This window comes from Lycium ferocissimum, chromosome 5 (genome assembly GCF_029784015.1).
Source record: "Lycium ferocissimum isolate CSIRO_LF1 chromosome 5, AGI_CSIRO_Lferr_CH_V1, whole genome shotgun sequence".
Lineage (NCBI taxonomy): Eukaryota > Viridiplantae > Streptophyta > Magnoliopsida > Solanales > Solanaceae > Lycium > Lycium ferocissimum.
Window position 1 is genome coordinate 56,879,650 of NC_081346.1, and position 58,633 is coordinate 56,938,282.

The following is a 58,633-nucleotide window of genomic DNA, read 5'->3' on the forward strand; positions in this document are numbered from 1 at the left end:
TAAAAACTATAACCAAACACAACTCTATTTTCAACTCCAACTTCAAAATTCCAAATAAAGTGGAAAATATTTGGTTTTCAAGGCCAAACGCCTACTAAATCTTGTAGTCTTTAGCTAAAGATGTGTATAATGTGTTAAATTGTTATTTGAATTTTGTGATCTTAAACATGTCATTTGAGATTTTGCAATTAAAGAGTTACACTAAATATAGAAAATGACATTCTTTTTTAAACAAACTATAAAATAAAAAGTAAGACATGTAAATTGCAATAGAGGGAATAAAAACTATTGAAGACAAATAAATAAAAGTACATCTTTAACAACTGAAGATTTCACATGAGATGACACACAGTATATCATGAGATATGGATGGACAAAGGTCCTGGATTCAAGTTACTGACACCCTTAATTAAAAAGAATTTTCACATGTTTGTCTCATGAAAGAAAAGAATTATATTCGCATGTGAAAGGACGAATTCAAAGCACAAATAAGTTTATAAAAATATGTTATGTCTAACAGCTTTAAATTTTGAGACAAGATGCAGCACAGTTCAGCAGAAACCCCTATTTCTTTTAGTACTGTCATGGATGCATATCCGCCGTCCGAGGCTCTACGCAATAGAACTAAAATAGATCTAAAAGGGGTAGAGAAAAATCATGGGTAGATATATTATAATATACTTGAATTCAAGGCATGTTCATAAGGTCACATGGTTGGCCTTAACTTAATTAAGCAGCTAATTTAGGATACAGCTTAATAAGCTGAAAGTTGTAGTTTGTTTACTACTCCCTCCCTTACATTTTATATGATGATGTTTGACTAAACACGAAATTTAAAAAATACAGGAAGACTTTTGAAACTTGTGATCCCAAACAAACCATAGAAATTTGTGATTAGAAATCATTTCATTAAAAGTAAAATGGTAAATTTGAAGTTGAATTGTTACTAAATATAGAAAGATGACATTCTTGGAATAGTTATTAGTTGACTTACTATAAATTGAGACGGAGGGAGTAGTACTTCTTAGAATAGTTATTAGCTGATTTACTATAGTAACCTTGCTATGTTATATAATATGCTAAACTGACATCTATTTTATATACATAATTTTCATCCATAATAAAAGAAAGTAAAACTATTGCCAAGCTTCGAAAGAAAAGTGAAAAACCCAAAATATAGACGCTGAAGAGGATTTAAAAGTATTTTAGCTGCTCTTTATGAAGAGTTAACGAGTTTCACTTCCCCCTTTTTTTGGTCTTTGTAATAAGATTTCTTGGTCCATTTATTGGAAAAAGTATTTCGTTTTTCCCTTCTTATATCCTTTGACAGGCCTTCTGTTGAATCGAACTACGTAATGTTTTTCTATTTGTGCTAAGAATAACTTGCATACATTGGTAGTGTAAAAGGTCATCGAAAAGATATCTACATATAATTGTCCATAAAAAGTGAGACTGGTAACCTGAAAAACAAGACAGGTTATATGCTATAATAGGTTAAAATTATATTGATAGCATATATATTTTTACTCTGTCCATTTATGTTAAATTATTTTGCTAAATTGGTTCGTTGTGAATTTGATTGCAGTGTGGAGTACAACGTTTCTTATGTATACCACTCAATGTACGCCTACTTTGACAGGGACAACATAGCTCTAAATGGCCTCGCAAAGTAATGAGTAGAAACCATCAATATCCTGCCAAATTTTCCGTTTTCAATATTCATATGTTAATTGAGAAAATCTAATTTGGTACCAGATTCTTCAAGGAGTCAAGTGAAGAAGAAAGGGAACATGCTGAGAAGTTAATGCATTATCAGGTGCCTTTCAAAACCATAAAATTTAAAAAGCACACTAGAATTACACACTGCGAAAGAAAAACATTAGTATCATTTGTTTATTTTTCCTTGCGTTTTATGAATAACAGAATATCCGAGGAGGAAGAGTGAAGCTACACTCTATTATGATGCCTCCCTCTGAATTTGATCATGTTGATAAGGGAGACGCGTTACATGGTTAGTTTTCTTGCATTATTTTAGAAGCGTTAATCTCTTATATCAATAATGTGTACCTTCCGGCAAATCCGATTATATTGGAATGATACATAAGAAATTAGTATGGCCCCTTCATAAGAATGACACGCACAAATTGAGAAATGGTCCAAATTTACGTCAATAATTTGCTCCTTGATATGTTGGATTATGCACATTATTAGCTCTGACTCTTTATCTGTTTATGATGTAGCAATGGAACTGGCTTTGTCCTTGGAGAAGCTAACAAATGAGAAACTTCTGACCCTGCATAGCGTAAAAACCTTTTCTTTTTCTTCCGTACATCATTGACGGTTCTTAAACCTATTATTAGCATGCTTACACTTCAATCTTGATGAACAACAGGTGGCTGATCGGAACAATGACTCTGAAATGCAAGATTTTGTTGAACGAGAATTTTTGGCCGAGCAGGTAAGTTGAATTGTTAAGATTGAAGAGATCATTTGCTTAATACTTTAATTTTCAAGTGAGTTCATTATCCTAGTTGTTTTGTCAGGTTGAGGCTATTAAGAAAATTGCAGAATATGTAACTCAGCTAAGGATGGTTGGAAAAGGACACGGTAGGATCATTTATCATCTTAAACTTACTAGTAACTAAATTTCACACGGCATTAGACTTACCTACTAAGTATATCCCTACCTAATTAATACTAATATATTTCTTTACTTACAGGAGTGTGGCACTTTGATCAGATGCTTTTACATGAGGCTAATGGTGCAGCTTGAAGTCCACAGTTCAGTCTCATTTATCTTAGATTATTAGGCTCTACTATATGCTGTTTCAACATTTAGAACTTGTGTTGTTGTCCAATAATGTAATAATATGTTTATGTTATTACTTAGAATTCAAGTCATGTATAGGCTTAATCCTGGAAGATCAATATGGCAGCTTGTTTTCAAGAAATAAAAGTAGTTTGATGAGGAATAAAAGGAGAGTTCTCATCTTGCTAAGTTTGCTAGTTTAATGGTCCATTACCATTAGGGTAATTACATTTATGTAGGAATATCCATGAGATCATGTACAAAACAACTACTTAAGAAGAAGTCGATTGACCAAACTGGATCCCAACTTGCATGAACAATAGTTCTTCAATGTAAAGGGATGTCCTACACCCACGATTTAAAATTTCCTTGCCAAGCTACGTGAAGTACATCTCTAGAAGTCAAATAGAAAAATTAGTGCCAATGAACCGAAGTGAGAATAAAAGATGTTCTGATTAGTGAAAAACTTATGACATAATCAATACGGGGCCTCACCACCCATCAATACACGGTGGTGGAATAGAGGACATAATCCATATGTATATAGTAAGTCAAAGCAATTCGATGATGTCTAAATAAACGCGTATCTTATATACTTATTGAGGTCTCATTTCCCATGAGAAAGAAATTACCAAGCACATTCTATATGTATCAAACTCTATTGAAGTTGACTAGATGCTTGAACTGTCTTGTACTGAAACCTCCAGCAAAAAGACCTTTTCTTGCATTTGGTTTCATTGACATTGGAATGAATCATCTCCCACATTACTTGTATATCATTGTATCCTTCACAACCCTCCATATCCTTGTAAAGATTCACCAATCCACTTCTACTCCCTGCTATTACAATTCGTCAAATTAGGCCTTAGATGGGACAAAAATAAACGGGAAAGTTACAGATTTCGGCCAATCGCAAAAAAAAAAAAAAAAAAGGTTACAGCCGCTAGCCAAATATACTATAACTATGTATACAATATGTATATTCTTATGCATATATAACATTAATATACAAAAAATATATATTTGTCAGCTATTATTTTGGTGGGTAGCTATACATTTTAAAATCACCTAAATAAAATCTATCATTAAAAAAAATCACCTAAATGAAATCTACCATTCACAATTTTCAGTGAGTATACCATACCTTTGTTTCTAATTGTAAGAAAACTACACTTAGTTGGAAACAGAAATGAGCTCTTGAAGTTGAAGTTCTTAGTAGGAAGTAGAAATGAGCTGTTGAAGTTGAAGTAGAGGCAAAACTTCTTCATTTCCTTTTATATAAAACATCACTTTGACCTTGCTAGTTATTTATATGCCATGGATAATGAGTTTTATCATAGCTATGACTAATATTTTAAAAGCAGAAAATCTAAAAGGATTAGACAAAGTAGAAAACAACATCCAATAAGATGGAAAGGCCTTTTAAGTTCACACAAATTGTACTTTCTTTCTATTAACCAAAAAAAATAAAAAATCATTGAAGTAGTTTAATACTCTTCTTGTTCCAATTTATGTGGCATAGTTCGAATTTCTAAAATTAAACCTTTCAATTTTGACTGTGAATTTGAATATGGAATATTTACATTTCTTGAAATAAATTTTATATATTTGAAGCGGGCTTTGGAGCAACGGTAAAATTATCTCCGTGTGACTTATAGGTCAGAGGTTCGAGCAGTGGAAGCAGACACAAATGATTGCATTAGGTTAGGTTGTCTACATCACACCCCTTGGGGTGCAGCTTTTTTCCAAACCCGCTAACGCTGCATGCTTTGTGCACCAAACTGACCCCTTTTTTTTTTAACCAAAAAAAAAAAAACAATGTGAAAAATACTATAAGTCAATATAATCAACAATTCAAAAATATTTATAAGGCATATGAAAAAATCGTGATCGAAGAAAAGCTTATTTAACACTCGAAATCCGGAAGGTGTCACATAAATTAGGACAGAGGGAATAGTACTCGTTAAGATTTGGATAATTTTGAAGGAAAAAAAATCTGAATATCTAAGGGAAGGAAATAAATATGTTGAGTAGGCAGATTGTTTTTGGAATTTTGTTTTTCTACTTATTCTTTTGATCAAAGATTCCAAGTCCTATTGTTTCTTAAGGTGGTTATAATGGGACCCTGGTCAAATGGTTTGTTGGCTTTTCTATTATTTGCTTCCTCCCTGCTCTCTTTCATTTTTTTTCTTATTTTGTTTGATTGTCATCTTTCTTTGTTTACATTGTTTCTAAATAATTAGTTTCAGTTTTATTTCATTAACAAATGGATGAAAAATCTTATTTTAGTATTTAAGAGCCAAGAAATTAAACTAGCTAAACTAAGAAACCCTTGTCCCTCACGAAGAAATAAAAGAAAGAATGAGAAAGATGCCGAGTAATTACCAGGGCGTTAGAAAATTATACTCCTTGTGTTTTATTTTATGTAACATTTTTTTCTTTTTAGTCTATTTAATGAAATGATATTGTTCGCAATAAATTTTTCTAACAGAAAATTAATAACTGCAATCAGAAAACAAATGTGAGAAAAAATTATTTATTGATTATTTTGTGAGTACAATTCGGATGTATCCCTTGATTCTAATCTTCGTGTTGTTCGTCTTGATTCGAGGGCCAATGTACGTCTTTTTCGAATGAAGAATGAATTTCTGTTGATGTGTGAAATCTTGGAAGAACTTTGAGCAGCACTTTGGATTGTTCTTGAGGGAAGACATCTCTCGAACTCTCCTTCTTGTTGAAGACATTTGGAGAAGACTAATGTGGATGTCGTTGCTCTCCTTTGCCTCTAATCAAGATGCTCTGCAATTTTCAAGATGTCTTCAAAAGGGGATGTGCGATCCCTTTTTATAGATGTGAGCTAGAGCTTGGGGGTATTTTGGTCTCCAAGTATTTCTAGCGGACCTTGGGCTAAAAAGACGTGGGTTGGGCTCGTCTTGTAGAGGCCCAATTTAATGGAACTAACCCAAATGTAATTTGGATTTCATTCAAGTCATGTAATTTTGACTTAAATAATTAATCCGACTGTATAAGCCAAAATTTGACTTGGTCAACATGTCAATAACTTAGAATTTAATCCAAATTTTGTATGGATTAATTCTATTAAAATTTCGATGTCTACAAATATATTTACATATTTTAAATTAAGGAATCTTTAAATTTACTATTTACTCTTAGTGGAATGCTTTTTAAACATCTTTCCTTTCTTAAGTTTTATACCTAGTTAAATATTACTATCACATAAAATGAAGTAGATGAAGTAAAACTTGAAAGTGAATCAGCTCCTATAAGTCCTTTATTGCAAAAATTATCATTAACTTATGTGCTTGTGGTTAAACAAATTTATCAAGATCAAGTTGGTGGAATTTAAATTCTCTTCCTACGATGTTCACAATTAAATAAAATGTGGTATACTATGTTGTATAAGAACAAAACACGAATGCATGTGAAATAAAACCAGTTCTTGTAATGTACTGCGCAGCATGTATCTGGAGACATTTCACCAACTCGTTTATTTACTTTTAACTCAAAATTCTGTTCTTATTCGGTTTGGTATACTAACTGGAGCACCTTTTATTTTATCCTATCCTTTTGTTTTTCACACGTATATTGCACCTTCTGAGGTCTTCCCCTTGACAAAAGACTTTCTTCTTTCTCAAAAATATAATTATGGGTTGAAGTGAACTTATGAGTGGTAGAAGGGAGACGTAAGTTGATTCTTCCGAATAATCGGAAGTGAAGCGCTAGGGGTGGGGGCGGAAAAAGAAACGTCTCCGAAGAAAAAAAAAATGAGGTTCCCAATGCAAGGAGAAATTAAATAGAAAAGAATTTTCTTTTTATTGGTCGGAATCAAAGGTGAAAGTAGAGCATTTAACATAGTGATAGTTTGGGGATTTTATAGTGTATCCCTTTTTTAGGTGTATATTTTGATGGGTATGTCAATCATGTACATCTCTCTCTCCCCATTGCCGATGTTTCTATTATACATCTTCTTTGGCGAGATCCTCGCGTCGAACTCAAAGTTATCGCTGAATCAACACTATATGATTACCAAAACAAGGGTTCAGGTTCAGGTTCAGGGAAGAAGAAAAAGTTTTGCAACTTACATGAAGAAAATTTGAGATCGCTCGGGGTAAAATTTCATTATGTAATGCAACTTTACACAAATTAAATAAATAAAGTGTCACCAAGAGACAAAAAAGTGATTCACGCCTCCATGGTTAAGCTTACATCGGTAGTGGTCGGGGTAGTTTCTGATGATGATACAATTGTATCTCATAAAATACTAGTGTAATACACTGATATACAAGTATATGTTGTGTATATGTAAAGTGCCAGTTGTATTCATGTAAGTTGTATGTGTGGCGTTTTTTTGGGTTATGACTGTAAAGTGTATTGAAATGTATGTAAGTACGTTGATCTTATATTCAGTTAGGCAAAGATATTGTATGGCGCGGATACACTTATTATGAGTGCAGATACAGTGTATTTCGCTATTTTTATGTGCACGGATGCAATATATTTCGCTACATTTTGAAACCAAAATGTTGCTACATTTCGTAATTAAGCAAAATCTTGCTATTTTTTGGAAATCTGGGCGCAAATAGCTTTATTTACGAAATTTTTCCAATTTTAAACTCACTAATCCTTGTGACAATATATACAGATACATAAATATAAGCCTATCAACCGAGCTGGGATGGACTCAACCCGAACCCATGAGGATCGGCCCTAGCTTTTCCAGTTTTGGGCTTCCCTTAAGGGGCTATTAGCTTTCTTTTTTTTTTTTTTTTTTTTTTTTTTTTTTGGAGTGGGGAGAGGAAATATTATTTGTCACAGCCTACGCACCAGGTTATGAGTTATCCAAGCTTGGATTGGGTAGGGATGGGATGGTAAATCAATTTTTTTTTTTTTTTTTTTTTTTTTTTTTTTTGCTTTTTTGAAGTTATAATTGAACTCTGCAGGTGGACACAAATTTAAAAAGAAAGTAATTTTATCAATAAATTTGTAAATTCACAAAGCTTACAAGTTACAATTTTTTTCTCTAGTTTCATAAACTTAAAAAGAAAGAGGAATTCCAAATCTTCAAAGGTCTTCAATCATTTTCGTCAATTCATACATATTGACATTAGGAGGAATTGGCACGGCAATATCATAATTTACATTTTCAAAGTTTTGAATGGATTATCCATATGCAACTCCAACAAAAAAAAAAAAAAAAAAAAAGAAACGGGTGCACTAAGCTTCCGCTATGCGAGGGGTTCGGGGAAGGGCTGGAGCACAAGGTTTTATTGTACGCACTCTTACCCTGCATCTTTGCAAGAGGCTGTTTCCACGCTCAAACCCGTGATCTCCTGATCACATGGCAACAACTTTACCAGCTACAACAAGGCTCTCCTTCATTGATATGCAACTCTAACTGACATTATACGATCATGGTCCTTTTCTTTTGAGCCATATTTTACTTTTCATTTGTTTCTTTACTCTGATCTAATCCAATCTCTAAAACAGACTAGAACGTTCATAGCATTGCTATCCAATAAGTGTCAGTTATATCTGAGTTGTTGCCTTAATTGGTTAAATGCACTTTCTGATGCCACAATTGAAATTAAAATATTTAGCATGTTTCTAGTCATTGTGAAAAGAATGGTATATCGCCTTTTGTTATTCCTCCATGTTGGATTTTTTTTTTTTTGTCTGGGTCGTAGGTCGCTCCATGTGGGCTGACCCGACCCGGTTAGGAGAGATAGGGTAAAGAGGTTAACAAATAAAAAATCTATAGAGAAGTTACCCCACACTAAATAACCTCTGCGATTATTAACGTGGAAAGTGGGATAGCAGTTCCTCTTCTTCTCTTCCTTAAAAAATACAGAACAACGCTCTTCTTCAGTATTTGACAGAGAATTCTCATCTCTAAAATCTTTAGCAATATCATAAAAACACAATAGTAGGGCATTTAGTTCGTGGATATCAGTGTTCTATTTCCTAGTGAAATAGAATTGGCTTGGAGCAATTCTTCAACAAAGATTCAGCGAATTTTCCGCTGCTGTTAACAGATACATGATTCTTGTTCCTGTTACTAATTTCTAACAATGGCATCAGAGCCTAGGTTGTGTATTCTCTTTATATGAACACATGGTCTTGATCCTGATTTCTTTAAAATTAAGAGACTATCCAAAAGATTGAAAGGAATTTTGACATTGTGTAGCATTGAAAAGATTTATTTTCAATCCCGCAGTTTTCTTTTGTGGTTTATGATTAGAGACCACTTTTGTTTTGACTTCTTCCATCAAGTGTTTTAATTGTTTGGGACATTCAAGTTATATAAGGATTGAAAAACTGAAGTGCATATAGTTTTAAAATTGTTTTAAGTTTTGTCCTAATTCCATGAAGTACCCTGATGTGGGAAGAATATATGTTACTGTTGTCATATATTTTTTTTGAAGTTTTGGTGAAAGTCAAAGAGATGCTTCCGTACGATTTTTCTTTTCAACTGAAAGGTTAGTTCCATAAAATCAAGCATTAGAATGCCTTGTTTGGTATTTGAAAAGGATTTCACTATTGAAGAAATTTTACTGAGTTGTATGTGGAATTTGAGTTTTGAAAGTGACAAGTACACGCTGATAAGTTAGTTTTCTTTGTCTCTTGGTATAAAATTCTATAACATTATGCCTGCAATGTCTACACTATTTTTGTCTTTTTGTGAATAGTGTAAATACACTTGATTGAATTGAGGGAACTTGGTAGAATGATAGACAAATTGAAACTATGCAACTAATTTTTTGATGATCTCGAATACGTATTGAAAATTGATTTCTCTATATCACACAATTAAAATTTTGGCACGAATCTTATACATTCAAACTCTACTTGTTTAGAGCTTTCCGTTGATATATTACCCGTTAAAAACGAATTGAAAACGAGTAAGATATGATTTTTTGAAGTTATGCTGAAAATTGTGACAGTTTTTCTGAAAAACTGGGTTCCGTTTTTTGATTTCTGGAAATTACTTGTTAAAAATTACAATGTGTGGTATATATTTTTATAATCTACTCGTTACAAGCTTTCCGTTGATATATTATGGATGTTAAACGGATTAAAAACGAGTGAGTCATGAACTGTTAAACTTTTGTTTAAGCAAAAAAAAAAAATTGTAACCTCCTAATAGCCACACTATTACATTGGTATATGATCCTTAAATGTAATTTTGTCTTCTACGAGTAATGTGGCATATGTTGTCATATTGAATGGTATGTCCATTCTTATTGTTTCCTTGTTCCCATTTCAAACATGGCTGGACGGGGACATGCTCGAAATGCTCCAAGTGGGAGTGCTGGTAAAAGTCGTGCAAAAGGACAACGTAGAAGAATGCGTCGTTGAAGGACTATATTCAGTAATGATTCAGACTCTGAGCCTGAAGTCATCAAGAATGTCCCAAAGATGATACAAAATATCTTTTGGGAGGATAGAGTTGTGCGAAGGGAAGGAGAAAGAAAATTTGTAGACTTTCAAAAATTCAAAATGCACCCATCTACATCTATTCCAAGTCGTCTTCGTCTTTTTGGGAGGAAGCTGTCAGAACTAATGTTTCAACATTTTAAAATTGTTTCGAGTTGGGATGCCTTGGGAATATTAAAGCAATCTTTACCATATTATTGGAAGGATCAGTTGGCTGATCTTTATCACAAGTTTTGTCCAAATGAACCTATTTGGGTATACACTATGGAACTTGAATACAAGTGGGAGGAAAAGGAAATAGCAACTAATATTAAGAAATCTTGGATACTAAAGACTTGTTCTAGACCCAGATTGAGTCCGATAGTTCCTAAATCTCAGCTTTCTAGACTTTCTCCCATAGATAAATTAGCTAAATACGTGGCTGAAAGTATTTTAGATCCTAGTCACCCACGTAATGAGAAGAAAGCCATAGACGAGTAGTATATGACTTGTAATTGTGTAAATTCCTTTTATGAACATATGTTTGTTTATCTCTTCTGTTATATATGCATATGAATATTTATTTATTTTTAATTGATATGTATAACAGAATATTGTAAGGGGATAAGACTAAAAGAATCTGTGTGATTCTAGTCACGAGTGTAACTAAATACACATTAAGAAATGATTTTCATTTTGGTTAAACATTTAGTTCTTAGATGATGATTGGAAACTTTTGTGACCTCTCGATTTCACACTAGATGTGAAACCTTTATGAAAATTGATTTGCTTGAATGTGTATATCATATGCTTTTATTTTAAGTGTAAATATTGATGAGTGAAAACTTGCTTAATTGTCTCAATCAACAGATATGGCATCTAAGAGCATCATTGTTGATTTAAACAAGCGTGAGAAACTAAACGGTGAGAATTACGACATTTGGAGTCGAAAAATGTAGTATGTACTGGAAGAGCAAGATGCTCTGGAAGGTATTAACCATGTTTTGGTTCACCCAGAATAGGTAACATATATTTTTTTTTTTTTTGCACAACACAAGGGATGCGAAAACTTACAATGCGTGGAAAAAAAAAATCTACTATACGTGGGATTATTGTGAGTTCTGTTGTTGATGAATTCATTCATGAATGTGAAGAATACCCTACTGCTCATGCTATGTGGGCACACTTACGAGAGACATATGAGGGGTACTACTGTGACCCGCCTTAGACAGCTGACTATCAAATTTGAAACTTACAAGAAGCGTCATGATCACAAAGTCAAACAACACCTTAGGGTGATGTCTAACATGATTGCTCAACTCAAAAGTGTTGGTCATGTTCTCTATGATGAGCTTGAAATATTTCAGGCAGTGATTCGGGCTTCCCAATAGTTGGGAACATTTGAAGGTTAAATTAATCCATAATGATAGCATCAAAACTTTTTCTAATGTGTTGACACCCAATTTTGTCCCTCCTTTATTCCAATTTATTTCCTCGGGCTTTTAAATTAATTAAATCTAAATATTTTATTTTCACTATCATTTCTACTACTATCATTACTTTCATTTTCATTATTCTACTACCAATATTAATAGTATTACTTTATCATAATTTTTAAAATGGTTCGTCATCATTTTATTTTCAGATTTTTGTACTCGTTAAATTAATTATACTTTATTAAACCTTTACTTTCTACGTACTAATTTTTAATTGTTTTCATTGTACTAGATATTAAATTGAAAGCCCAAGAAAGAATTAAAATTGAAAAGAAAGGCCAACAATTTTCAGCCAACTAATATGCCCAAAACATAAGCCCAAACGGATCCTTAACGGACCGGCCCACCCACGTTACCCGACCCGACCCGGTCCGACCCATTTCCTTTAACGAAAAAACCTAATCCCTCTTTCATTCTTCGAAAATAAGACCTTCTCTACTCTCTCTCTCTCTCGTTCTCTCTCTCTACCCTACTCCATTTTTAGCGAAGTTCGGTTCCCTTTAGCCGATTCTGAGACCTTGCCACTCCATTTACATACAAGTTCTTCTCTCTCTCTTACCTTGAACGATCAAGTCAACACAAGACGACGGAGATTTTCTTTCTTTATACGAAAAGTAATTGTGGATACAAAGCGAGAGGTTTTTAGATTCAACGGATCGTTTTGGATTCGTTTTCAAAATTCAACTCGAAATCGAACTTCAAATCCCGCCTAAAATTCGAGCAAAAACCCTAGCCTTAGCCTATAAATACATGGCTAAAATACTCGGGGAGGAGGTTTTTTTTGCGTCATGAAATCCTAGGTTTGTTGGTATCGTACAATTTTCTTTGAAATCAATACTTCGTGAAATATAATTAGGAGACCGAAATTATCATCGAAAATATAGCCTCGTTCTAAACACCACACGTTACTCCATTTTTATTCTCCGCTTTGAAACTCTAGTTACTTTAATCGGGTCGGGTTCGTTCGAGTTCGAGCTAGATTCGAGACCATCGACACCACGTTCAACGCACACACAAAAGGTAAACCCAATCTCTTTATTCGTCCTTTCCTCCATTTGAAAGTGTGGCACAAAAATGGAATATGTGAAATAAACGATGAGGAGACATGACTCTTGCCTTTAGTTTGGTTAACTTGGAATTACGTTTCTTGTCATGTTTGAATCATGTTGTCGAAATGTTATGAGAAGGTTTTGCTTATGTGATTTGTATTCGGAATGTTGTAAGAATCATATTCGTTTGTTTAGATTCAAGGTCATATTTACGGTTGCGTATCGTCTAAAGTAGGAGAATTCGACAAATGTTTTGTGAGTGTTCTATATGTTCTAGAATTTTGCCGTGTGCATTATGAGATTAATTCATATTCCACTTCGTGTATTTATTGGTCAAAACCTCACTCTGTGTTATGTAATAGAATAGTCTAAATTCGTGTTGCAAGCTTTGTTAAGTGCGTGAGTATACTATCACCCATAAGTTGGAGATTCGTTAAGGTTTAAGTTTCTGTCAATGCTTCTCTAAATCTTTCGGTGTATCTTGTCGATATGCCTAACTACCCATGTGTGTTTGATAGTAGCTAAGCAACGATATCACTTGGTTAATTCGACTTAGCTCCTTCCCTTTATTGTGTGATCGGGCGGCTTGCTTTATTGTCAAAATATATGGTCGAATCGCTTCCATTCTTTGGTGGTTTTTGATGCCTTTCATGCTATACATTATCATATTTTCACGAATATGTTTACGGTGGATACCCTTAAATTCCTTACATCTATTATCTTTTGGAAATTAGACGGACCACATAAATAAAACTATACCCTCTTGTCCAGTTGCATCTAAAAATGGACCTTTTCCAAATAAGTGGCAATCTGTTACCATCATGTTTTTGTTTTCCTTTTCTGGTTCAATTTAGTTACGCTAATTTCAAGGCACTCGTATGTTGTGCATATTGATCTTATATGTCATTGGTTTTGTTTGGTTCTGTTATTTCTTTTGGTTACATGCTGCTACTATCCAAACTTAATTTCAAACAAGTTACGATTCCCCGCTCTCGTTTTAATAAGTTCTTTGGTTTATTATGTTCTAGCGATTTCTCCCACCCCATTGTGTGTCTAAGAGTTTCCAAGTAGCGTGAAACATTAGTTTCCTAAAGTAGCAGTTATCTTGTGACTAAAAAGGGCTATTGTAATTTGAATTCAACCTATTTCGATAGTCTTGGACAGCCCGGTATAAGAGGATCCATATCCATTCGAGGCATCATTTTCGATGTAGTTTTCTTTTCCTTTTAAGTTGAATATTAGATTTAGAATGTGGTTGAACATCCCATCTTGTGTGGATGAGCTGGAGCATGTTTGTATTTATATAGACCGGTGATAAGTCATGAAGGGCTAGTCTCGGGGATAGATTTAAGTCTTAAGTTCTTGATTTAGAAATCACACGCTCGTGGCATCTTACCTTAAATATCGTGTTCATCTATATGACATAGTCTGTTTGATCATTATGAAATAATTTATTAAACTTTGCACATTAAAGTGCCTATTTGAGTTTATATTTGTATGTTTAACTTTAACCCTTGATTATATACTAATCTTTTTCTTTTATTTCGTGCATGACCATCTCACACACGAGTCCGAGGGACTCGTCATCTACCGCATTCGATGTTGGGCCAAAGCCCAACGAAATCCTTCTCTCGAGTCGGTCCTACCCGCAGCCAAAAGAGAAAACAAAAAATCTGGGCTAAGCTCAATAAACGGTGACAGGCCGCAGCAGTCCAAGAAAGTGGGCTGAGCCCATTTCATTATATCCACTCCTCCATCTTATTTTATATTCATTTTTGTATGCATTTAATGTGTATGTATGTCTAACATTCTTTTGTTTTGTTAATTTGGATAAACCTTAGTGACATTAAGGATTTTAGTTTAGTAAATGGGTAGGGAGAACTAACAATTATTTCTATAGGTTTTATTCCTTTTATGATAAACTATTTATAGCATCTAATATTTATGTATTTACTTGGAATAACTAATTTACAAATAGCATAGCTATATATATTTTGAGTCAATAGAATCATGTCATATCTTAAATTTTCAAAACGTTATTAATACACAAATACGAATTCAAGGACCTTTTTTTATAAACCATTTCTTCAAGATTTGTCAAATTATGCATATTTTTAAACTAACACAATTAAAGAGAAAGAAAACTCACTTCTTTTTGAATCCTATTTATGCACCTAAACTTTTCTACATTGCTATATTCATATAATATAGTTTATCCAAAATTCAAAACTACTAAAATCTCATCTCAAAAACTATTACTTATATGCAAATCATTACATTTTTTATTTACTTTCAATGGTATTCAAAGTTCCCTTTTTTATGCAAATGGTTACATCTACTACAAATCTTATTTTTATAACATTATTACTTTATTACATCTTACTTTAAAACTTTAGCAATACTTATAAAGTTATTTTTTCTACAATATTATATTTACATCTAGCCTAATTAAATTTAAGTCTGGTCGGATTAACCATTATTAATGGAACTTAGAGGATGCCTAATACCTTCCCTCTAGGTTAGTTGAACCCTTAATCAGGTCTTTTTGGTTTCGTAGACTTTAAAAACAAATCAACTTTAGATAATAATTTTAATTAGCTTAGGTGCCCTAATTCACTGTAAATAATTAGGTGGCGACTCCTTAACTTTAAATTAACCCCGGAATTACCCGGATGTCGTAAACTATTTTGACCCTGGTTAAAATAGGGTATGACATAATGTTGCCCGTCATGTCGAGCTTGAAGACAAGCGGCTTGCTGCTGCTAAAACTGTATCTAATGCCTATGTGGCAGAATCCAGTGGCATAAAGTCTTCAGGCTTCAAACGTAAGAAGAATTGGAAAAATGACGGAAAGGGTAAGGAGATCGGAGAAGGACCCTCCAAGAAAAGAAACAAGCCAAATCCCAAGAAAGGAAAACGGCTTTTCAAGAAGAAAGACAAGAGTAAGATGAAATGCTACAACTGCCATGTTCCAGGGTATTTTGCTCATGAGTCTCCTAAGCCGAAAAAGGTAGCATTTCTAAATGCTTCTCTAAGTGCTACATATATTTCTAGCACTATTTTACTAACTGAATCTTATCTTGTGTGGATTGTAGACTCAGGGGCCACCGACTATGTAAGGTTGTGATCGAGAAGCATTTGTAGAGTTTCGTCGAGTCTCACCTGGATCTAGGTGGATATATGTAGGAAATAATGCAAAGCTTGAAGTCAAAGGGATAGACACTTGGAAAATGGATTTGCATGGTGGCCGATCTTTGATGTTGCATGACGTCCTATATGATCCAGAGATCCGACGTAACTTAGTATCTGTGTTTGTTCTTTTAGATCTTGGTTTCGATTTAAAGTTTAGTCGCAATGGTGTTAGAATTACTCTAGACAATGTTTTTTATGGTTTTGGACTTCGTTATGATGGCCTTATCGTTTTAGATTGTAATCCTTCAACTTATGACTATTATGTTGACCATTATGTAATGACATGTTATTCTAGTAACATTGATGTTGATGTTATTACATGGCATGCAATATTAGGTCACATAGGGCAAGACCGAATGAATAGATTGGCAAAGGAAGGGCATTTAGGTCCTTTCTCCAAAATCAAAATGCCAACTTATGAAAATTGTCTTGCCGGAAAGATTACACATAAACCATTTGGGAAGGCTAAGAGAGTAGATTCCCCGTTGCAATTAATCTATTCTGATATTTGTGGTCCAATGAATGTGAGGGCAAGGTCTGGTGCTATGTATTTCCTTACGTTTATTGATGATTTCACGCGCTTCGGCTATGTCTATTTAATTTCTCACAAATCTGAAGCACGTGAATGTTTTTGAAGATATATGAATGAAGTTGAGAATCAATTAGATAAAAGTATAAAGAATTTAAAAACCGATAGAGGCCATGAATATTTATCAAAACAGTTTGGAGAATTATGTAATGAAAAAGGCATTACGAGATAGTTAACTACTCCTTACACACCTCAACAAAAAGGTGTAGCAAAAATGAGGAATAGAACATTATTGGACATGACAAGATCCATGATGGCCCAGAAAAATTTGCCTATCTCCTTCTAGGGAGATGCGTCATTGACTGCAGCCTATATTCTAAATAAAGTGCCTTCTAAATCAGTTAATTCTACTCCTTATAAGCTATGGACTGGTCATAAACCGAACCTGAATGATCTACCACCTTAGGGTCATGCTGCATATGTAAAAGATCGTTTTGGTAAGTTTGGAAAACTGAGTCCAAAAGGGAAGAAATATATCTTTATAAGATACTCAGAACACTCCAAAGGGTATGTGTTCATTGGTGAATTAGAAAATGGAAGTATAACTGAAATTGAATCACGAGATGTCCCGTTCTACAAAATGATTTTCCCAAAAAGGGCGAAATAAAAGAAGAAGAGCCTTTTTACGAAATGTTGAATTCAGATGATCAGACAATGTCTTCAGACAAGTTTTATAGTCAAATAGATTAAGGATTGATTCCTTATCCAAGTGGGAGTTTTGAATCCCAAAATCCTATTGAGGAATCTGAACTTCAATTGCGTATGAGTACTAGAAAAGGTATACCTAAACGATCATACGAGATTGAGGATTACGTTTTCATGGTATCTCCACAGAATTAGATGAGCCTAATTCTGTTACTGAGACTTTGACAAGCCCTGGAAAAGATGAATGGACGAAAGCAATGAAAGAACACTACTAGAAAAAAGGAGCTTTGCGATTGCGGGATTCAAAACTTACAAAAGCTGCTTAAATGAAAAAGACCTATCAAAATTCTAAAAAATTTCATAGCTGACCCTGGATCTATCTTCAGCAACATATACCTAGACGTTTCCACATCCAAATTCAACAGGAAAGAATATATATATTTATATGAGAGAGAGAGAGAGAGAGAGAGAGAGTTGAGTTTTAGATGAGTTACCGGGAATGATGCCGGCGACGGCGAGACAGAGAAGAGATAGAGCATCGGCTAACAACAGTAACAAGAGCTTTGCCCTATTTTTGAAATATTTAAGAGCACAAAACCTAGATTCAAGGAATTGGAGGGAATATATTAATTTAGAGGAAAATTTCGGAGGAAAAGATAAAATAGCACAAGTTGACTTCAATTAGTGGATTTTAGCGCCCATTCCTTTTACTGCCAGTAAAAAGATACTTAATACCGGGTATTGTTCATTTGCCGTGATTACTTGAAGTTATTAAATTATTTAGTGGCCATTCGTTTATTGCCGCTAATAAATTGCCACTAAAATTTGTTTTTCTAGTAGTGGAAGAATTAGAGACCATGAGAACCAACAAAGTCTGGGATCTGGTTGACCTTCCTTTTGGGCGTAGAGCTATTGGGAACAAATGGGTTCTCAAAGTTAAATAAAAAGCGGACGGGTCAATAGAAAGATACAAGTCATGATTGGCCGCAAAAGGTTTTACCCAACAAGCTGGAATAGATTACGAGGAAACCATTTCACCAGTTGTGAAGTTTACCTCAATTAAGTTACTTTTGGCTATTGTTGCACGTTTGGATCTAGAATTACACCAAATGGATATGAAGACAGTTTTTCTCAATGGAGAATTAAACGAGGAAATATACATGGAACAACCTGTAGGTTTCATCGTTAAAGGACAAGAAAAGAAAGTTTGCAAATTAAAAATATCTATTTATGGCCTGAAGCATTCTTTAAGGCACTGGTATTTGATATTTCACAAAGAGGTGATTTCATATGATTTCACCATGATCGATGAAGACCATTGCATCTATGTGAAGAAGTCCAATGGAATGTTTGTAATTCTTTCCCTTTACGTGGATGATATTTTATTAGCGGGAAATGATTTGGAGTATGTCAAAACTATCAAGTCATGGCTTTCAAAGTCATTTGACATGAAAGACATGGGTAAAGCAGACTATATATTGGGTGTTAAGATCCAAAGAGATCATTCCAAGAAAGTCTTGAGTCTATCTCAAGAAACTTATATAAAGAAAATTTTGGAACGCTTCCTAATGAATAGTTGCAAACCCATGGATACTCCTATAGCAAGAGGTGAGACTTTAAGCCTTGAAATGTGTCCAGAAACTGAAAAAGAAAAAGAAGACATGTCTCGAGTTCCATATTCAAATGCTGTCGGGAATTTGATGTAAGCTATAATGTGTACTCGTCCGGACATTTGTTATACCGTAGGTCTGGCTAGCAGGTATCAGTCCAATCCTGGAAGAGATCATTGGAAAGCTGTGAAGAGGATCTTCAGATACCTAAAAGGAACTGTTGATTATTCACTATGTTATAGTGGAAATGATTTACACTTGAACGGGTATATAGATGTTGATTGGGGTGGTGACCGAAAAAATAGAAAATCGACATCCGGCTATGCTTTCTTACTTAATGGTGGTGTTATTTCATGGAAAAGTAAGAAACAAACTTGCACGGCTCTTTCAACTATGGAAGCTGAGTTCGTGGCTTGTGCATCTGCAGTACAAGAAGCTGTTTGGTTAAAAAGATTCTTTGAGCATTTGGATGTAGCAAAGAATTCTCATGGATCAATGATTGTACATTAGTCAAGCGGTTATTACATACACATAGGATCCTAAGTATCACAGCAAAACCAAACATATTGACATCAAGTATAACTTTGTAAGAGACACAGTAGCAAGTGGAGATGTAACTTTACAATACATACCTACGCGAGAAATGATAGTTGATCCTTTTACAAAGGCGATATCTAGAGACCTGTTTGAGAAACATGTTATGGCACTAGGTTTGCGTAGGACATGATTATATTTCTGTATTGTAAAGTGACTTGGTTGTTATAATATTTTCATCAATATTTGACTCTTGAAGTTGTGTTCATATCTTATATGCATGTGATGATGTAATTTTATTGATAAAGTATGTGACACAAGTCGCGGATTGGCTCTCTCACACGAGCAATCGCCTCTTACGTTGAGTAACGTGAAGAGATGAGTTCCACCACTATGTTATGACTTGTTTTCTAAGCTAGATATGAGTTTCTCTAAGAAGATGGATTTGAGGATCATTGAAGAGAGAAGCTCCGGTTAGACATCTGGAGGTGTCTAGATCAAGATCTGTACAAAGGTTGAATGAGTAAATGAATGAGACACACGCGCCATTTAAGGTGAGAACATCGTAGCACGTGTTTCATACCACGTGTGCTAAGCGACCAATGGGTTAATGGAAGAATGGATCCCTGCTTCTTCATTTTGTGAGACCCCGAAAAGTTACATTAACTTTTCATTGGAATACCCTTTGACCTTTAGTTTTTTCTTGAAGTTTCAATCAATGTTGCTACTTTAGCGTGTTACTAATAGCCATGAGTAATTCGGCAATGCAGTGCATGTCTAGGAAAGCAGTTGATTTGGAATAGATAGATTCAAGTAGAAAGGGAAGACAATTAAAATTATTAATTTAACTTGTATTCATAGGCCGGCCATTACACTTACCATAAGGGTGTCAAGTGTAATTATGGATATAAAGTTAAACATGAACTCGAGTTCACCTCTTTAGAGGACGAGGGATCAGATAACTAGCTACTAGTGTAGCGGATGATGTCTGGGGTATTGCGAGTAATAAGATCCTCTTGTTAGTAATGAATCTCTTCCGTATGTGATTGGATTTCTACGTGGAGCTCTTGTACAACCTTAATAGGTTTGAAATTTTATAACTCTTAATGCTCGCAAGTCGCACGAAATATTTGTTTGTATGAATTACTTGTGTTATCGATATAATATTATTTCTAGGTCTAGTCCGCCATGAGCGAAGTGGGAGATATTGGATTTTTTTTGTCTGAGTCGTGGGTCGCTCCATGTGGGCTGACCCGACCCGGTTAGGAGAGATAGGGTAAAGAGGTTAATAGATAAAAAACACAGAGAAGTTACCACACACTAAATAATCTCTACGGTTATTAACATGGAAAGTGGGATAGCAGTTCCTCTTCTTCTCTTCCTTAAAAAATACAAAACAACGCTCTTTTTCAATTATGACAGAGAATTCTCTTCTCTAAAAGCTTTAGCAATATCATAAACACACAACAATAGGGCATTTAGTTCATGGATATCAGTGTTTTATTTCCTAGTGAAGTAGAATTGGCTTGGAGCAATTCTTCAAATAAAGATTGTGTGAATTTTCTGCTGCTGTTAACAGGTACACGATTCTTGTTTTTGTTACTAATTTCTAACACCCCAGCATTCCAACATACTAACAAACATTTCTGTGGGGCTCCACCTTCAGTGTTAAATAAAAATCAAGCTCTGCAAAGTTATGAAACAGCTGACTTCCAACAGCCGCTAGACTTTCTTAACCTGTCAGATATAAAGGCAACAGGAAGAAGTTATACCTAGTCTAGTGGTCACATATGGAGTGGGGATTGACAAATCCCTCTGTGATGCTAACGGAACTTGAACTTTGGTGCAGTTATCTTAGCTTAGAGGTTAATTTTTCAGATCATGCAATCCACATAGTGACCACTAATGTTTCTAGAAAGAGGATGCCCTTCAGATTCCTGAATATTCCGACTGGTGATGATAAATTCTGGGTACTATTGATACAGTAATAGGGAGTTACAGCTGCCGCTGGCTCTGCTCCTGGAGTCTGGAAACCTGGAGCAGCATGTTGATCGGGAGTCTGAGCCCCAACCCTTGTTTGAGAACCATCTAGCATGACATGCGACATACCCACCTGAGCCATACCCTCGAGGAAACCCAACATCCGCACCAAAGTGTCTTGAAGTACACGAGTAGTAATAAATCTGGTGGTGCCTGAGCCGGACCAATTCAGCTGCTTCAACCGGCTCATATATATATATATATATATATATAGTACTAACTTTTCCAAATAAATTATAGTTAATCTTTGTTATTATTTTTCCAAGGGGTTCTCATTACCTTGCCAAAAAATGAAATTGAAATTAGATTACTTCCCAAACATCAAAAAATAAAAATAAAAATTAATTTACTAACTTTTCCAAATAGCTAGACTATACCTAATCTTGGTTACTATTTTCTATCAACTGAAAATTTATCATGCAAGCTTTTTCTTTCCTATAAATATATTGCTAAAGTCACAAATTAAAGGGATATCAATAAACAAGTCATATAATCATTGTAGTGTTAGCAAATTAATACTTACTTTGAAGAGAGAATGGAGATGGCAACATTTCAAAAGGTTCTGTTGGTGTCCTATTTGCTTATTTTGTTAAGTAACTGATCCAACTCTCCTCCTCTATATTCCATTTTTGTGCTAATGGAATCTCTTTTTATTTAATTTAATTATGAGAACTCTAGTTATTTTTTCAATATAATTTATTCAACAATGTTGATGGTGTAATTAGGTCAAGGAAGCAATGGGAAATTGTGCAATCGGGATGACGACTGTCAAGATAAATGGTGTATTCATGTGAGTCCAGCATGTGACTTGAAGATAAATAGTTGCTATTGTAAACTTGCTGAAGAATCACAACCACCACCTCCTAATGGACCAAAAATCCGCCAGACCAAAAAAGACTGTTTTATGTTTTTTGGTCATCATTAAGAATGATCAATAAAAGTTCCTTGTGTTTATTTTGACATTGAAAAATGGTTTACTCTTTCTGGATTTGTTAATGTCGCAATGTATTTTACCTTCAATTAACTCCGAGTTGATGGGTGTTTTAGAGATTTGAATATACCTCTATTTGAGATTCAGATTGATGGTTCGTTTAATGATTGATACTCGCTAGTTGATAGTCTGTCACGATTCAAATTTATGAGCCACAGCTGACAACCTAACGAGCTACTACCTATTAGGTGACCGTTACATTCAACATCATAATGCATTCTTACATCCAAAAATGGAACCACGACTTCAATAGAAGTAAAAAATCTTATAGCAGCGAAAATGAAAAATCGGGGATACCGTTTATTTAGCCTCCGAATATGTATTATAATATTAGTAATTCAATCCTTACACTCTTTTAAAGAATCTTGGCGATTTTCAAAGTAATATATGATTGAATAGGCACTAATTCGGAACAAAAAAATAAAAAGTTTAAAATAAAGTAAAACACCAGTAACAGCAAAAAAAAAAAAAAAAAAAAAAAAAAAGCACAAAAAAATTTAAAAAGGAAGCGTAAAAGAAGGAAGAAACGCTAAATGAGGCCTGACAAGACAAGTCAAATTTAGCGGGTTAAGGTTAGTCTTTTCCTTCCCGCCCTGCTCCGTCTTTCATCCTGTAATTTTCGCTTGTTTGCTTGTTCATATTTTGAACCCTCTAGGTGAAAATCCTAACTCCGCCACTGATGAAGTTGTTTGGATGGGTTGTGAGGGTGGGCTGAGAGGTGGTGTAAAGAAGAGGTGTGTTCGAGATTGGTGGTTGGGTGGTATAAGGGTGGGGCCTGGTGTAGGGCGGGTTTACTTGGGGAGGGGAGAGGGTGGTGGCATTTGGTGAAAGGTAGGAGTGGAGTGAAAATGAGGTGCATTCAAAGGGGGTGGTTGAGTGGGGTGGGGGTAGATTGGTTGATGGAGTGGTGGGGGCGGGAGTGAATTTAAGGGTGAGGAGGATACAATTAATATGAAATACCACTTGTGAGACTTATTTTCCTTATTTGCTCGAAATCATTTTCATCATTTTCCTAAAGAAAATAATTTCCAAAAATTTTGATCAACCGAACATATTCTCCTGAAATATTTTCCTCCATACCTATAAAACCCATAGAACAAATAAAACCCACAAAGGAGCAGCCATCTATGATCTCTTCTGCAGCACAACAACCACAATATCAATGAGATTACAGATCTCCAAACTTACACAAAGCAACAACGTATATACACCACATTCTTCTCTGAAAAAAATGTAATTGAACACTTGAGTGAATGATCTTCAACACCGTTCTGTTTTTAGCTATTTAAACTAAATACAAAGAAAGACCCTGCTAACGCGGGATGATTTTTGCCCCCGATTTCCCTTTTTTTTTCTTTCCTTTTCTTTTCTTTTTTTTTTCTACAAAGAAAACACATCATCTCCTAGCTAGTCATGAACAATTGAATGAATCAGTATTGAAGCCTCATCCGTTGCTGGAACTGCATCATCTGCTCACAAATACAACAAAAACACACTCATTTCAATCTTTACCATATATACAAACTAACACTTAATCATATGACCCCTCACAATATTTCTTAAAAAAAAAAAAAAAAAAAAAAACTAGCAAAAATTACAAGCAAATGCCTTTGGTGATCTCGTTTACAAAATATGACCATATGTATAGGTTTTGTATATTTATAGGTTTTGTATATTTATATGTATAATATACATAACCGGTGTATAAAATTTGTATATTTCCGTCATATTAGTAAATAAGTTTTGCCGAACGGTAGTAAGTTTCCCAAAAACCAATAATCAAGACAAAAAAAGGATGAAAATTTAGACATACCTGGAAGAGGAGTTGGCAAGTGGGAAACAATATTGTCCAAAACACTTCCACTTTCTTCTTCTGTTTTCTTCATCTCATCTTTTTGTCCTTGTCCAGTACTGTTGTTTTCTTGGTTCTCCACAGAACTTTCAGTTGGATGAAAAATATTTGAGATCAAATTGTTGATTATCCCTCCACCTCCACTTTCATTACCACTTTTCTCCTCTACTTTAGAAGCTGTATCTTCCTTCTTATTCTCATCTTTAACATCAAAAAGATCATTTCTTTCTTTGTTTCTAGCTTCACCTGCTCTAGGACTCATTAAGTTGGAAATTATATGATTAATAATCCCACCACCTTCTTCTTTTCCTTTCTCACCTTTACTCTCTTCGCTGATTTCTCCAACATTTTCTTGGTTTTCTTCTTCCACTTCTTGACCTCTAGAGTTGGAGAAGCCAAAGTTTGCAATATCACTAATACCATCTTCCATTTCTTGTCACTTTTTTCGGGATATTTTAGCCACTTTTTTTTTTTTCCAAAGTTCTGAAAATGAGGGTTTGAAATAGTGGTTGATAGAGATGGACAAATGTCATTTTTATAGGTTATTTTATATGGTAATCTTCCACGTATTTTGAAGACTTTAATCTGGCTTTGGTCACTGTATTTCAATACCCAATGAGGGAAATACATGTGAAAGTTTCCTTGGATTCTATATCCACCCCATGCTATGTACTGGTAAAGTCGGTTCTGTTTACAATATAAAAAGGGAGAGGTTACAATGCTTCTGTATTCTCTTAACTGAAAGGCCAATAGCCAATAGGTAAGACTTTCATGATAAAGCATAAACTTCGATAAGTGCAAGATAGAGAAGTAATTTAAATTCACTGAGCCTCTTTATATTTTGGGATAATTATCCTTTTAGACCGTCCTAAAAGCTAATAAGCGTATAATTTAACTAGCGCAGTAATTAATTTTAGTCGACGTGCAAATATAAAAAAGCCCTTACATTATTTAAGATAGAAGGACGGTTGTCTTCTTTATATATGAAGTTTGAAAAATGTAATAGCCGCCAATCAAAGTAATAGTCGATAAATATACCTATTTTATAAATAATTAGATATTTTTTATATGGGGGATAGCGATTGTAATTACTTTTAGCTGATCGACCAAATGTAACACTCTTTGACTATCCTTTTGTTGTCTTCATTTCTCCATTTTATCGTCATCAATTTCTGTGACCGTTGGAGCAATATTCATCCATCTCATAAGATGGTTTGTCTCATATAAATCTACACAAGTTCTTCTTCTTTTAGTGAGAGAGATCAATACAAAATCTTCCTACCATATTATAGTGTGCTAGGATTTCTTCTTTAATCTTTGTTAGATATATTCTAGCTCCTAGTTTTATACTAGAAGGATATCTAGCTCCTAGTTTTATACTAGAAGAACTTGTTGAATCCTGAGGGATACTATTTCGGATGAAAGTTCCTAAAGGACAATGCCTTTGATATGCTTCAAGCTTTCAAGAGTTCTCTACAAGTTTTGTGATCAAATATTTTCCGTAAGATTTCCAACGAGATTTAACTTCTTTTCACAAAATATTCGTAGTTGTGATTCAAAGTTGTAATAACTAATTTGATCTCAAATCGTGTGGTAAAATCGTCGAACTATTTAAATGAGAGATGGCTGTAATTCTCTTTAACAATTTTCTTTAATATAATCACAGTGTTCTGTAGACGGTCCTCCTTCAATTATGAACAAAATGTAGTTCTTCTAGAGGTGCGTATACGCTTCATCATTTGTAGTAGGAATAAGGATTTTATCCTTAAAAACTCAAAAGAGATAATTAAAGATAAAAAAGACTTGAAAGAAGGACGTAGATTTTAGTGTTTGAGCATACGATACTTTTCTTTGTCCACTAAAGTCTTCATCATTGATGTTCTAATTATTGAGAATGTGATGGGGTGAACAGGATTTTCATCCTCAATAAGAAGTATGGATTTTTGAGTCTGAAAATAAAATTAAAAAATCTAGTAGAAAACGATCTCCTTTTACTAAGTCCTACGTGGCATTGATTCGAACAAATTAGGCCAGTAGATATCTGATGCGTAAGTATTACACAAACGAAATCGTTCATGTTCTCTATTTTATATTTAATTTGGGGTTTGGATATCCGTATTGCGGCCTAACTAATCCGAATTCGCGCCGCGTATGATCTATTTAACAGGAAAGCACCAGGGGCGGAGCCACGTTAGCTCCAGAGGGTTCATCCGAACCCCTCAGCGAAAAATTACAGTGTATTTTCAAAGTTAAAATTTTTTATATATTATAAAGAGTGGTTTCAACATGTCTGTTTTTTGTAAATAATGCAAAAAGTGATGGTATTATAGTCTTTAAAACACATCAATGCAAAAAGCTTGCTTTGGGAGGTTGTATTTTCTGGTTTGTTTGTTGGACCTTATAATACCTCTAGGAAAAGCCCACCTTTTCCATTGTAATTACAAGATCATGCCCTCATTTGAAATAAATGTCATTTAAAGAGTTGGGCCATTAGATTTTTCAAATTGACATGTGGCCCTTAATCTAACAATAATGATGTCATAATCTACTCTAATTTCCTCCATGAGGATAAATACTTATATATACCCATGTTTATTATATTGCTAAGTAATTTTGATGAGGAGATAATTTATAGTATTAATTAATCATTACTTATTAAATACTAAAAAAAATTATGTCAATTTCCTCCATTAGGATAAATACTTATATATACCCATGTTTATTATATTGCTAAGTAATTTTGATGAGGAGATAATTTATAGTATTACTTAATCATTACTTATTAAATACTAAAATTTTTTGTATAAATGCAAGTCCTAAATTCTCTCCCTTCCTTTTTCTTTAGCCTTGAAATTAAAGAATTTTTTACTTGTCCATTTTAACAAATCAAGAGCGATTTTATTATTTTCTTCTAATACTATCAATAGTCAAATTTAGATTTCAAAGCATAATTAATAAGTTTAATTTAGTAAAATAAACCCCTAATAAATATTTTCTTAAGAGAGTAGCAAGGCAACATAACCAAATAAAAAAATGGAGGGTAAACATCGAATATGAATAAGTTTTTACCTTTGTGGGGGCTAAACATAATTCGCTATTAAATAACGTGTAACAATTCGTCATTCTTTTATGCGCAAAACAAACCACCCAATGTTTTATTAAGTCTAACTAATGCTCCTATCAGTTATTGATATTACATATATTAAAGCTCAACTTTGAGTTTCATGAACTTATCAAAGTTTATATTCTAAATAAAATTTATTAACATAAAAAGGATAAGAACTTATAACATTTTTTCTTTGGAAGTGAAAAAAAAAGTTATTTTATTCAGCTTTCAAATATTTTTATAGGATCAATAAGAAGTTTTTCAATTTGAAATATACCAAATTATTTTCTTATAAATAAAATGATGTTACGAAAAGAAAGAACAAGAGCACAAGAAGATTTATTTCTTTCATTTAAACTTATGATGTAATTTGACTAAATATTGACATACACGATTTCGCTCTTTCATATACTAGGAAATTTCACTTGGAAAAAAATATTTCATATTAACAATTTCGAGTCCATAAGAATGGTTTTCAATATACAAGATCTTGATAAAATAAAATCTTTAAAGTTAAATTATTTTTATCTTTAAATATAAATAGTGATTTTTTTAAATCTAAATATTTTATATCGTATAAAACGAAAAAAATTAATAAATTCAACTTTTTAAATGTGGGCGTGGGCCTGTACTCCCGGGAGGTAATCAACTGTAAGGCTTAAAAACATCTTTGCTCAGTGCTTGCTATATTCCTGGATCTAAATCAAGAGTTTAGAATTTAGAACATCAATAGACTACGAGGTTATTTCGATAAAGATATATTTATTGTTCAATTTGTAAAATATTGGGCCCGTGCTGGCACGGACCAGTCTCACCTAGTATTTTATTGTGTATATATAGTAGATGTTAAACCCCCTGACTTCTTCGTGTATTTACCTTTTAGAATTTTTGAACCTCTTAGATGAAAATCCTGGCTCCGCCACTGGAAAGCACTCCCTAACAAGATTTCTTTCATACCCAATACTCAAACCGGAGAACTTTAATTAACAATGGAGAGATCCTATCCATCCACCACAACATTTATTGATAATTAATCATACATGTTCTCTTTATACACAAAATGTATTTTTACTTATTGGAGAAAAATATTGAATTACTTAATTCATCTAGATCTTCAACAAAAAAATTGATCTCTATTGTGGAAATATCTAGCTAGTATAGGTTAAAGACGAGTTATGTTATGGCTGCAAAGCAAAATATATTACTTGGACGGTGCAGCACTTTGTAGGGAAAAGCAGCAAATCTGCCATGTGAATATCCCAATGGCCAGTAAGAAGTCCAGCCTTCATACTTTTGTTACAAAATTACCTTCCATCTGTTAACATTTTTCCATTTTAGAATATTCTTCAATATGCAAATAAAATTAATTTTCATTTTTTGAACTTTTACCTTCTTATATGGCAATTTCCTGTCCAACTATAGCCAAAATACTATTTATAACACAAAAATGTTGAGCATATTCTTTTTAACTTGGTTCAAACATGCTGTATTGGATCTAAGAAGGACTCAATCCCGACATCTAACCGTGTGCTCCAACAGTTAATAGATCAGTGGAATGAAAACTATAAGAAATTAAAATCCAAATACCAAACAGAAGCACAAAAATGAGAAAACGCTCGATGAGTTTTGGAAATATGACCTAAAATAACTGATTACGTTTTATAATTACATTTTATAGCGGTACTTTTAAATAAATAAAGAACATTGCTATATTTATTTTATAGCTGATTCACATTGATACGTATCCCTAGATTGTAGGTATAATTTTTGTATGCTCGCGCATACTATATATGTGTATATACACACACACACACAAAATAATCAGTGTATATACATTTGTATATATTATATATAATGTATATACACAATGTATCAGTGTATATACCTTAATACTGTATGCACGCGCATATAGTGTATACGCTACATTTTGATAGAAAAGTACTGTTACATTTGAAAAATAATGTCACTATTTTTTGCTAAAAAAAAAAAAAAAAAAAAAAAAAACACTAATCTCGCTTCTTGTGAAATTTTCCCTTGATTTTTCAACATATATATATTATCTAGGCCCAAACATTTATAGCCAGATACATGCACTTGAGTGAGATAGCGGGATAAGTTCTTGAATTTTTGGACCCAATAGCAAAGTACAACAAAATAGCCTCGAATAAGTGTAATAAAAATTAGTTGAAGAAAATTACCCGCTAAACCTAAAACTCCTAGATTCTGCTACTTCTTCATTTTTCTCTACTGAGATCTCCACTCCTTTATTCTTCAACTTCTTCTCATTGTTCTAAAAACGATTTCATCAAAAATATCTGAGGAGATTGAAGATTCATTTGCTAGAAAAAGGAAGAGATGTGAAGTAGCAAATGATTTTAATGATCGTAGGTTTTTCTTATTGTCTACAACACAATCTGATGTCGCACTTATAATACTGAAAATGATGAATTTTGTACAGTAGACGAGTTAGAAAAATCATTAAAAAAATATTTGCATAGTGTTAGCTACAATCGCAAATGGAAAAGAGGATTAACAATATTCATATTGTTTAACTAATGTGGAGTTTGTGTTTCTTTAGCTTATCACTACAAAAAAATGCTTAAATTGCGGCGGTTTAATAGCGGGGGTCAGCTACAACCCCCGCAAATTTCATTAAATAGCGGGGGTTTACATATCCGACACAAATAAAAGAAACTAGCGGGGGTTTGGAACCTCCACCATCTGCGAAAAAAATAGCGCCGATTTTTCCCTCACTTTTTTTTTTTGGCTTGGCTCTTTTTTCTCTTAAACAAAAAAGATGGAAAGGCCCTGCAAACCTTTGTGTCTCTCTCTCTCTCAAAACCCTCTGTGTCTCAAAACCTCCCTCTCTCACTACTTTTTATTCCATCCCAACTATAAAGGGTGCTGATTAAATACCTTCCCAACAACATCACCTACCAAAACTATACAAAAGAGGACTTAATAGATCCAGATTACTACCCATAAAAGAATTTTTTTTTAAAAAAAACAAAAAAACAGGTCGAATTGTCGGCAAAATTCCACAAATTAGAGGCAAATCAAGAGATACAGACTTCTTCTTTTTTGGAAAACATTGAATCATCCATTTCTGTGAGTTCTTTTTCTGATTTCAATTTGATTTTTATTGTTTGGTTTTCAATTTAGTGTTATGGGTGTTTTTTTTTGGTCCATTTTTTGTGTGAATCTGCACTTTTTCTTTATTGGGTGTGTTTTGTTTCTTGTAATCAATTCAATTTGTTTTATTTGGGTATGTTCTGTTCTATTGTTTTCATCGACGTGTTCAAGGTAGTTTTTTTTTTATTTGGTTTTCGATGAGAGTATGGTTGATTTTGATCAGTAGGCTATAGTATATGTTCCAGATTTGTATATGGTTTTATTGGTTTCATTTTATATATTGTTTGAGCCAAAGTTTGAGTCTTTTGGTATGGTATGAGAAGTTTTTAGGTGGGTATTTTACTGAATTTGATCCATAGGTGGAAGATCCAAGCATAAGGAAGTTACTACTTTTTGTTTCATGTTTTGGGGGTGGGGTAAGTATTGTATACTGTTAGTAGAATTATTTTTTGCTGCAGATCTGATGATCTATTAATTTCTTTTGTTTGGAATGCAACTGTACCTCTGCGGTACAGTTGTAATGAATACTATAGTTGGGAATGGAAAAACAAAAGCCTCTGTGAAGAACATACAAGCGAATTTCTTGAGAACCCAAACTCCTCTTCCTCAATCAACTGGTATCTCTTCAATTATTTCTACAAATGGGTCTTTCATCTTTCCCATTTTTGGGTTTTTGTAATTTGCAATTATTTTTACAAATGGGTCCCCTTGAGCGTGTTTGATTATTTGTGTCAATGAGTTGAATTTTCATACTACAGTATTAGTGTGTTGATTTTGAAATGTAAGTTTAATTATTTCAAGAAAAAAAACAGTTTTTAATTATTGAGAATTTATAAAACATTATAAGTATCTCTATGTGTTTCTTATTTCTGTTACTTACATTTATTTATGACATAGATTTTATAATTTGGAATGTGTTTTTTCATTTGCAGATGAGCAACTACTCTTCCATGGATGGAATCCTCTATTGCAAGACTCATTTCGAACAGCTTTTTAAGGAATCTGGAAATTTTAGCAAGAATTTTCAGAATCGTGAGCCATCTTTCGTAAATTAATTTAGTACATTTTTGCTAAGCCTCTTTTATCTTAATTTCTACTAATCGTCTACATTGTTCTAATTAACATTTTAGCAGCTAAGTCTGAGAGGTAAAATTCACTGGTAAGCTCTGTTTGTATCCGACAACTTCACATTTTTTTAAAAATATATGTTTTTCTTTTCTTTTTCTTCCTTAAAAGAATAAAACAGTTGTAAATTTGTTTCTAACTTTTTGAGCTAAAAATTAAATTTGCTTATGTATTTTGTGCAGACAAGGGCTCCAAGCAAACTCTCTGCTATGTTCTCTGGAACCCAAGATAAATGTGTTGCTTGCGACAAAACTGTTTATCCACTTGAAAAGGTATGCAACCATCAAAATTTCTTAATAAGATGGTTTATGATATTAGAGAATGAATCAATTACTCAACTATTCTCAATTAAATCATATTAGACTATTCTTTTACGAACGGTCAACCTATCATAACCCTCAGCCGGCTCCAGCAGTTCACCAAGCATCACAACATCTCGATCGCTCACTCGACATCAAATTTGGCTTCGATTGATCGCACTCACCACAACCATCTCTCGCGCTCACTCGACATCACATTTGGCTTCGACAGATCGGACTCAACACAATAAATCTATCCAAAAAGTGTTCTAGGTCGCATTGGATTGTAGACGCAATAGGTAAATACTTTTGACTATCAGTACATATTCAACAGTCCCTTCTAAGTTGTTGTTCATCTCTCTCGTGGCTTCAATTGATCTCTTTTCTTATTCTCGTGGATTACTGCTAGAATTTTCAAGCTCCTGAAAAAGTTTGTGCCTGAAATGAAAGGCTGGGAATTTCCTTGCGTACTAATGTATATATGACCATAGTTCGCTCAGGTAGTGTAGAATTTGATACATCAACATGGAAAACAATTGGCTTACAAATATCGTAGCTCCGTATTCACTATATTTGTTTAAGATGAGTAGTATCTCGAAAGTCACGAAGTGCGATCTGGCCTGTGAGTGCTTATCGCTCGATGTTTTCAACGTCCATTTTTTTAATGTAAACTGAAAGTTTTCCATTTTTGTGATTACTTAAAGTGTAATTTGTATGTCTGTGTGTTAGGTGCTTGTTAAATAGTCAGAGATTTGAAGATATATTCGTGGCAAAAGATCGATATTACTTACTCTTGAGTTGCATTGATTGATGGAATGTAGTCATCTATAGTCAACATTTGATGGTATAATTAGAAGTAGCAGTAGAATGAATGCAATCACGCTCCTTCGATGTTTACGAAGTAGCACTACTTAATTCATGGTAATTTATTATATGTCTACTGTAGCGAGGTAACTTTATTGATATGGTCAAATCATATATGGTAATGATCTGTGTATAGCGGAACTACATTTAACTGCTAATTTATCTGTGTGTTTCGACTAAATATGGTAATGATCTGTTTACGAAGTAGCAGTAAATTTATAGATAATTTTTTTTAGGTCTAGGCGTTGTCACAAACAACTAAAATCTTGAAGGGGCAGACATCTATCTTTGTAGTCTTTAAGGCATTCTTTATTTTTAGTAGCTTAAACTTTGTACCTGTGCTTGAATGAATGAGCTTATATTATGCTATATACTTGAATATTTTAAAGTTTGTAGCTTTATGAGGATGTGTTGCTGATTTTTACTTCCTAGAAATTTATTATAAATTAAATTTCATACACCATTGTTTCCCAAGGTAAAGACATTTGGCTTGCCACATTATCTGCTATTGGATGTCACATTAACTGATTGTATCCTATTGTGATGCTTTCTTGTTAAGTAGAACCAGTTGAGTCATTTTCCCATTTTCTGTTATACTAGACACATGTTATATCATATATGATATATGCTTCTCAAAGGGTCCAGATCAGTAACTTGTTACAAATGGTGATTGGGTTTATTTCTATTCTTCGAACTTAACTGTGTTTATGCTTTTTTCACTTAGAATTCTTGATTTTTGCTTCTTCCCGTTGAATTTGGTTATTTGAATGGATACTGTCCGATTTTTACTTGATATGTTCTACTATATTTTCCCTGATTTGGCTTTACTAGGCCTGCATTGTCATAGCTCGAGATAATGTCAGTTACTGTTTTGACTTGTGAAGGTCTGAGTTGAAGTTTCTGAAAACTTTGTTGCTTGTTTAATGATAGCAATGTTTTCTAGTAGTTGTTTGATTTTCTTTTTCTGATAAGTTAGAATTATGTTTTTCATTATGCAGCCAAGTGATGCGGCTAGTGGATCCCTTTCGCCCATGGATGCAAGAAGATCATGCGGTGATAGTAATCCTAGTGACAACCGTTGATTTCATTGTATTGTTTGGTAGGAACGGATGTTAGAACGCTGGAGTGAATGTATTGTGTTTAAATTTAGTTTTTGAGTGATCTGATAATGCTACTTAAATTTTTAGTTTAAAAAACTAATGGTACTTTATGATAACATTTGTGATTTTACGATATGTTATTGATATCTCTTAAAGTTTTAACGTTTTTTTGCTTTGATTATGATTTCCAGCTTAATTAGTGATTTTGTAATCATAATATATAAATTAAAAAATTCAATGAATTGTTGGGGGATATGAGACTGCCAGGACCTTTAAATATAAGTTAATTTAAAAAAAATAATATATATATGTATTGCGGAGGTTCTAAACCGCCGCAATCTGTAATTGAGAATTATTTTTAAAAGATTAAATTTTAAAATTACGGGGGTCAACTGCCGTAAAATAACCGCCGCAAATTAGTTTTGGCGGTCAGTAAAAAACCGCCGCTAATTGATTGTGACAACTGTTATTGTGGGGGTTTTGACAACTGCCGCAATAACACATTGCGGGGGTTTCAAACCGCCGCAAACCTTAAAAATAACCCCCGCAATTTAAGCGTTTTTTTGTAGTGTATGTTGCAATTATACGAAGGTTATGTCATGAGTTTCTTCAAGGATTTACTATTGTTTTAGTTAATTCACTCTTGTTTGTGAATGTGACATATTTTGGCCATCCACCAGCAAAACTTAGCTCGGTGACTTTATAACAACAACTTATGTTTTGTGGGCAACACTTGACACTATCTCGTTGTGTATGACTTATAAAATACTTTATAACTCTTGCCTTAAATGCAAAACTTAGCTCAGAGACTTTAAAAACAACTTATGACCCATGGGCAAAACTTTACACTACCCCATTGTGTTTGACTCATGAAATATTCTATAACTCTTGCCTTAGAGGCAAAACTTAGCTCAGGGACTTAAAAAGACAACTTATGCCCCATGGGCAACACTTTACACTATCTCATTGTGTCTGACTTATGATATACTCTATAACTCTATGCTTTAGAGGCAAAACTTAGCTCAGGGACTTTAGAACCATAACCTATGCCCCATGGGCGACACTTTACGTTATGTCATTGTGTCTAATTTATGATATAATCTATAATTTCTGCTTGATAAGCGAAATTCGCTCTTATTGAATTGCGTTCAACTCTTGACTAAGGCAACACTAGGAATATAAGGGCAAAAACATCTTTGTCTGTACGTCAAAATGAAAAGGAGGTCAGTCTTTCAAGATATTAAAAAAGGAAAAATTCAAGACCGGGCTCTTTGTGGGGCACTAGGCGTCATTTCTTGTGAGATAAAAATCTATTAGTTGGAGTGGCAAAATTAGCTCTTAAAAAAAGAATCCGCCGAATTCAATCAAGTTTGATCGGGCCATTGACTCGCTCATTTATTAAATCACTTGGCATTGACTCGCTCATTTATTAGATCACTCCATTTTAACCCACTCATTTCAGCCGATTTAAAAATTGGGTTGATATGTAGCTCAAATTGGGTTGATATTTGGCTCCTATTGACCTATAGAAACCTTCTAAATATATTTTCAAAAAGACTTTTTCTTATATGTTATATATAGCTATAATTAAAAAATCATTGTTTTAGGTACTAACAAAATTATAAAAGAACAAACAAGAACTAAAACTTAGTAAGAATTGAACGTTTATGAACCGCTTTTTAGCCCAAATTGTTTTAGCAAGTAATTTTTGAATAATTTAGTGACTTCCCATTTATTAACTTAGCCCATTTTGACCGCTAATTTACACGTCTATGAGTTATTTGATGAAATAGTGAGAATTTGTATAAATTGACTCAAACAACATTGTTATCAAAAAGAAAAGGGGAGTGAGCCTCTGTATTAGAAACTTGAGACCCAACTTTTTCAGGAAGTAAGCGTGCGGATGCTCCCAAAAGTGTCCTATCTTGAATTTTTGTCTTACTTAACACAATTTTTAAAACATGACCTTAATTTGAAAAAATTCACTGGGAAAAACTTACGTTGCCCATCAGGCAAAAGTTCTAGCTTTTGCCTATAAGGCAGAACTTGTGGTCAATTAAATAGGTTCACTGTCTTAAAATATCCTAAACTTCTGCCTTGTAGGCAAAATCAGTCTACAACTTATGCCCGATGGGCAACAAAAGTTTTGCCTCTGTTGCCCTTCGGGCATAAGTCTAGCTTTTGCCTATATGACAGAACCTGTGGTCAATTGAACAAGTTCACTGTCTTGAATATCTTGAACTTCAGCCTTATAGGCAAAGTCAGTCCACAACTTATGCCCGATGGACAACAAATGTTGTCTCTGTTGCCCATCAGGCATAAGTTCTAATTTTTGCCAATAAGGCAGAACTTGCTGTCAACAGAGCAGGTTCACTGTCTTGAAATATCCCGAACTCCTACCTTAAAGGCAAAACTAATTTATGTTCACAACTTATGACCGATGAGCAACAAAAGCTTTGCCTAACAATTTTTTTAAAGCGATGTCTATTTTTTAAATTTTCTATTAAGAGAAGCCAAAAACTCTTGACCACCCCTTCCACTTGTAAACTTACCCCAACTTTTCTAGACGTTTTACCTCAGTTTGCTTACTCTTTTAATACCGAGACATCCTCAATGACTAGTGACAATTTAAAATTCGGTGAATAATGTGTTACATTGGTTTATCCACTGCACTCTACTCCTATTTTTAGCTGTTTATCTCTTATCTTTACATGCATAGAGTATACAATATCTCTAGTAGATGCTCGAATACATCCTCCACTTATATTCTTATTAGAATTTGATGGAACCTGTGAACAATTATCATTAGGGGAAATAACTCATATATACAGCCCACGCATCTAGTTTGCAGCTGATGTAGCCCACTGTATCATCGGTATATATAGATAATGTATTTGTTATATATATCTATACAGCTCACTCATCTAGTTTGCAGCCCATGTAGCCCACTATATCATTGGTGTATAAATAATGTATTTATTCTGTATACCTATATGTAATCATTACATATACTTTGTATATATAACGTATAAACACACGATACCAACTCAAATTACGGTGTATAAATAATATATTTTTTTGTATAGCTATACATAGTTTGCTCAATCTATCTTAATACTCAAAATTACACTCTAAAGAGTTGAAAACAAACTAAAGAACTTTAACCAAAAAACTTTGCGGGTTTTGACCCTTTCTTGGATTTCAACCTATAGTTCCCAATTCGAGCACAGCGAAGCTCTCTCAGAAATTTGCTCGAATTTCTGTTTATTATTCCATTCATTTTCCGAATCTAGCTTGTACTAATTTTTATATTTTTGGGTCAAATTGTCTGTCTTCTCTACAGTATTTTTAGTTGGACAATATCATAGGGATGCGAATGAATTCAACCACAAGGAATGAGAGCCCCTTTTACCCATTGACAAGACAGTCTTCAAAGACAAAGCAGAGGAAGAATGAGAGGCAGATAATTTGGTGAAACAAACAACCAACAGTCAAAGAAGATATGGGCAATAGCAATTCGCCGACGAAGCCAAAGCTCTGGCTCCGACAGCACCTATAGAAATTGCCATTTTTCCTAGGAAGATAAATTTGAGAAAGTTGAAAATACCTACATTTGAGGGAGTGTGAAGAAGATACGTACATATGGGAGAAAGAAACTAGATCGGCCAAGGGATATTTGGGGCAAAAAGTTAAGATTGTTGGCCTAATGAATTAGCTTTTTAAAAGTAGCTTATAAGCTAAAAGCCATAAGTTGGGAATATCCAACTTTTGGCTTATGGCTTATTTTTGTACTTTTTTGCCCTAAAAGCAAGTGATTAAAAGCATTTTTATCTTTCTCAAACATCACAAAAAATAGAAAAAAGCTTAAAAGCCAATAGCACTTAAAATAAGTCAAATGCAAACACCCTCCGAGCCATCAAAAGAAACTGAACTCAAGTTGAAGGAAAAGCTTGTGTTGCTATCTGCAACCAATATGCGTCAAGTGCTCATACTGGAAAAGTTACTAACTCATCGTCAAGCTACAAAAAAAGCTCTCATAACACAGCAAAAATATGTTAAATGTGAATTCTAGCAGGTCCTAAATTGCATCCTCCAGCATCAAATCCTTACCATCAAGGCATCAAATATACAGAGAAATCTGAATTGTGATTTACAGAAAAGAGGAAAAAAAATCTTTCGACATGAACCAGCAATATTACTCATCTTTACTTTGAACTCGACCAAAAATTGCAATTTCCTCCTCGGCCCTCTTCTGTGCAGCCCTCTTCTTTGCCCTTTTGGTTTCTCTGGCAGCTGAATCAATTTGAACTTGCTTCATTACTGTTCCAAAACCGGGAACTGTCCTATCCAGCTTGTTGTAGACCTGGACGCTGAGATCGTGGTATATCTCAAACAATCTCTGCATGTCAAAGGCAGAAACTGTTAGTATGTGAATTTTTTTCTTTTTTTAATCGACATTAGCATGAACAATCCTGAATATAGAGCTTGCGCCATTAAAATAACCTGTGTGAAATAGAGATGAAGCTTTTCCTAGAGGTACATCAAAACTGCCTAGATCTAATCTAAAACTAGGAGATCATAATCATAACAATCCACATATGACATAAAGCACCAAAAGTAGTAATTCACCGGCACTAACTTGTAGAAACACACACCAAAGGATCATGAAAAGTCAAATTCAACGACCAACATACGGAAAAGGAAGCTTTGTTCTTAGTTGGGATCGAGCACGTACCATGACATCCTTGTTCCAGTCAGCAATATATGGAGGGCCAGTTGTGTATGAACCAAGAGGCTCACGGTACCATTCACCACCATATGTTATTTGATCCATGGCTTGTTCAACACTTAAAACCTCCCATGGCCTCAATCCAGGAATAACCTTCTCTAATTCTTTCCTGTTTCATGTAAATGACCAGCTCAGTTATCGGATTATGAATCAACCCCGTTTGAAACTTTTGTAAAAAGATTCTAGAAGTTGATGCAACTGAGAATCTTCTTTTTTCCAATGCAACTATTTTTTCACCTTTTACTAAAGAGAATCTTAAATTAAAGAAGTGATATGTAGAAATTGATAGTGTTTATGATATACATATATGACAATGACAAAGTGGTGAATGCATGATTGAATGATTTTGACCAACTTGTTGGTAACACATGCATTGACCCAGAGCGAGCATTTTGTTAAAGGAATCTAAAATGTTGTGTGAGACTGAGTGTGGAAATATGGTGCAATCCTGTGCAATACTTTCCATGAAATGATAATGTGATGCCATTGTGGACCACAAACATAAATCTACACCCATATCTGAAATGCCTGAGAGGGATTGGGAGGGAGAAATCAGTAGCTCGGGAACTTGCTATATTACTTGCATACTCACTGGAAAGATTCAAATTTTTACTTGGCATCTGGCTAGTGTGTATGCTCCTAATGATTGCAATGAAAGGGAGGAGATTTGGGGGGAAATAGGAGCAGCCAAAGGTCTGCTCAGTGGGCCTTGGGTACTTTGTGGGGATTTTAATACTACAAGATTCCCACCTGAAAAGAAGAAGGGAACCAGAAAAACAAAGTCAATGACAGGTTTCTCCGAGTTCATTGAAGATATGGGGTTAGTAGATTTGACTCTGATAGGAGGGAAATACACGTGGAGAGAGGAGTGAAGCTACACTTGATAGATTTTTAGTATCTGAAGATTGGGATGTTAGCTTCAGAAATATCAAGCAATCCATTCTACATAGTGTGACATCAGACCATTCACCATTGTTACTTCATTCTGGGAAATTGAGAAACTTCAAAATCTTATTTCAAGTATGAGAATTGGTGGTTTGAAGCTGAGGATTTTAATGATAGACTCAAAGAATGGTGGGAATCATTCAGATGTATAGGAAGACCTGATTATATTCTGGCCTATAAACTCAAAGCTTTGAAGGAGAAATTGAAGAAATGGAGCAGATCTTCTCAAGGAAGTCTGGGCATACAGAAACAAAAAGTACTACAGCAAATTGAGGATTTGGATAGGATCCAGAAGCATAGATTATTATCTGAGTTGGAGATTGCAGAAAGGATATCTCTGATGATGGAGTTTGAAAACATAGCAAAACATGAGCTCTCTTAGGCCCAAGTGATTGATGAGTCTTTTTAGTTGGAGCAATCTTTCCCCTGTAAATGATGTCATTCCCCTTTTAGATTTTATCAGCTCACTCTCAGTGGCTTAACAGCCTTGAGTTTTTGCTTCTGGTTCTTAACTCCCAGCTCATACTAGTTTTTTTTTTTTTTTTTTTTTTTTTTTGCAGTATTTGGAGTTATAACCATAACCATATGATTTGTAATCATTCACGCATCTTCTTGATGCTTTGTTAATGCAACAACTTACTTCAACAAAAAAAAAAAAAACATAGCAAAACATGAAGAGGCAGCTTGGAGGCAGAGATCAGGGCTTTATGGCTAAAACAAGGGGATAGTAATACCAAATTCGTTCATAGAGCTGCAAATGCTCACAAAAGAATGAATAACATTGACAAGCTTGTTGTAGATGGAGAAAATCTTACAAGGGCAGAGGATATTCAGAAGGAGACTGTAAATTATTATGAGAAGTTGTATACTGAAACAGAGAATTGGAGACCTCACTTCAATATGAGGGGATGTCCAGTAATTACTGAAGAATCGAACCATAATCTGATGAGACCCTTTGAACCTCAAGAGATTATGGAAACTGTGAAGGCTTGTGCAGGTGACAAAGCACCAGAGCCAAATGGTTATACTATGGCTTTCTTTATCAAAGGGTGGGATATCATTGGTACAGATGTGATTGCTGCAATTCAAAATTTTCATAGTCAATAAGTGTTTAAGAAAAGCTTTAACGCCACTTATACCAGAGAACGTGGGAGCTGTAGAACTTAATGATTTTAGACCTATCAGCGTGATTGGTAGTGCATACAAAATCATAGCCAAGTTGTTGGCAGAGAGGTTGAAGAAGGTGATCCATAGACTTGTTGATGAGCAACAAATGGCCTTTATAAGGGGAAGACACATCATGGATGCTATACTCATAGCAAATGAGTGTGTGGAGGCTACACAAAGAAGTAAAGTCCCTGGAAGTCTATGTGAACTGGATAACCAGAAAGCATATGATCACTTGAATTGGGGTTACTTATTGGGAATTCTACAAAAGATGGGATTTGGCATCAGATGGATCAGATACTGCATCAGCACAGTGAAGTTCTCAATTATTGTCAACAGTTCACCTGCAGGTTTCTTTTCCTCTAAAAGGGGTTTAGGGGGATCCACTGTCAGCTTTTCTATTCATATTAGCAATGGAGGGAATGAATGATATGCTCCACACTGATGGAAGTAAGAGCTGGATCAGAGGCTTTCAGGTAAACTACAGGGCTGGAAACAACATGGAAATCTCTCACCTACAATATGCAGATGATACTTTGATTTTTTGAGATGCTGATGTGAAGCACCTCAGTTGAGGGTACTGAGGGTTATATTCATCATTTTTGAGACAGTATCTGGGCTGGGCTGCATATCAATTGGGGAAGAGTTCCATTTATCCAGTCAACACAGTGGTGGAAATTTAGATGTTAGCTAACATTCTGGGAGGGAAAGTGGGAGAACTACCCAGTGTATCTGGGGCCAAAAAGCAAATCTAAAGGAATATGGAGTTGTGTGATAGAGAAATGTGAAAACAAGTTGACAAACTGGAAGATGCAATATTTATCTATGGGAGGGAGGGTGACTCATTACTAGTGTGTTAGATGCTTTACCTACATGTATGATGTCATTATTCCCAGGTCCTGTTCGTGTGATAAAGAGAGTAGACACCCTGAGAAACATTTTTTTCTGGCAGGGAAACAATGATGAACACAAGTTTCATTTAGTCAAATGGGATATCATGATAAGAAGCAAAAAAGGAGGAATGGTATTAAGAAGTTGAAGGCTCACAATCAGAGTCTAATGATGAAATGGTTGTGGAGATATGCTTCAGGAAAAGAACCTTTGTGGAAGAGAGCTATTAGAAATAAATATGGGGAAGAGGGTAATTGGACTACAAAACCAGTTCTCACTCCATATGGTTGCAGTGTTTGGAGATCAATCGGGAATCTATGGCCAAAGATGAGGAACAAAACAAAACTTAAAGTGGGGAATGGTATGAAGATTTCTTCCTGGAAAGACAACTGAATTGGTCAAGGGGTATTACAGCAATTATTTCCAGATATATACACTTTATGTCAACAACAGGAAGCAACAGGGGCTGAAGTTTGGTCTGAGCAAGGTTGGAATCTGACCTTTAGAAGACTATTTAATTGCGAGTGAAGAGGATAACAGAATTTTATCATACTCTGAATCTGTTTAAGGGGATTAATGGAAATGCAGCACTTTGGTTTAGCAAGGAAACTCTCAAGGAATTTTCAAAGTGACAGAGGCTTACAAGATTCCGATCAGAGTAAATAATCAAGTGGGTTGCTGGCCATGGAAAATGATCTGGGAAGTGCAGGTTCCTTTGAAAGTAGTCGGTTTCTTTTGGCTGGTGGCAAATGAAGCAGTTTTGACAAAGGGAAATTTGAAAAGCAGGGGATTCAATTTGTGTTCCAGATGTTATTTTTGTGGGGAACAGGCAGAGACAACTAACCATCTCTTTTTACACTGTAAATGGACATAACAGATCTGGAGGATGTTCATTAACTTGAGGAGAATCAAGTGGGTGATGCCAGGAAACACAAAGGAGTTTCTTGACAGTTGGAGGAGAGAAGGATATTTATCCAATCAGAAGGAGAGATGGAGGGCTGTCCCAGTATGTATTTGGAGGACTATATGGATAGAGAGAAACCAGAGGTGTTTTGAGGGAAAACAGTGCAACATTCAGAAGTTGAAGATGAATTGCCTAGCTCTTTTCTATTTTTGGTGTAAACAGGAATGCTTAGTACAAACAGAAGATACTTTTGATGTTTTAGACAATATGTAAGAAGCAACATAAGAAGAAAGTCTTACATACTTTGTAATTGTCTAACTTGGGGGACTATACATTTTGGTATAGTACACCTGTTAATATATAGAATGTTACCATTGTCAAAAAAAACAATCTCACCTGCCCCCTGCTTCAATAATCACAATTTCATGTGAGGTTCAGCGGTCTTTCCTTTGTTTTTTTTTTTTAAATTGTTTTTGGTTAACTAACAGAATTATATACCACTCTTCCCATAAAGTAAACATTCTCAAAATTCTTTAGTTATAATTTGTAAGAATGCTATCCTACAGTATACCGCAAAGAAGCGTGGCATTTGCTAGTATTGACAAATGGAGATGGGTTAAAAGTTTCTGACATCAACAGTTGAAAGAAAAATGTTGCAAAATGAAATGATTCTACATACCTGAGATCTTTTGGTATGTATTTGTTTGGCATGTGGTCAGCCTCCAAAATTGATGTCAGTTCTGAGCCACTAGCCCAAAGAAACAGGGTATGACTCGGAGTCCTTACACCAGGCCAGACCCCATCATTTGCTTCTAGTACAGCCAAATCACGCCTTTTACTCTCATAAGCTTCTTCTTGCATCTGCTTATATGTCTTCGGCTCATGTCCTTTAAGAGGAACCCAAGGAGGTATACCTTTCTGTAGTTTGTGAAGGAAAGCAGTAGCAGCAGCACCTAGTCTAACTGCACTTCAGCCAAATAAATGCAAGGGATCAATCGTATGGCAACATGGACTGAGAGAAAACAAAACCAAATTCTACTACTACAGAATAAGCACAAAGGTAACGTAGCATGTTACATAAACATCTGAAGACAGAGACATAATAACTTTAAAATGCTTGCGAGGAGTAATATATGATTTACAGACTAAATTGATATGAAATATGCTTCAGAATGCCAGGGATTCTACAAAAACCTCTATTTCTGATTATTTATTGTTGAAAAACTAACTCCAGCACAGTAATTGTTGCAAAGACCAACCTTCCCAAGTGGCAATTGCTTTTTCCATGCCATAAACCATTCCGATGGGGGCCCATTCATCCATATCCTCTCCCCAAATGAAGGTGTGCTTATCAATGATTCCAGCACCCCAAGCAGTCTTAAGCTGTATTAATTCCATCGGTCCCCTCGAACGACCTAATCGATCCTTGTAGAAAAACCCACCGCTCCTCATAATAACTGGAATTCAAGCATAATAAAGCATTGTAACAACAGTCAGCAGTTGAAGAATAAGGATGAACAACAAAGCCAACAGATCCGACATAGCACCAGATCACCAAAGTGCAGGCTATTTAGCTCCAAATGAAACATTATTGTAATTTGTAAATCATGATAAAGTAATGGCAAATAGTTAAGAGCATAACTAACAACATAGCACCAGATCACTCTGAACTAAAAGACAAGCTAATCATGATGAGCTAATAGCAAACACTCTAGTTGAAACTAATAGCAAACAGTTGACAAAATAACAGATAAGCTGTAAATCTTTTCAATGATATGTTGCAAGGGAAATGATGATGCTATCGCAGCGATTATGCACTAGGTGCATGTCATCAACTCTTACGTTTTAGTTTCTCTTTGCCAGCCAGTAGGAATTTGTATCATTTTCTTTGCAACTGTTTCATACACTCAGAACAAATGAAAGAATGTGTGTTTTCATCACTCCAAGATCTTCTCCCAGAGGGGATTTAGCACTTCTGCTCCACCCCCTCTCAGCTATGGAAGATCTCTGACATCACATTGCTATGCATTAGATTCCCTTCACCAACAAGAATGCTTGATAACATAACAAGTGAACTCCTTCTTCTTCTTCTTTTTTTTTTTTTTTTTTTTTCTTTTTTGTTCTTTAGTTGCTAATGAAATCCAAAGTAACATTGTTTCTTCAGATGCCTATTGTCCAAAGAAATCAAAACGCTGACAGCAATATACATTATACACTACTCAAATTTGCAAGCATGAAAAGAAGCAAAATGGTCATCAAGATGACTACACAAATCCACAAGAAAAGCACTAGCAGCAGCTAATTCAAGATACAAATCTCCAACAACCTAGGCACTCTTACTGATTGTCCCATAATTCATAATTTATGGAAATCCTCAGCAGTTCAAGTTGTACAGGAGAAGTAAGCATAATATTTTGGTAGTAACTGAAAGAATAACAGAATCTCGAGCATATTAACTAAACAATAAATGAAAGCAAACTTACAATCATAATATCGCTTTTCAAGTTTTTTGTACCCAATAGCCTGTGCAGCATCAATGGGCCTTCCAGGTGGGTATGGTCGCTGACGAAATCCCCAAAGCCCAAAAAAGAACTGCCTTGCAAAATCCCAAAACTTGTCATTTGACTCCTTCTTTGTCTTTATGGCTTTTCTGGGCATTGGCCTCCCATCCAATCCAATGACATTTGGCACTCCCTTCACATAATCGAAGAAAACTTCTCTCAGTTGGGAAATTCTTGAAATAGAATAACATAGACGGTTACCAATTCCGGGTATACGCAACAATCACACCCATGACCATCTTCAAAAACAACTGTGGCTGGACCTTACATTTGTACACATTTATGATTCATCAAATAGGATCTCTTGAGCCAAGGGTCTATCATAAACAGCGTCTCTAGCTTACACAAGGTAGGGGTAGCGTATACCCCACCCTCCCAAACCCCACTAGTGGGATCACACTGGGTATGTTGTTGTTGTTGTTTAACTTTTCATAGCAAAACTTAAACTGTTGCATAAGTTACCTTCAGAGACCAATAAAAGACTGTCACTAGTAAACTATATCACAAATAGCCAAACATGAAATTATAGCATCTCCTATTTCATGTAACACTATCTGACTTGAAATGATATTCAAGATGTTCATTGGCATTTGTATCATATTAGTATTGCTAAAATAAATATCAAAATGGTTGCTTAAATTTATTTGAGATACAAAACATCACATCAGACTTCAAACTTGGAATTGTTAAATGAATATAAAATTTTGAAATTCATAAATATTGTATGAAAAATTATTACTAACCATTGATGGATTCTATTATTTTCTTCCATTACTAATGATAAACAAGTTCCACAACTAACAATCCTAAGCTACATGGGTTCTCAATCCTGAGCTAATTCAAGTTCACTATATGACTAATGAATTCTCAATATCTATTTTTGTATTTGCACCTTTTCCAATTCCAATACTTTAATATTGGATTCTATCACACTACAAATTCTGGACATTTTTCACTAGCATACAAACTCTAAACAGGCTAAAAATTCTCTCCTAGCAAACATCAAAAGCTCTCTTCTCCTCTACTTGGACATCATTGAGCTACTAATAAACACAAACAATAAGGTATAGATATTTTGAATACTTGCCACAATTTCTTATCTTCACTTGGATAAGATAAGGAATAGATATTTTGAATACCTACTTCACTATTTTCATAAACAAGTTCCACAATTAACAATCCTAAGCTACATGGGGTCTCAATCCTTAGCTAATTCTAATACTTCGAATGTTCACTTTTTCCAGAATAATTTTCACTTGATTTGAAAATCAGTGTTTGGCCATAAAAATTCCAAATCCAACTTGAAGTTGTATTTCAAATTTGGAAAGTAGGTTAAAACAGCTTATAACTTGTTTGCCAACTCACTTTTCACTTTTGAAGTTTTATGTAAGTACATTCAAGCATGACCATTATTCCAAATATTCTTTGCAAAAAGTAAAACCAAACACAACTCCCTCTTCAACTCAAACTCCATAAATTCCAAATATTTGATTCTATGGCCAAACGCCTACTTAATATTGGATTCTGTAACACTACAAATTCTGGACACTTTTCACTAACATACAAAACTCTAAACAGACTAAAAAAGACTACACTAGCAAATATCAAAAGCTTGCTTCTCTTCTACTTCGACCTCATTGAGCTACAAATAGACATAAACAATAAGGGGTCGTTTGGTAGGTTGGATTAGGTAGAATAATGCTGGTACAAAATTTTAGTACAATGTATGGTCGCAAATTTAAGTCTAGTATAACTAATACCAGTATTACATATACACCCTATTCCATAATATTCTTATACATAGAAAACCATGGCATTCATAATACCAGCACTATACTTATACTTATACACTTATTCTGAACTATTTAGAAATTATGCAGCGCATGTTACTTTTAATACAACAAACCAAATGATTGATAAGCATCAGTGTTTTAAAAGGCGCGGGCGTAAGGCGAGGGGTTTTACATATGCCTTGCCCAGGCGTAAGCCCCGAGGCACGGGGCATAAGCCCCATAGGTATTTAATTTTTAGTATTTTATAAAATAATAAAATAAACATATAAGGAAAAAAATAAATTAAAATTATATAAAATCAAAATAATAATAAAATTAGTAGAAAATGAATATATATCTATTATTAACATGCTAACATGTGCATGAACAATTTAAAAAATTCTTGAAAAGGTGAATGACGTAACGATGAATTACACAATAACATTACTATGATGACACATAATTAGAGTTGTAAAACTAATACTATGTCCTAATAATTCAAAGATAAAAATGACAGTTATTGTTTTAAAACCTAAAACTAGATACAAATTAATACTCATTATAATACAAATAGCCAGAACGGAGTCTTCAAAACATTATCTAAACTAGAGCAATAACAAAAGAAATTCTGAAACTAAAAACTACCTTGAAAAAGATAAAATTGAAAACAAGATCTTGAAGAAAAATAAAGCATAAAGAAGGAAAATGCAAACAAGGAAGATAGTAAGAATGGGAGGACAAGATTATGAAATTAAGATAAAACAATTAGAAAAAACTTTTGAAATTTTTAGTTTGAAAATTTACTATGAGTTAATTATTGGATATTTAACTTTTTAAAAAAGATTTATTAAGCAATATTGGCTCAAATTTGGAAAAGTTCTCGGGGCTTACGCCTAGGCGAACGACCGGAAGGTTGGGGCATACGCCCCGCCTGTACGCCTCGGTGCATTTTTGGTACACTAGCCCCAGGGGTCGCCCCGAAAACGCCTTTTAAAACACTGATAAGCATTACTAATCCTAGTATAACTTGTCTTCAAACCAAACAGTAAAAATTAAAGAAAGGAAAGTACCAACAGTAAAACTTCTAGAGATAACCAAAGTAAAAGATACAACGGTAGTAATAAAATTGAAGAATAAGACAATGCTCTAGCACTACAAATTCTGGACATTGTTCACTAACATACAAAACTCTAAAGAGGCTAACAGAGACTCCTAGCAAACACTAACCTCATTGAGCTACAAATAAATACCATCATCAACAACAACAACATACCCAGTGTAACACCAAATAGCGGGGTCTGGGGAGGGCAGAGTGTACGCAGACCTTACCTCTACCATGGAGGTAGAGAGGCTATTTCCGGTAGAAAAAACAGTTCAAAGCAGTTCAAAAAATAAGTTTGAAAAAAAAAAAATAATAATAATAACAAAAGTCAAGAAACCAAGGCAAAACATTATAGAAAGCATGACAAAGCATCCTTAACAGTAAGCAGCAGATAGTAACTGAGCTACAAATAAACATAAGCAATAAATAATGAGTGGTAGATTTATTTATTTTTGAATACCTGCCACAATTTCTTATATTCCCTTCAATAAGGAGCCGAATTCTCTTTAAGCTCAATCTCACTAATCTTATCAGCAATCTCTTCAGCTTGGGCCAAGAAATGAACCACCGGGCTCTTCCTAAACTCAGTTAACCACTATTTTCTGGACATTTTTCACTAACATACATTACAAATTCTGGACATTTTTCAGTAACATACACTACAAATTCTGGACATTTTTCACTAACATACAATACTCTAAACGGCCTAAAAAAGACTATACTAGCAAATATCAAAAGCTTGCTTCTCTTCTACTTCGACCTCATTGAGCTACAAATAAACATAAACAACAAGAGGTCGTTTTGTAGGGTGGATTAGGTAGTCAGGTAGAACAATGCTGGTAAAAAACTTAACCACAATGCTTGCTTGCAATTAAGTCTAGTACAACTAATACCAGTATTACTTATACACCTTGTTCGGTACTATTCTTATACATCGTAAACCATGGCACTAATAATACCAGTACTATTCTTTCTTCTCCTTTTTTTTTTTTTGATAAAGTGCAATTCTTATACTTATACACCCTATTTAGAAATTATACAATGCATGTTAATTTTAATACAACAAACCAAATAGTCGACAAGAAATAACGCAAGCATAACTAATTCCAGCACAACTAATCCCAGCATTATTAATCCCACACTTATACACCCTTATTCAGAAATTATGCAATACATGTTATTTTTTAATACAACAAACCAACAGTCGATAAGAAATAATGCAAGCATAACTAATCGCAACATTACTAATCCCAACATAACTTGAATACCTGCCACAATTTCTTATCTTCCCTTCGATAAGGAGTCGAATTCTCTTTAAGTTCAATCTCATTAATCTTATCAGCAATCTCTTCAGCTTGTGCCAAGAATTTCACAACAGGGCTTTCCCTAAACTCTTCCAACCACTTCTCATTTTCCTCAATCTCTTCTTCACTCGGGTTTTCCTTCTTCTCGAAAACCGGGTCATCATTCAACACCCGTTCGACTTCCGGGGCATATCGAAAATCGGGTCGGGTCTCACATTCCCAGTAATACTGGTCAAGCATTTTGCGATAATGACCCGGTTTTTCTTGACCTGTTTTTTTGGGTTTTCTTGAAAATGGGTTTGAAATGGATGCAAAAGGTAAAGGGTTTTGTTGGGGTTTTAGGGAATTAAAATGGGATAAGAGATTGATGGGTTGGAATGGTGTTGAAGGTTTGTTGAACCAGTTGTTGTTGTTGAAGGGGTTGAAATAGATTGACCCCATGAATGAAAAAAAGATGGAGCTTTTTTTTCGTTTAGAAATTTGTAAGTTTAAGGTTTATGGAGGAAAAAGAGTTGTTTGACTGTGAGTGACTGAAAAGATGAGGAAGACAAGAGAAGGGAAATGTGGACGGCAATATAATGTATATTGCCTCTGGAAAGTGGGTAGCAATATTTTGTCAGGCGTTTGGTACGAAAACCAAATATTTTTCACTTTATTTGAAATTTTGAAGTCGAAGTTGTGTTTGATTATAATTTTGAAAAAATAACACTTTATGTCTATTTAGAGAAAATCTTTACTCGAAATGATTTGTATTCCTAATATTATCCGAAATGGCCAATTTTATATATTATTATATACTTTTATACAGGTTTATACATTATCTATAGTAAGTGTATAATATTGTATATCGTGTGTATATACACTTTTGCAAAAAACAAAAGTTGGTTATGCGGATGTAAATTAAAAATATGACAACGTGGATGTAATATTTTTTGCTTGATTGTATATTATTGAAATCATCCTCATACTTTTTGCAAAAGAATATTTGGTTGTTTGAATGTACTTAAAGTGAAAACAAGATTTTAAAGTGTTTTTCATATTTCAAATGAAGTTGTATTTGAAATTTTTATAGCCAAACACTGATTTTCAAATAAAAAAAATGGAAAAAAGTGACAAATTCTTATGCCAAACGAGTCCTTATAAGTGATTCCTCATAAGTGATACCTAATTAAGACCCCAAATTACCTTTTTTTTTTTTTAGTGCTCCCTCCATCCCATATTACTAGTGTACTTTCCTCTTTACACGCCATTTTAAACATCATAAATAATAGATGTATTTTTACTACTTTATTTTTATCTCTCTCCAAACTCTAATCACTATTGATTAGTTTCAAGAACCATCAATATTAAGGGCAATAAAGGTAAAACTTAATTAATTCAATCTTGACTTTATAAATGGACAAGTAATTTGGGATAACTATTTTTAGTAATGTGGACAAGTAATTTGAGATAGATATTTTTAGTAATATGGATAAGTAATACGGGACGGAGGGAGTAATACTTTTAAATTAATACTTCCTCCGTCTCAAATTATTTGTCACTTTTTTGTTTTAAACGCCACTTAAGAAATATTAATTAGGAGAGGTATTTGACTACTTTTACTTTTATTTATGTCTAATTTATAATCTCTCTCTATTAAATGTTTACTCATTTTATGTGTTATCTTCATTAATGACAAAATTCTACTAAGGGTAAAATGAGGGAAAAAGGCATTTAATTGGGTCTTGAAGTTCTACTATGACAAATAATTTGAGACAACTATTTTTAGTAATCACGACAAATAATTTGAGACGGAGGGAGTACCTAACATAACAACATTTTACCAAATATAGCAATCCCTCGATTTTTAGGGGCCGTTTGGTACACGAGATAAGGTGAATATCTCAGGATTAAGATTGGAATTAATTTTATATCATGTTTGATAGAAGGTATAAATCTATGAAACAAAGTACACAATGAAGCCAAAACTTATTAATTCATATCCGTCTTATCCCATCAAATTTGGGATTATTTCATCCCACCTTCCGAATGGGATAAATTAATCCCAAGACTATAATTCCAGAATAATTTAGTCTGCGTACCAAACGACCCCTAAGGTTCCTCTCCCTGAGCCATTTTCCTAATTTTTGTAAACCTAATTCCTTCCATTTTCCCAAGTTTTCTCTCCCTCTATCTTCCTCCAGACCATGCGAGATCAACGGTTCTGCCACTGTCGAACCACCACCAAGCAGCTCCCTTCTATCACTGTAGAATCGCCATAAAACCAGCTTCGCCGTCATCATCTTCATCAAAATTCAAGCATTGTTCACCCACGTAAAATCACCCAATACCTATGTTGCATATTCTTCTTCTCTAATAGGCCACTCACAGGAGAAAACAAAGTTCCATCGTCGATTTAACTCCGCCATCACAAGTCTTGAACCACTGCCTTCATCTCCAATTTTTTACCGACGAAACTCTCATATTCTTGTTCTTCTTTTGGTGGTGGTGGAGGTGGTGGAATGATTGTATGTGGGGTTGCATGACGCATGTAAATCAATTGTATGTCACGTGTATCATTGTACATACATTAACATAAACACGAAATACAAGTGATATATCCTTGTATATTGTGTCTATGCAGATCTTGTATCTCCTGTATAAGTCATTTATATCACGTATAATGGCATACATTACTATATTATACAAGAGCAAATGTGAGGACTTTTGTAGTCCTCACAATAATTTCCCAATTTTTTAAAAAAAATTTAATTAATTACTTTTATGTTCTAATCTTATTTATTTAAGTCAATTTTTTTATTTTTTGTTTTTAAAATCTACTTTTCAAAAGCTATCGAACCTGGGGACTTTTGTAGTCCTCACAATAATTTTCAAATTTTTTAAAACTTTTTAATTAATTACTTTTAGGTCCTAATCTTATTTATTTAAGTCAATTTTTTTTGTTTTTGTTTTTAAAGTCTACTTTTCAAAAGCTATCGAACCTCTACCTCATTTTTCACGTTCTTTGATTTTACGATTGGTGCTGATATCCGCATTTGAGCCCAATTAATCCGAATAATTCGCAATTCGATTGTTTTTCTTTTGGTGGTGGTGAGAGGTGGTGGAATGTTAAATTATGTATTTGTCTTAAAAGTTGTGTATAGATTATTTATTTAGTAAATAACAATTTAGGATACATCATAATGTCAAATCTTTGATTTGAATTAAATAATTTCATCAAAATGGAAGTTAAAATATTAAAGGAGTGGAATGAAAATATATCCTTGTATGGTTGTTGTTGTTGTTGTTGTGCGATTTCAGATAACACAAATTGTGTTGTTGTTGTTGTATTCTTTAGTTAAAATAGTCATTTATATCACGTATAATGGCATACATATGATATACATGTGACACAAAAATGATACATATTGTGTAAGTTTGGCACATGCTACATCCAGTATGTTTGTGTGTATGTCTTGTACGTCTTGTGCGTGTCAATGTATATCAGGTGTATTCAAGTATGTATGATGGTTAGAATATGTATGTATGACAATTAGGATATGTATGTATGTGTGCATGCATGATTGTATATATGTATGACGCGAATTGTATGGTTTTTATTGGTTTTGCAATAAAAATGTTATGTTTTGTAAAATTAGTAGTATCGCTGTTATTAGCAATAGGGTTCATTACTATGGCTACTTATGAAATTTCTGTAGCTGAAATACTGCTAAGAACTTTTTAGCTTTTTTATGTTTGGAGGGTGTTACTTATTTTAAGTGTTTTTTGTCTTTTAAGTTTTTTTTTCTACTTTTTGTGGTATTTGAAAATGATAAAAAGTGATTGTAAACACTTACTTTTAGGTCAAAAGAGTACAAAGATAAACTAAAAATCAAAAGTTGGATAATCCAACTTATGACTTTTAGCTTTTAACTTATAAACTCTTTTTAAAAAGTCAATCCAAACACCCTTTATAAAAGTGCTTTTAAGCTTGGAGTAAAACATTAGCTTATGAAAATATGATTTGCCTCATTTATCTAAGTTTAGGTGACTCACTAATCCTTTCAAGTTTGGAAGGATTAACAGTTCACACATTTAGTAACTCAGTCCATCTTGACTCATTCAAATAAAATGACCTAATAATACTACTTAAGACTCTATATTACAAAACACAAATATACTTTTCCTAATTACAAAACATACCAATAAAATTACAAAATATACCAGATTTAAAAAAATTAAAAGCTAAGCCCACCCTTCCCCTTTTCCTATTCTCTGTTTCAATAGATCTGCCCCACTCTTCCCCTTCTTTTCCTATTCTCTATTTTAACAGATGCCCCTTCCCCCCTCCCCCCCCCCCTCTATTCTCTGTTTCAGTAGATCTGCCCCACACTTTCATTCCCCTTCTCCCGTTCTGTTTCCTCTAAGAACTCCACCACCCACCCTTCTCTTCCCCTTCTCCCCGTTCTCTGTGTCTGTTTAGACTGATGACTTCGGCGATATATCTGAAGAATATAGATCTGGAAAAACATCAATTCCATCATTTTTGTCAAAGACTTTTGATTTGGTTGATGACCCTTCATTGGATTTGGTTATTTCTTAGGGTAGTAGTGACAAAGCTTTGTAGTTTGATAATTGCATCCCTACGTGAGATTTGAAGCACGATTTTTTCCAAATTTCGAAGCGAGATTTAAATTTGTATTAAAGTTGTATGATAATTGTATGCTGAGTTTGTATGAAAATTATATATTAAGTTTTTTATGTTGTTGTTGTATTAAATTTTTATGAATATTGTATGAAAGTTGTATACGATGTTATTGTAGTTGTTTTAAATTTCCAAAAATTTAACATGAACTTAACAAAATTTACACAGTTATATACATATTTCATACAGTTTTTATACAGTTTTCACATACGAAAAATGTGAGAATTCTAAGCCTTGAGCGAGATATACACATTTCATATGGTTTCCATACATAAAAGTTTGAGCGAAGTTAAGCCTTGAGCGAGATATATACATTTTATACAGTTTTCATACACAAAATGTTGAGCGAAATCTTTAAGCCTTGAGCGAGATATACATATTTTATATAGTTTTCATACACATAATTTTGAACGAAAATTTTCGTATATGTTTTGTAAGAAATCTATCGTTATATTTTGTAAACTGAAAAGAATCGTCATATTTTGTAAATATACTCTATTCTTATGTATAGATAAGTCATTCTCCCTTCAACTTATCTAAAATTTGGGCTGAGTTTGTCTAAGTTAATAACCAAATTGACTCATGATAAACTTTGTTAAATAATTTTTTTTTTAAAATAGTTGATATGTTATATATAGTTACAGTAAAGAAGTAATAAAGTTTCATTAGTTTTGTTTGGTATTAAACGGATGGAAAAGGGCCAAAAATGCCCATAGCTACTATCTCAAAAGGTCTAAATATACCATTCATCCATCTATTTTTGCTAAAAATCTCCTCTGCCCAACTTTTTGCTCACTTTTGCCCTTAAGCTAACATACCTCTTTTTATTTAATTTAATTTTTTTATTTTTATTTTAATTATTTTTGAATTATTTTTTTGTTTTTGTCCTTTTTCCTTTTTAAAGTGACAATTGAGGCCTATATCTGTCTTATACTTAGATATGCTTTTTTAATTATTATTTATTATGCGTCATATTTCTATCGGACTAAACTAAAACCCAACATACCTAATTCATAAAACATACAAATTATTTCATTTGTTTATAACAAATATTTTATTTGATCACCACCAAAACAACAAAAACTAAATTGATTTTTTTTATTCATCCAACTTTGTCATAAAACATACAAATTTTTTTATTTGTTCACCATAAAAGCAACAATAAAAAAATTTAATTTATTATGAATAAAAACAACAAAAAATAAAATTAAGGTTGTTGATTGGTTCATAGAATTAATTTGTTATGAACCAAAATAGAAAAAATAAACAAATAAAATAATTATATGCTCTATGACAAAGTTGAGTATGTTGGAGAGTTTAATCAAAGAAAATATTTTTAATTTCATCCAATAGGAATATCACACGTAATAAATAATAATTACAAAAAGTATACCTAAGAATAAGATAGATCTGAGCCTCAATTGTCACTTTAAAAAAAAAAAAAAAAAAAAAAAAAAAAAAAAAAGAGAGAGAGAGAGAGAGAGTAAAAAAAATTGTTAAAAAAAAATTAAAAAATTAATAAATAAGAGATATGTTAGTTTTAAGGGCAAAAATGAGGAAAAAAGGTGAGCGGATGGGTATCTATAGCAAAATGGGTGAATGAAAGGTATATTTAGACCTTTTGAGATAGTCTGGGGGCTTTTTTGGCCCTTTTCCGTTAAACAAATTACAACAAAAACAAACAAAAAAAATAAGCTTGGTAAAAGTTGTATGGATCGGATAACTTATTGTTTAGCTCATCTCAGCCAAAATAACTTCTCGGTTGAGTTGGACAATAACTCATTTCAAGATTGAATCCATTTTTATCCGCGCAAATTCATGTCTATACTGCACGATGACATTGTCATCCCCATTTTAAGTAAAATGCTTAAGCTAAACTAATTCAAAACAAACCAAAAGTTACAAGATGATATATTTCAACTTATACCTTTTTTACTTTAAAATACATGACAATCTTGGTTCAATTCAAGCAGAGTTCAATCCACGTAGTGAGAAAGGATATTGTTGACGTTCTTGAAACGTTCAACAGTTAACAATTAACAGACCTTTATGCAAAGAAGATAGGTTGTACACTTGCTACCTTCTGAATTATTGGGTGCGGATGCAACTTCTTGGTGCCGAGTTCATATAAACCTGATATTTTAGGCACGGAATATAAGTATTATGTGTAAAATTTACCAAAATTTCAATAAAGAACAGATGAACTATAGTTTTAAAAATATATAAGTTCAATATGAAGAAACTTAAAAGTTGAACATTTACAATTTAAATCATGAATTCACATTTATTTTTAATAAATACAAGAAGCTAATGGTATTGCTGATTTTCTTGCTAAACTTGCATCTGCCAGTGGGAAGGAAACCTTTTGCACTTCCCACAATCTATTACCCCAGGAAGTTAAAGGTTTGATTCAACTAGATAACGGAGGTTTCCTTCTATGAGAAGAAGATATGACAAATGCAATTTTTTTGTAAGTTGAATAGTATATATTTTGCTAGGGAAGGATACTATATAGGCTTAATCCTTTTTCTCATTTTTTGGTATTAGTTGTGCAGATTTCCTTGGTTAGAGGTATTGGTCCATGTTCCCCTCTAGCATATGTAATTTTTTGTATTAATAGACATGGTAGGAGTCAAGCCTAAACCCCCACACCAAAGGAATCACAACGTAAGGTGAAGGCTTATAAAAAAAAAAAAAAAAAAAAATTGCCTGTTTGGCCAAACTTTTTTTCCCCAAAAGTGTTTAAAAAAAGTGAATTGTTTGACCAAGCTTTTGGGAAAAAATAAGTGCTTCTAGGAAGTAGCATAATCAGTTTTTCAGAAGCTAAAAAAATAGTTTTTGTGCAAAAGCACTTTTTTGATTTGAGAAAAATATACTTAAAAGTACTTTTTAAAAGTTTGGTCAAACACTAATTACTACTCAAAAGTATTTTTAAATTAATTGGTCAAACACAAATTGTTTTTTGCCAAAAATACTTTTTAAAAAACACTTTTGAAAAAGCACTTATTAAAATAAGCTGTTTTTAGAAGCTTGACGAAACAGGCTATAAGTTGAGTTTAACTTATATATATACTCCAATGTAAAGAACTTTTACTCTATTAGTCAATTTTAACTTGTAATAACATTAAAGCAGTTGACATTTTTACCATGTTACCAATTACTCTCCCCTTCCATTTTTATTTGTCCTATATACTAAAAATAGATGTCCACTTTTACTTGTCAAGTTTGGAAAACTAAGAGATAATTTGTCATTTCATACCTATTTTATCCTTATTATTAATTATTGAGTTGGAAACTTCAAGGAATTATTAGTGGCTACCCAACTTTTAAAGTAATGTTTAATTGATTTCAATTATTAAACGACTTAGTTGTCACACCCCCGATGAGGAGTATGACAGGCTCCGACCCGTAGGCCGAAGTCACCTGACTTAACCGTTACTTGGACTTCACGTACCCGAACTCAAAGAATATTTGCTCGCGGAAAGGAAAGACAACATAGAAAAATACTTAATAATTCAACAAACATGTACGTAAGTAACCGGCAAGGTCGCTACACATAAAGAATATCATAAAGCCGACAAGGCTATCAGAAACATATCAAGAAGCCAAAACAAGGCCGACAAGGCCACACATAATAATTACATATCCCACAATGTCCATGGAGAGTCTAAGAGCATACTTATATACATGTATTAACTAACGTAAAGTACCCAAAAGAAAGCAAACCCGAGTGGTGGCACTTGCTAACACCGCCGGATCCGGGAGAGGCCCCACCGGGGTTGCTCCTCGATACTGTCGTAGCCTCGCAAAGACGAAACGCACGCATCCCGTGCAATGGGACGTCAGTACGGATAAAAGTACTAAGTATGTAAGGCAGGAGGGAAACAACATAATTAAGATAAAATGTGACATTAATATAGGCAAAAGAAAACCGAACATCTGGAAATGGCACAAAATGCAATGCATGATAAAATCATTTGTATGCTCATATATATGTATATATATGTATATCTGTATGCAATAGATAGTATTGATACGCTCAAATTACACCTATTAATGGTATAACGCGGACGTTGTCAAATATAGTAACCCAACAAGGTCAGGTCGAATCCACAGTGGAATATGGAAAAAGTTTACTAAAATCGTATGCTAAATTTTAGGTCTAATATCTTAATCCGATGAGTTTTGGCAAAGGTTGGTTTTTTTTTATAACTAATTGCTAGTCTATTGATTTGGTGGAAGTTTATGGTAAAAGAAACTAAGGTTGTGTCCCCGTTAGATAGGGTGTATGATCATGGGTCTTGTTCTTGATATACTTCTAATGGATCATTATATGAATGCACTTAATCTCTATGTGAATCTCTACTATCTCCCGATAAATAAAGACTATGTCTTTCTATGATTTTCCCAAATATAAGAAAGTGGTTATGAAGAATGATTAATCATGCCAAGTAAATTCTTCTTATTCCTAAGCGAATTTATTAAACAAAGTTTAATGCCTTGAGTTCTTGTTGTTTATTCTTACCAACCCTAATTATTTTCCCAAATAAATCAAAGTTTGTGGCTTTAATCAATGTTTGCAACCATTAATTATGAATGAAGAATGAAGAATAAACAAACCCTAATAATCCATTATTTGTATATCAA

General features: G+C 33.8%; 4 protein-coding genes, 1 non-coding gene and 1 pseudogene across 6 annotated transcripts in view; 4 read left to right on the forward strand and 2 right to left on the reverse strand.

The window, feature by feature from the left end:
- Nucleotides 1–3,110, forward strand: part of LOC132056924 (ferritin-4, chloroplastic-like) — a 5,596-nt gene extending 2,486 nt beyond the window's left edge. The window contains exons 2-8 of the mRNA XM_059449335.1: nucleotides 1,586–1,669; nucleotides 1,756–1,816; nucleotides 1,924–2,011; nucleotides 2,241–2,302; nucleotides 2,393–2,458; nucleotides 2,544–2,607; nucleotides 2,721–3,110. Of these exons, the coding sequence (XP_059305318.1) occupies nucleotides 1,586–1,669; nucleotides 1,756–1,816; nucleotides 1,924–2,011; nucleotides 2,241–2,302; nucleotides 2,393–2,458; nucleotides 2,544–2,607; nucleotides 2,721–2,773 (478 nt within the window). The 3' untranslated portion in view covers nucleotides 2,774–3,110. The remainder of the gene's footprint in view (nucleotides 1–1,585; nucleotides 1,670–1,755; nucleotides 1,817–1,923; nucleotides 2,012–2,240; nucleotides 2,303–2,392; nucleotides 2,459–2,543; nucleotides 2,608–2,720) is intronic.
- LOC132058635 (U6 spliceosomal RNA) lies at nucleotides 2,064–2,166 on the forward strand. The gene has a single exon (XR_009415359.1). It is a non-coding gene; the product is annotated as a U6 spliceosomal RNA (small nuclear RNA).
- Nucleotides 3,111–18,926: 15,816 nt separating the features above from the next.
- On the forward strand, nucleotides 18,927–19,334 carry LOC132057842 (secreted RxLR effector protein 161-like). Its single transcript, XM_059450434.1, has one exon. It carries the CDS (start codon nucleotides 18,927–18,929, stop codon nucleotides 19,332–19,334), a length of 408 nt encoding a protein of 135 aa, XP_059306417.1.
- A 4,212-nt stretch (nucleotides 19,335–23,546) lies between these two features.
- LOC132058427 (uncharacterized) lies at nucleotides 23,547–24,760 on the reverse strand. The gene is made up of 2 exons (XM_059450929.1): nucleotides 24,203–24,760; nucleotides 23,547–23,858 (listed from the first exon to the last, which is right to left on the reverse strand). The coding sequence occupies exons 1-2, from the start codon at nucleotides 24,669–24,671 to the stop codon at nucleotides 23,797–23,799; spliced, it is 531 nt and encodes a 176-aa protein (XP_059306912.1). The 5' UTR covers nucleotides 24,672–24,760; the 3' UTR covers nucleotides 23,547–23,796.
- A 6,645-nt stretch (nucleotides 24,761–31,405) lies between these two features.
- Nucleotides 31,406–34,029, forward strand: LOC132057843 (LIM domain-containing protein PLIM2b-like; annotated as a pseudogene).
- A 3,775-nt stretch (nucleotides 34,030–37,804) lies between these two features.
- On the reverse strand, nucleotides 37,805–49,897 carry LOC132056925 (protein TIC 56, chloroplastic). Of its 2 annotated transcripts, none has more exons than XM_059449336.1 (6): nucleotides 49,267–49,854; nucleotides 45,047–45,257; nucleotides 43,823–44,020; nucleotides 43,243–43,525; nucleotides 38,603–38,765; nucleotides 37,805–38,266 (listed from the first exon to the last, which is right to left on the reverse strand). In XM_059449336.1, the coding sequence occupies exons 1-6, from the start codon at nucleotides 49,741–49,743 to the stop codon at nucleotides 38,063–38,065; spliced, it is 1,536 nt and encodes a 511-aa protein (XP_059305319.1). In that variant the 5' UTR covers nucleotides 49,744–49,854; the 3' UTR covers nucleotides 37,805–38,062. The 2 variants fall into 2 exon arrangements, with proteins under 2 accessions (XP_059305319.1, XP_059305320.1); XM_059449337.1 differs by lacking the exon at nucleotides 37,805–38,266 and adding an exon at nucleotides 39,249–39,406 and having other exon boundaries at nucleotides 38,623–38,765; nucleotides 49,267–49,897.
- Nucleotides 49,898–58,633: the final 8,736 nt, after the last annotated feature.

Bases quoted from the DNA above. Each gene is read 5' to 3' on its own strand.
- LOC132058427 (XM_059450929.1), bottom strand. From the start codon at position 24,671: ATGGAAGATGGTATTAGTGATATTGCAAACTTTGGCTTCTCCAACTCT. The intron at 23,859-24,202 runs GTATGTCTAAAT...ATTTGTGAGCAG, and splicing joins CTTGCCAACTCCTCTTCCAG to ATGATGCAGTTCCAGCAACG.
- LOC132056925 (XM_059449336.1), bottom strand. From the start codon at position 49,743: ATGGGGTCAATCTATTTCAACCCCTTCAACAACAACAACTGGTTCAAC. The intron at 45,258-49,266 runs GTATTCAAGTTA...GATTATGTGAAG, and splicing joins AAGATAAGAAATTGTGGCAG to GGAGTGCCAAATGTCATTGG. The intron at 38,766-43,242 runs GTATGTAGAATC...TACATGAAACAG, and splicing joins TACATACCAAAAGATCTCAG to GAAAGAATTAGAGAAGGTTA.
- LOC132057842 (XM_059450434.1), top strand. From the start codon at position 18,927: ATGTGTACTCGTCCGGACATTTGTTATACCGTAGGTCTGGCTAGCAGG.